The following is a 72,089-nucleotide window of genomic DNA, read 5'->3' as shown; positions in this document are numbered from 1 at the left end:
TTCGATTCTGACTAACTAAAACACTGACATGTGTTAAGATAACAGTGATTCAAATCTGAGGGAGTGAAGTTGAGTTACTGGCACTAAAATGACAGAAAGGCAGTATTAAACCTGCTCTGTGGTGTTTGAATCTCTAGGTTGATGGTCTAACTTGACTTTAGCTTAGTGAGCAGACTACAGACCCAAACAATGGCCGCGTTCCAATTGTGTACTACACACTAATACTATACGGTATATACTGCGTACTAATCTTAATGGTATGAGCTCGACAGGTTAGTATACAAAATATTAACATACCACACCATTCTTACTAACAGGAAGTGACGAACCATCGCTATGACAACGCACATTGTAGCAAGCTAGACTCTGAAGGCTAGCTAACAAATTAACGTGCGTTCACACAAAATTTCTTACAGAAAGCAGACAAATGAAAACATTAGTAAGTGTAACACATTTGTTTTTACAGAATATTTTACAAATTTGGGATGAACTCACATTTATACACTATTTCTGGTCCCGCTACCACCGCAGCTGCTCTCGCGTCGCCGTCCGCCAGTTTTTCAGAATTTTCCAGACGCGAGAAGCTCCTCTCTTTCCATTTCCCGTTGGATTGTGGGACAATAGTGTCCATCATTACTATACTCAAAAATCGACTGGTTCCAAGTATGCATTGAGGATTTTTGAGTATACTCAATTTTGTCACTTGTGACTATACTACATACTACATACTCAAACACTAGTTAGTATTAGCATTAAGTGCGCAATTGGGACACAGCGAATGCCTCACACCACAGTACAGGCCTGATTTTGACCAACAGCTGCTCTGCTGAAACAAGTGTAGATGTCCAAAACTAATGTTTTTGAAAGAGCAAATATGGAGTGACTGATGTTGTAGTGACAGAAAGCCAAACTGAAACCTGTTTTGTGATGTTTGGGACTGTAGTGTTGTGGCTAAGCTAAGGATAGCTTAGTTAGCAGGCTAAATGTGCCACACACCAGCACAGGCTTGGTTCCAGCCAACAGATGCTAAAAAGACACATGTTTAGAGGATATCTGAGCGCACAAAGTCGAGTGACTGGTGTGACTGTGGTGTTTGTAGCTTTTAGGCGTCACTAAGCTGCCATCATGCTTAGTTTTTCTGAGGTTTTTCCTGGCTCTGATTTTCCACTCTATCAGTGCTACCTACGCTGAGGTCCCCCACCACCAATTCATGAGCCCCTCTTAAATAAAAATGAACGGAATGTGTTAATTTAGGCACTTAGACATGATAAAAAGTATGAAATTAAATGAAATATAAATTTGGCACTTTATCATTTTGAAATACTGTCACCATGTTTAAATACCACTGTGCCTTATTACCTTTATACCACTCAACCCTAGTTGCCAGCGCTGTGTTCCATTTCTAAAGCTGACTGAAACCTGGTTAGAGTGAAGTTTTTTCTCATGGAATTAGTTCCTTTCTTTGTAAATTGAAACATAAGTGGTTGATTCCACTGTCACATCCTAATTATCTCACATGAGGTCTTCAGTTTAGCTTCTAAAGAGCCTAACCTATGAGATTCCAACCAAAACAATGGAATAGATAGTATTAGTACAATACAATACAGTGGTTAAAATGCATCAGGCATGATACTACTAAATAAGAAATGAGTGTTTTTTTTCACAGAAATCCTTAGGCCTTCCCTGAAGGCCTAGAAGGCCCTGAGGGCTCCTCACTTCTATTTAGCTACTATTACTGTATGCTGTACAGACTCCACTATAAAATTACAGTGGGCTTTTCAAGCACAGGACCTTTTTTAAATTGAAGCTGGACTCCTAGACATTGGTTCACTGTGTATATGTATGTCTGTATCTGTGTGTGAGTGCACTTAACTGCTGTCAGGTTGTCTCCATGAGTCAGCCGATCACAGGAAGTGAGCTGGAGCTTTGGGTTTGTGGCAGGAAGTGGAATTGGCCCGAGAGAGCATGAAAGAGAGTGAGAGCGAGACAGAGAGAGGGAGACTGAGAGTGACTGTTTAAACTGGCATTTGCAAGGCTAACGGCCAGGGCCGCTTAAAGAAAGAAAGCCAAACTGTGCTAGCTCCGGAAGCTAACAGCTAGCTCTGAGGCAGGGAGGAGCGTTCCTGGACTCCGTTTCTGTACAAGGTCTCTAGAGTTCTGGAGTTTGGACTGTAGGCTGTACAAGACATGTTGATTTTGCATCAGAATGTGAAACTGAGCCGAGAAGGAGCGAACGTGAATGTCAAACTGATCCAAGATGGCAGCCAAAGAGGCAAAGTTAAACTGATACAAAATGGACACTCAAGATATTTAACATGACCTCCGGCACAGCCTTACAAAAAAGAACCTTAAAAAGCAATATACAGACAGTGCATGTGTATATCATACATATCATACACAGCCAATGACTGTATATATTGTATATATCGTATATATCATATATACAGTGAGTGTATGTAGCAATGAAAGTACTGACACTCGTAAACTCAGGTAACCACTATTTATAATTACCATTTGTGTATCAGTCATTTGAATGTAGCTTCCTTATGGTAAACTCAGAAACTCTCCACTTTGCAAACACTACTCAAATGTACCATTACCTCCATATGATATGTTCCCTGTTGGTTGGCCACCAGGATTGCAACATTACAGTGTTTTTTAAGCTGTCCTGTGAAATCCAATACTACAGCTTGCCTGTAGGCCTCGTTTGGAATCGAGGAACGGAGGGATTGAGCCGTCCAGTTGTTGTCAGCCCCCTGGCTTAAGCGTGGAGATGTGCAGTCTCGCCTGACCTCTTGATCTTTGACCCCTGCAGGTGAGAAGAAAAGGTCTCTTGGGCGGGATTATCACCCACTGTGCCTGAAGTGCCACAGGTGTAAGAGACAGCTCACTCCTGGCCAACATGCAGAGGTACACCTACATACCTAAACTAAAGTACCCACTTTAGTTATTCCACATGGTCACCATTAAGCTTCCATTTCATTTCAATGTGGTTTACATATGAAAATCTGTAATATATAACTGAATCAATGAGGCAAAGACTTTTTCTTTGTGTGCTTTCGTTCCAGCACGATGAGAAGCCCTACTGCACAAACTGCTACATGAGAGACTTTGGACCTAGAGGTGAGAACTTGGCACAGTCTGACCGTAGAATACGGCACCTAATGCCACAAGTAATCTTTCTACCTTTCCCCCTGCAGGTGGTAGAGGACCACTGAATCGTACCTGTAACACTGCTGCCTCTTAAGACATATGTATCTGTAGCACCTGTAACATCTCCATCCACCTCCACAACATCCCCAAACTGCTAGAACTTGGTCTACACCTGTTAGATCTCCATCATCAACTGCTACAACCTGGTCATTATCTCCATCCTCAACTGTTAGATCTCCATTCGGAATTTGTAAACTTTGTCTACATCTGTTAGATCGCCATTTCAAAATGCTAGAACCACATCCACACCTGCAAGGCTTCCATGTCCAACTGTTTGACCTCCATCCTTAACTGCTAGACCTTGGTCTACTTCTGTTGAAGCTCCATCCTCAACGGATCTCCAACTGTAAGGTCTCCCCCCTCAACAGCTAGAACCTGGTCTACATCTGTTAGATCTCCATCCCCAACTGCTAGAATCCCATCTATACCTCCAAGGCTTCCATCTCCAACTGGTAGATCTCCATTCTGAACTCTTAGAACCTGGTCTACATCCATTAGATCTCCATTCTCAACTCTTAGAACCTGGCCTACATCTGCTAGATCTCTAAATCTCCAACGGTTAAAAGTAGTTTACACCTGTTAAATCTTCACTTCCAACAATTAGATCGCCGTTCTTGACTGTTAAAACCTGGTTAACATCTGCTGGATGCCCTTCCCAATTTTTAGAATCTGGTCTACATCTGCTGGACATCACCCCCAACTAGTAGATCACCATTCTCAACTTCTAGAACATGGTCCACTTCTACTGGATCCATATAGATCTACACCTGCTAGATCTCCATGTGTTTAAATCTCTACCCCTAACTGCTAGAACCTGCTAGAGCTCCATTTCCAACTGTTAGATCTCCAATCACAGCTGTCAGAACTTGGTCTATATCTATTAGGTCTCCAACTGCAAGGAAGTAGTCTCAATCTGCATCTCCAACTATTAGGTCTCCAACCTCAGTTGAATTGAATAGAACTACTGGAATAATCTAAATATATAGTTCCTCATCCTCAACTCCATCAGCAAAACAACTAACCTGCTCCAGCCTTGTTCATCCTGATCTACATTCCCAACATGAAACTCGTTTGTAAACCCTCATCACACGTGACGTTGGCCCTTTGGAAGATGTTCAGTCGCGGCTGAGAGAGTGTACATGCAATATTTGACAATAAAGTCAAAGCCGTTTCAACGCTGTCAGTGCAGCAGTTCTGCTTTTGGCTCTGAAATTTCCTTCAGATGGTTTCAGTTTGGCCTACAAAGCAAATCTGCGTACAATTCAGTAATCGATTAAATCAAAATATGACGTAACCTTTTCATCCTCTGTCGCTCTCTCTGGGTTTGGAGGATCGTAGCGTCGGAAGCAAAGGGCCGCTTTGTTGAGGAAGCAAAATTATCTACGGACTGAAAAAAGGGAGCAGGCATTAAAGGAATACTCCGGTTTAGCAGCATTTAACAAACTTGTAATAGAAGCCAATGGGCAGTTGCTTCAGCACCTTATGGAGGGTGGGTTGTTTTATTGAAACTCCAACTGGAGATAATTTGATATTTGTATTTCTTTGGAATGTATATATGCTGTATGTCTGATAATGCGGAATTCCACCAATTTTTAGAATTTTTCTGCATATTTTAGTTGGTGAGATGTAAACAAAGTCATTTGGAGTGGTTTAATATGAAATGGTTAATTGTAGAGAAACTTACCAGCTCTTTTCTTTCAGTGCTGTGGATGGGAACCAGGCATCACAATGTCTATATACACTCAAATGTTACCATTTTATAAACTAAAATATAGACATACATATATATATATAATGTAGGTAAAATATTTTTGTGTTGTAGTTTAGGGCATCTGGTTCTCCATGACTCCATTTTAAATCAAACCTATCTGTTTACATCTGAAAAATGGGTGGAATTCCCCTTTAAAGAGTATTAAATGTAATTGTTTTAACAGCTGGTGAATTTGAACATAAATTCAGTTTTGCAACATTTGAAGATTTGTCCTACATGGATTTATTAAACATATTCTGTGGGCTGATTTGATGGGTGCGTGATGTTGCTGGAAGCAAATGTGTGACATACTTAAGGAGCTCATGGTGAAATAAAAGATACTGTACACACACACACACACACACACACACACACACACACACACACACACACACACACAGATGTCAAATACAATTTGGCAGATCAGAACTCACAACCTCTTCTCATTTGGAAGGAGATACAGAGAAAGTGAAAGATATATATATATTATATATATATATATATATATATATATATATATATATATATATATATATATAATATATATATATATCCAGAAAACAGCTAATACAATAACATTAATACAGTAAGTAAAGATTTTTGGTATGTCTATGTGTTTAACCAGCTCCAAACCTCTCCTGGAGGAAAGCTAGTATTAATTATAGTTATCATTCAATACCTGGTCTGTCTTCATTTAATTAAATGAATTGTGATGGTGGTGCAGTTTAATAAATGTATGCGACGGCTGGAGGCGTCAAGGACGAATCTGGAACAAATTTTGTTCAAGCTGGTTCACAAGATATCAACTACTTTTTGAAGAACAAATTTATTTGTTTATTTGTTCATTCTAATGATATATGATGATTTTACCAGCACAAACACAGTTACTGCCAAGAAGCATGATCTCAAAGAGAGGGACAGAGAGGTAGAAAGATAGAGAGAGAAAGAGAAAGAGAGGTATAAAAATACAAAGGGAGAGAAAGATACAGCGAGAAAGGGAAACAGAAAAAAGAGACAGAGAGAAAGGGAGAGAGAGCGTGAGACTGATAGAGAAAGACAGACAGACAAAGGGAAAGAGATATAGCAAGATACAAAGAGAGGGGTAGAAAGATAGAGAGAGAGGGAGAGAGAGAGAGAGAGAGAGAAAGAGACAGAGAGAGAACACGCTGGCAGGACCGAATCTTCTCAGTGCCAGGGCGGTCTCCTGGAATGTGTGTGTGTGTGTGTGTGTGTGTGTGTGTGTGTGTGTGTGTGTGTGTGTGTGTGAGTTGTCAGCTCCGCTGGCAGAAACTTCCTGCTGAATACCTGCTGCTGGTCTGGCGCACACACACATATACACACAGACAGACACACACACAGACACACACATCCATGTGTTTTCTGCGTGTACACATACAAACACACACATACACACCTCTGTGTTTTACTCAGGAAAGACACAAACACTCTGACCTTCAGTTCTCTTTAATTAAACAGAGAGAGAATGAGGAGAGAAAGAAAGAGGTAGAGAAAGAGTGAAGGAAAAAGGGAGAGAGAAAGGAGGAGGTGAGAGTAGAGAGAGAAGGAGGGATGAGATGGAAGGAGAGAAAGAGTGGAGTGAGAGGAGGTAGAAAAAGAGAAAAAGGGAGGGAAAGAGAAGATGAAGAAAGAGTGAGAGAGAGAGAGAGCATGGAAGGAAGGGAGAGAAAATAGAGAGACAGAAGGAGGTAGATAATTGAGAGAAGGAGAGAAAGAACCAGAGAGAGAAAGAGGTACAGAAAAAGGAGGAGAGAGAGAAAGGGATGGACAGAAGGGGGGAGGACAGAAAGAGCTGAGGAATACAGGAGGTAGAGAAAGAGAGAGAGAAAGAGGATGAGGGAGGGAGAGAGGGGAGGAGAGAAAAAGTAAAGAGAAAAAGAGAGACAGAAGGAGGTAGAGAAAGAGAGAGGGAGGGAGAGAGGGGGAGGGGAGAGAAAGAGTGGATAAAGAAGGATGTAGAGAGAGAGGAAACCAAGCATAAAAAGAATGGAGTGATGATTGGAGGGAGGGAGAGAGTATAGAAAGAGTAGAGGAAAACAGTAGGTAGAGAAAGAGAGAAGGAAGGAGGGAGAGAGTGAAGATAAAAGAATAGAGAAAAAAGGAGGTAGAGAAAGAAAAAAGGATGGAGAGGAAAAAGTGGGGGAGGATAAAAAGAGTAGAGGGAGAAGGAGGGAGGGAGAGAGAGTAGGAGGAGAGAAAAAGTAGGGAGGGGGAGAGAGGGAAAGGAGACAGAGTAAAGAGAGAGGAGGGAGAGAAAGAGAGAAGGAGGGAGGAAGAGAGAAGGAGAGAAAAAGTACAGAGAGAAGGAGGAAGAAGAGAGAAAAAGTAGGAAGAGAGAGGGAAAGAGAGAGAATTTGGGAGGGAGAGGAGAGAAAGAGTGGATAAAGAAGGACATAGAGAAAGAAGGAGGTAGAGAAGAGAGAAGGAAGGATGGAGAAGAAAAAGTGGGGGAAGAGAGGGAGGGGAGGAGAGAAAGAATAGAGAGAGAAGGAGGGAGAGAAAGAGAAGTAGGGAGGGAGAAAGAGAGGGGAGGAGAGAAAGAGTAGCGAGAGAGAAGGAGGGAGAGAAGGAGAGAGAGAGAGAGAGAGGAAAAAAGACATAAAAGGATGGAGGGATGATTGGAGGGAGGGAGAGGTGCGGTACGTGTGTGTGGAAGTTCCTCACTGCAGTGCGTCTCTGAACCCCCACCTTGACAGGTCACATGGTGTGAGTGTGATGCCAGCTGTCTAATTTGCATACGTTTTAACTACACTACACATCTATCATTACAAAGAGAGAGAGAAAGGAAAAAAGAGAGAGAGCGAAAATAGAGAGGAAGAGACAGAGAGAAAAGAAAAGAGAGAGAGAGAGAGGAAGAGAAGGAGGAAAAGAATGAGGTGGAAAGAGAGAAGAGGGAGAGAGACATAGAGAAAAGGAGGGAGAGAGAGAGAAAAACAGCCTCACAGTCACAGCAGGTTGGTGTGTCTGTGAGAGAACAGAGGGGCCTCCTGTAACCCCCCCAGCATATTAAATCATCTTATAATAAAGTGCTGCTGTGTCACACTGTCGCATGCATATATACATACATTTGTGTTTCAATCAGGACAGGGGCGGGTCTATTTATGCAAATTAACCTTGGCCTGGATTAATAATTCAGTGTCTATATGGGGGTGGTGTGTGTGAGTGCTGTGTGATGAAGGGGGGGGGGTCATATTCATATTTCTCACTCTTTCTGAAGGTGTCATACAGCAGCACACTTTAGACATCTTGCTAATTTAAACTGTGTATATACATATATATATTATATATATACATATATATATATATATATATATATATATATATACATATATATATATATATATATACTGATCATGCATAACATACAATTATTGTATTTTATTTTATCAGCTCCACTTACCATATAGGTGCCCACATATATGGGTGGTGGATCATTCTCAGCACTGCAGTAACACTGATGTGGTGGTGGTGTGTTAGTGTGTGTTGCGCTGCTCTGAGTGGATCAGACACAGCAGTGCTGCTGGAGTTTTTAAACCCCTCAGTGTCACTGCTGGACTGAGAATAGTCCACCAACCAAAAATATCCAGCCAACAGCGTCCTGTGGGCAGCGTCCTGTGACCACTGATGAAGGACTAGAGGATGACCAACGCAAATTATGCAGCAGCAGATGAGCTACTGTCTCTGACTTTACATCTACAAGGTGGACTGACAAGGTAGGAGTGTCTAATAGAGTGGATAGTTAGTGGACACAGTGTTTAAAAACTCCAGCAGCACTGCTGTGTCTGATCCACTTGTACCAGCACAACACACACTAACACACCACCACCACGTCAGTGTTACTGCAGTGCTGAGAATGATCCACCACCCAAATAATTTCAGAATTTCTGCATACTTCAGTGCTTGAGATGTAAACAAAGTCATTGAGATTGGTTTGGTGTAAAATGGTTCATTTATAGAGAAACTAACTGACTCTGATTTCTTTACAGTGGTGCTGATAGGAACCAGGGGTCACAGTGTCTACAACACACATACAGCCATTTTATTTACTCTACAAACCACCAGTGAACCTACACTCATCTTTATAGAGTTTTTATATGTAGTGTTAATGATGGTCAATCTGAAAAAAGGCTTTCTTTGGGGACTATTTTGCCTTACAACCTCCTTCATGTATCCTTCCACCAAGTATGGATTAAAACAACTGATTAACATATATTCAACATATATTCAATAAAACAGCATCTCAGACATCAGGCAGCGTATTCATAGCCATTTAATGTAATAATTTATGTGATGGAGCTTTTAGAGGCATTAAACTCCTCAGATGTCTGGTTCCTATCACAACCACTGTGAACAATTCTGAGTCTGTAAATTTCTTTTGAATGAAGCATCTCACACCAAAATACTCTGAATGATTTTGTTGACATGTGAACCATTTAATTATGCAAACATTTTAAAAACATTTGGGCAATAAATGTCAAAAAAAAAAAATGTGGCAAAAAAGTGGAAAAAAAAATCCCTATTTGGACAGGATTGGTTTTCCATGAGGAGATGAGGCAGTGCAAGTTTCCCACAGGGTGTCTGTAATGTTTATGATCGATTCACATGGAATAAGAAATCTCGGTATAAATGGCAGAGATGGGAGGGGCTACTAGATTTATGCACTGCCTTTACCTCAGAAAAGAGTAGAAAGCATGTAAAAACACTAGAAAACCCTTATTCCATTTACCCTAATCATTTCTGTTGCAGTCTGAATTGAATATGGCGTGTCATTAGTATTGTGATCAGCATGGGAAATTACAGGCAACATTACTAAAAATCTAAAAATACTAAAAATGCTTTTTCTGTATTTTTTTACATTTTAATGTTCTGAGTTGTTCACTTGAGGTAGGGATAAGATAGCGTTTTTATTGATGTTGATTCACACAGGACTAATATAATCTGTGGTTATTTCTACAGCTTGTTTTATAGAAGGAAAAAGGTGCTCCTATGGGATTCTAGTAGTATGTTAGCACTAGGCTAACAGCAATTCAGAACCACATATTTTGTCTGTTAAATACTTACATTTGAATCTCCCTCCGCAGATGTATTAACGTAGGTTGTATCAGTTTTGCAGTGACTCGTCTAGTAATTAGGCTGACGCTCATAGACAGTGTTGTATCTAGAACTTCCAGAAAGCCTGAAGTGATGCTTTCTCTCAAAAATCGATCCCATGCATTGTGAATCAAAACGTGGTTAATTCCTGATTGGGTGGTTAATCTGCTGTTAGGCCTTCAGTTCAGCTCCTGAAGGCCTAACCAATGGCAGAGCTTCTGATTGGCTGAGAGGCATGTCAATCACTATTAAGTTTTTTAGCTGAACTGTCACTGTAAACTGAGCTGAGACCTACTTGGCTTAGGAATTAGTGACTAGGCCTCAGTCTGCTTCAAAGAGAAAAGTCCACCTAAAACAGTTTTAATTATCTCTGATCTCTTCTCGTTTGTGCGGGGCTGATTAATTATGAGAGCTTGAAGCGCATTAGCCGACTTCTAAACGTCCCACCAGTCACTGGCTGTTGTTTCTGTATGAATCTCGGGCCTATTGAAGCCTGTGAATCTGTGGGCGCTCAAAGCTGATGGCTAATGCTATCAAAGCTGATCCAGGGATGAATCAGTTCATTGATCTTTCCCAAAGAACAGCACCTGCTCAGATTAAGTACGAGTTAAAAATAACACGTAAATTATCAAAGGGCAGAGAGAGCCCAGGTGAAATGAAGTGAAGGCCAGTGAAGCCCTCAGTCCGGCAGAGAGGAGAAAACATGAACCTGTGGATGGAATTTCTGGGCACTGCAGGATGTTTTAATGATTTGATACAGTACAGTTACCATATGAAATGTATTTTGAATTTAGGCCTCAAGGTTTCACTTACAAATGCCTTTACCTTAAGTGACCTTTAGGAAATTATTTAAGTAGAAAGTAAGAAAATCCTTTATGAGCTTTTATTCTATATTTTTCTTTCCCACTCTTGATATTTATGCTGGTTTATGTAGCAAAAATGGTCATAATTCATTTTCCAACCTCTTTTTATCTCGTAGAATCAAACAGGCTGTTTTAGTTACTGTGCCTTCCAGACTGGTATATGTAAATGCTCTCTGTTCTGATTGGCTGTCCTGTATTGTGTCTCATTCAAAAAGCAGTCTGGGCTGAAACACTCCTTATGACTTCAGTGTGAGTGGGTGGGGCTAAACTGCTGTAGGCTGAATAGATGGTTATATATGTAAATGTGCTGTTTTGGTGACATCACAAAAACAATGAATTCAGAAATGGCAGTTTTTGCAGCTTAGTTTGTCATACATGGATTGTATGAACTGGGAGTGAGTAGCATGTTTTGAAACTTGTTTTAACAAGAATTTTAAAAATTCAGTTTTCCATGATATGGACTCTTTAAAATGTCTGACAATTCACAGTTGACTACTGACAATCATAACAGATGGTAAAGCAGTGTTTAGCTAAAATCACGTCAATAAAACGTGTAAAATTAAAATCTAAATTAAAATAAAAATATTTTGGATAGAGCTGTTGGTAAATGCACTGGTTTTTGTGACATCACAGACACACTGAGTTCAAAACGGGCTGTTTTTTTACACCCTAATTTCCATACAGATTGTAAGAACTTGTGAACTTGTTTTGAAATGTTAACAGTGTTTACATACTCCACCAAAATCTCATTTCAAAATAGGCAAGAAAGATTTGTTTTTCAAAAGTTTGGGTGGTTTAAGAGATCAGTGCACAAAGCTACCTTGACATTATGAGTTTAGGTCTTTTGCTATGGTAACCCGGATGGGCACATCCTTGCAAATGTATTTTTTGGGGCTGTACACTTAAGCATAGCTCTTAACTAAGAAGAGCAGGTAAGAAATGCACTCAAAGGGGAATTCCACAAATTTTTCAAAATTTCTGAATAATTGAGTCACTAAGATGTAAACAGAGACATTCAGAGTGGTTTGATGTGAAATGGTGTATTATAGAGAAAATAATATTTACAATACAAATATAGCCATTTTTTACATGCACCAGTGAACCTACATGTGTCTTCTGAGGTTTTACATGTAATGTTGATGATGGTAAAATGGTTATAAATCTAAAAAAATAAGTTTTCTGTGGGGACTATTTTGCTTTACAACACTCTGCATGCACCCCTCTGCAGTGAATAGATTAAAATAGACTTTAAACCAAAACATTATCACAAAACTATCATAAAACAGTGTGTCAGACACCAGGCAGCACATATCTACTGATTTCATGTAATAACTTTCTGTGAGGGAGCTTTTAGAGGTCAACATCTGCTGTGGACAATTCCAACTCAGCAAGTTTCTCTAGAACCCAGCATCTCACACCAAACCACTCTGAACGGTGGTTTACATCTCCATCATTTAATTATGTAGAATTTTTTTGAAAAATTAGTGGACTTCCCCTTTAAGTACACCCCTTAGGCTAAGTAAACATATCCCTTAAGTATTAACACATGCAGGCCTTTTAGTTCTAGTATGAATTTAGTTTCCAAAAATAAAAGATTATATGTGTCAGATTCAGCCCATACTGATTTAAACATACTCTTATTTGACCACACGAGCAGGAAAAGCTCAAAGCTCTCTGACCGTCTAATTATGCTACAACGTCGCCCTCTGCTGGCAAAAACACCACGGCGCAGCTTTGCGTCTCTGTAGTGAAGGAGATGATAAAAGCCAAATTAGTTAGAGAAAACGATAATCTGGCAAACGTTCAACGAGAACGATTCAGACTTTTACAATAGTTTAACTATAAATTAGACTTCTCTTCTCTACGTCTATGACCGTCCAGCTCCGTGCAGTTCTTCATTTCTACCACAAGAGGTCAGTGCTGCAAATCCTTCCTAAATGAGTACTCAAAACATGAGGCCTGTAAACAGCAGCTTTAGCATTTAGCTCAGTGAGATTTCAACAGATTTTCTTTTGTTTAAACGCCACTGAATATAACACAACAAAGAAATACACTTTCACAGTTCATCAGTTGTGAGAGTTTCTCATTTTGAGACTCCAAATGTAAAACAGGACTGTCCTTCCCAAACAATAATCAAAGGAAGTCCAAGTGGTAGCAACTTTACTCTTTCATTTATTCTACATTTTATTGGCTGTGGTTCTTGATTTCCTCACCATACTTTTCATGTGTGGAATAATCTCTCACTGACAGGGGACCAAAGGTTTTATTGGGTTTTTAGAAGTGGTATTCAGGCTGCCTTCCGGCCTTAGTAAGTTTGTGTCTTACAAAGTCTTTGATAATTTCAATGCAACAGGCCAAAAGGAGCTAAAAAGAGTAGAAATATTAAAGTGAATTATTAGTTTTATAATTTGTCCAATTTTAATGATGTGGTTTCTCCATTTGTTTGAGATTTTTACAATGTTATGTGGTCCATACAGAGATCCCAGTGTGACCACACCTGGTCCCATCTACTCTTCATAGCATCTGTTTAAGCATTTAAAGGGGAATTCCACCAATCCAATTCTTCAAAATTTCTGAATGATTCAGTCCTTGAGATGTAAACAGTAACGCAGAGTGGTTTGGTGTGAAATGGTTCATTGTAGAGAATCAGGTTTCTATACAGTGGTGGAACCAGGGGTCACAGTGTCAACACAATTACAGCCATTTTATTTACTACTACTATCACTATTTACAAAACCACCAGTGAACCTACACATCTTCTGTGTTATGTTGATGATGGTGAAGTAGTGGTAAATCTGAAAAAATAAGTTTTCTTTGGGGACTTTTTTTTTGCCTCAGAACAACCTTCATGTATCCCTCCAGCATGAATTCATCACAATAAATTGATTAAAATACATTTTAGTCCAATATTCTTATCACAAAACTATCATAAAACAATTTTTCAGACGTCAGGCTGAGTAGAGGTGGACGTCTGGTTCCCTTCACAATCACTGAACAACTCTGACTGGTAAGCTTCTCTAGAGCAGGGGTGGCTGCAGGTTTTCACAAAGCAGGAGGTCACCTGGTGAAATGTTTGAAGACTAAGACCAACTGATTAAACAAGTGGAGTCAGGTGTGCTTCAGCTTGTTTGGAGTGAAAACCTGCAAACACACCGGCCCTTTGCAGATAAGATTAGACACCCCTGACCTAAAACTAAGCATTTCACACCAAACCACTCTCAATGACTGTTTACATCTTGACCATTTAATTATGCAGAAATTTGGAAAAAATGGTGGGGTTCCCCTTTAAGCATTTAACTGGTGAAAATGAAGCCAGATCAACAAGCCACAGCTGATTCACTGATTCAGTGGAGTTACTAGGCCTGGCTCTCTCATTCACCCAAGCTCTTCTGATTGGACGAAGCAGAATCTGCTGTTTCAGATAAAAAAGGTCACAGATGAGTTTTATGTGTTGCTTTGGAGTTCAATGCTGGTTTCTAACACATTGAGCTGTGAGAGAGTTTGGTTTAGTTTGTGTTCTGTTCCAGCATGTGAGTGTTTTGTGGGATTTTGAGTTTCCTATGAGGGTTTTGTAGCGGACGCTGAATAATCAGTGCTCTTATCTCTCTGTAGAAAGCCTGTCCTCCTGCAGAATGGCAGACAAGCCTGACATCAGTGAGATCTCTCACTTTGATAAGAGCAAGCTGAAGAAGACCGAGACGCAGGAGAAGAATACTCTACCTACCAAAGAGAGTGAGCATCTGGGAGATGGCTTTTAACATGGCTATGAAGGCTTTCAAGTATTGGCAGCTGTATTGCTTTGCTATACTCTTGTTTACTAATGTTTGCAGATTCTGGAGTTTGCCTTGCTGTTAAGAGCTGAAGGGGAACTTCACTGGTCCTCCAAAAACTCCATAATTATAATGGCTGAGATGTAGAGTCATTCAGAGCAGCTTAGTGTGAAATGCTCTACAGAAACTTGCTCAGTCAGAATTATCAGTGTTGGTGATGGGAGCCAGACTTGGATAGTAAATGTCTACAATGCAGAGCCATTTTGTGACCCCTGGTTCCTTTCACCACCACTGAGTCTAAGTTTTGCAGTGATGCACCTTCACATCAAACCACTTTGAATGACTGACCTCAACAATTGAATGAAATATGGAATTCCCTGTTTAATGTGATGCTTCTTTCCCTTTCAGCCATTGAACAGGAGAAGCAGTGTGACTCGTAGGCAGCCAGCTCCTGTTTATCACATCACCAAGGACAATGAAGGGCTTCTTGAAGATCTCACAGGCAACATGGCTTCTAACCAGCAGTGCCATCTGTGGCAAAGGTTGGAGTCGAACCTTGATGGAAGCTGAAGGATGCCCTGTGAGCAAGAACTAGGCTGTTTGGCCTGATGGAGGGACTAGTGTGGTGATGGGTGGTACATGCCTTCTTATTGAACTTGGTGAAATAAAGATTGTAACAGCAAACTGTCGCGCTTCTGTTAAATCGAACAGCCTACTCCAGCGGTTGATTTCAGGTCTCCCACTTTTGATGCATTGGTTCAAAGCTTGGCAACACCTTGTCTTGCCGTTCTTTAAGCCAGGGTGTTGCCCTGCGGTGACGAGTGTTCTCTGAATTCAACTTACAAGCTTTGCTAATTAGCTGAGCAGTGAGAATGAACACTGGAGTGGTGTGGCCTGGTCACCCACTCTGGTCATGCCCCTGCACTCCACAGTCTAGTGTATCCTTTTCCAATGCTGCATTCCTGAGGTAGGAATGCAGCTTTCTAACAACAAACTTGAGGGGGGTGGGGGAATGGACACTGTCAGTAAGCTAATATTTGTTTGGTTGCTGTTATTCTATTAAAAAGATATGGGCTATGTACACTCTTAAAGATGGTTCTTTAAAGGGAATGGTTCTCATTACAACCAGGAGTTCCATGTAAAACAAATCTAAAGAGATGCATTTAACCTCTTGGTGTATTAACCCAACTCAGCCTGGACAGCAGGTGTATATCTGACTGCTGGCTTGATTAGGTTTGCACCCTGCTGACTGTTTGCCACTGCTGGTTCATTCTTGGGCCACCCAGCTTATTGTCCTGCATACAATTTGTAACTAGTTTATCTCCTTGGACAGATTTAAATGCCCACAGCCTTTTGTTTTGGAAAAATAAGACATATCATAAACAATTGAAAGTAAAAATGACTGGGCCTGATATACAATGATAAATGTTGTTGCTGGCACTGTGCTTAAATGGTTACAGCTGTACAACCTGCTGTTAGAGTTGTTTACTAAACTGGTTTGCAAAGGATAAAAGAAGCGACAATTAAACTGGACTGTGAGCGGAAAAAGAGCAATGAAAAATAACATTTTGTCTAAAATCCTTAACTACCAGTGGGCCGGCCCGAAAACAATATTATGCTTAAATGACAGCATTTGATTTTTTTTTTTTTTGCACAGAATTAGCAAAGACACAAAATGTTAACTAGCGTCCACACTAAGGACATGAGGACATTAAGCACATTTTATTAATTTCCTCTTTTTTAATTATTTTTAATGAATGAAAATTCAAAAGTCAATATCAAAATATTATCGTAAAAAAGGAAAAAGAAGGGGAATACAGATAATGAACTTCCTGTTGAACATAAGACTTGTGAAATATTCCAAATATTTTATGGAGTGAATGTCATATGAAACTAAATATGTACATTTTTCATAATCTACAATAATTGACTCATGGAAAAGAAATGATACTGATTGATACTCAAGTATTGATACTTCTGGTGCAGCTGCAGGAGACAGAGTGAACGCTCCATAATGGCAGGTCACAAGGACTTATTTCACTCCACTGGACTTTTTTTTTTACCTAGTTAGTTTCGTGTACTGGGTCATTAAGCAAGATACATTACCGTAACTTTATAAAAGACAACAATTCCTGTTTTCCTTGTAATATTTCCAGCAAATATAATGACTTCTGTCTGCTTTGAAAACGTCTACTGATTTTTGGTTACGTCGCTATGCACCATAAATATTATTAACCTATAATGTGATGTTTCATCCCCTTTCACCACCCTTTCTCGTTGTTATCATAATAACAATTATTATTATTATCATTATTATTATTATTACATACTGCTCAAAAGTAAGCCACTGGGATGCCTTAATAGAGCTACAATGAGTAAGTTAACAAAACAATGATCTGCATCTCATATCTATGCTGTGTCTTGCATTCTGTTAAAGGGGAACTACACCAATCTTTCACATTTTCTGCATAATTAATTGAATAACATGTAAAAAAAAAAACAGGAACCAGACGTGTGAAGAGTTTCATGCCTCTAACAGCTTCTTACAGAAAGTTATTACACGAAATGCAATAACTAAATAAATAATCCATTCACGGTGGAGGGGTACATGTAGGCAAAAGCAAAATAGTCCCAAAAGAAAACATATTTTTTCAGATTTATGACTATTTTACCATCACCAACATTACGTTTAAACTCAGAGAACACGTGTAGGGTCACTGGTGGTTTTGGATAGTTAAAAAATGGCTGTATTTGTGTTGTAGACCCCTGGTTCCTGTCACCACCACGGTAAAGAAATCAGTAAGTTTCTCTACAGTGAAGCATTTCACTTCAAACCACTCTGAATGACTGTGTTTACATCTCAACCACTGAGTTATGCAGGTATTTTGAAAAAAATCGGTGGTATTCCCATTTAAAACACCATCTGCTATTCAAACTGCCTTAAAAAAACTTTAATTCTATTAATATTATTTTTGTTGAGTTTAATGATCACCTCCTCCAAATGACTTTTAGAGACCCTGCCTGCTGTTTGTTGTTATTAGAAGGACTTTTATTTTATAACAAAGGAAGAGGACGTCACGTGACGCATCAAGTGGGAAATTCAAAATCTGTCTGGTTTTATTGTGGTTTGACTGCTGATGGTGGTGTTGTCGAAGTGAAAACACCGTTACAGTTTTTCCACTTTAAAGACGGAGGATAAGCAGTTTTAAACTCGACGCTGAGCCGGTTTTAGTCACGGAGACGGGCGGTGAGTAGAAACGCGGTGGGGTCGCTTTAGAAAGACGGTTCGGGTAACGGCTCGTTTGATCGACCCTGAAGGTGTCGTCACTGCCTCAACTGTTAGTTATTAACCCAAACTTAGGTGACTGCTGAGTATTAAAACCTTAAAGACATTTTTTATTATATTCATGTCGAAGTCGGCTTCTTATTCTCCAGTTTCTTGCTGGAATTCTCCCGGTCCACCTTAAATGGAGAAGCAGTTACAGTCGGGCGCCTCACTGCTTTATACAAACGGTCTGAACTGTTTCGCTTAACTTACCACTTTAAATCATGTAAATTGTGGCTCGACTGATGAATGTTTCGAGGCTGATATAGTTAATTTTGTGTTTGTTTTATATTTTGAATTTATGCTCTATTTTATTTGAACGGTGCTTTACTGTCTGACATGATTCAGTTGTCAGTCAACTGAATTGTCAGATAAGATGGTCACATTTCTTAAAGGGCTTTTATTATAGAAAACTGATTTTGCTTCTTTTTTCTTTAAATAAAAGTGTTTGATGTAGTATGTAAGCACTATTAAAGTTTCCAAGCGTACCATTCACTACCCAGTCCATACAGCCCATATATGGAAACTAGTCTGATAAAGCAGCCTGTGTTGAATTAGTTTATGTGATGTCACAAAAACCCAGTGCCTTTACTGATGCTGCGTTAAAGTGGGTCTGGAAACTAAGAAATACCAGTTTTCCTATTTGTAAATTGTGCTTGAACAGTCGACAAAGTTGTATTTGCAAGTGGAAAACTGGGGATTCTAGATGATGCATAAGTTTATGAGATGTGATCTATAATGTGACCTTTCACCTGGTGAAAAATGGTAAACTTGGTGGTGTTTTGGGAAAAAAAAACCCTGATGCACTTCCATGCGATCCATGTGCTTTTTAATATAACAAAGAAAAAGCACTATGTTTTCTCCTGGCCTCCTTGCTTTCTGGCTTGGAGTATCTTATAACCAGCACCCAAACAGAGTAGAGTTGTATGTACTAGTTAATACTGCTGGTACATACAACTTTCCAATGAGCCCCTAATGCAGCAATAGATCCCACTCATCAGCCTCCAGCAGTTTAGCCCTGCCCTTTAAAGCTATGAGGGGTGTTTCTGTCTGGACTGCTTTTTGAACAGGGCACAATGCAGGGCAGCCAGTCAGAACACAGATCATCTAAATACGAGTCAAAGATGCAGTAACACAAACAGCTTGTTTTATTCTAGGGGGTAAAGAGAGGTTGGAAAATGTCTATGGGAAATGAATTATGGCTACTTTTGGAACATGTACCCTCACAAATGTTAAGATTAAGTGACCCTTATTAGTCCCACAACGGGGAAATTTCACCTCCACATTTGACCCATCCGTGCAGTGAAACACCACATACACGCTAGTGAATGCACACACACTAGGGGGCAGTGAGCACACTTGCCCAGGGCGGTGGGCAGCCCTATCCGCAGCGCCCAGCAGTCAGGGGTTGGGTGCCTTGCTCATGGGCCCGTTAGTCATGTTCTGTCGGCTCAGGGGATCGAACCAGCAACCTTCTGGTCACAGCACTGGTTCCCTAACCTCTAGCCCAAGACTGACCCATAATACTTCATACTGTTAATACTTAAGACTTCAGAGGGAAAAATAAAATACAAGAACTCAAAGAGTAGAAAAGCAAAAATATAATACCTGTATTGTAGCACTTGGATCAGGGCTACGCAGAATTCTTTGGTTTTCCTTCAGTTTGTATCATAGATTTTTTAAAAAAAAACATATTGGTGTTATTTTAACTACGATGATGTTTTGTGTTCAAATTGTTACTGAGGTTTTGCCCAATCAGGAGGCTGTGAGTTTGAATCCCACAACCAAAGAAAGGAAAAAATGCTAAAGTATTGGCACTTTACTGCTGATAAAGCTGCAGGTTTTAGGTGTTGGCCGATATCATAGTTTATGAGTCGGGCTTTAGTGTAAATAATGCATGCCTGAGCATCTACTCAGAAGTCTTGTGTGTTGCAGGTGTGAGCTGTTTGTGAACATGCCTGTGGACAACACCTCCGAGCTCCTCAAGTACTATGAGGTTTATGAGACCATTGGGTCAGGTAAGTCCCCCCCGCCCCGTCATGTTTTGTGTATGTGAGAGAAAGAGAATGAATGAGTGTTTTGACATGAACCTGCTTGTCCACGTTAACCCCACAGGTGGTTTTGCTAAAGTCAAACTAGGCAGACACATTCTGACAGGAGAGAAAGTGGCCATCAAGATAATGGAGAAGAAAGACCTTGGGGTGAGTTGGAGCTTCTGTACTATTCCTCTTTACTATCGTTAAGGAACTAACCTCACTGTAAAATACCGGGGGGCAATATGGCAAAAACGTAACATCTCAATACCTGAAGACATTTTTATGATGCACAATACACGTCACGATTAGGGCCCAACCAATATGAAGGTTTTGGGGTAGGTACAGATATTAAGGCCAGATACCTGATAATATTGGTCAGTATGGTTTTGTAGATGTTAATGTTGTAATCCAGTTGTTGTAAACAGTGCTTTACTGTCAAAGGTTGTCAGTTCTCAGTTGTCACACTGGTTAAACTCAAATAATCAGAAACTCACAGTCTTCATATAAATATATCTAGAATTATTTGCGGTTTTGTTAAACAGCAGTGACTCATATTGGGTTCCCCAATGGCACAAGTGGGAGATTGCAATCGTTTCTGTGACCAAAAAAGTTTCTAATATTGGCAAATTATCGCCAATATTTTTGCCAGTTCCTATAAAACTGGAAGTCGTCACAATCAATTGATGTTATTGGACAACTGACATGTCATTCTGGCTCTAATCACAAGTTTCAAAATGTAATTTTCTTGAGTTTTATAAAGTTGGAAAAGTTGGAACATTTTTTAAAACACTAAGTGCAGTGTTTTTTTTGTTTTTTTTAATAAGTGTTTAAACAGAAATAAGGCACTGAAGAAGGAACAGAAAAAACACAATTATTAAAAAAAAATAGATGTTGTTTAATAGTTCTGTCTCTCAGTGGTTGTTGCTTTACACCACTCCAGCAGACGCTTGGCATTGCGCATAGTGATCTTGAGCTTATATGCAGCTGCTTTGTCATGGAAACCCATTTTCATAAGCTCACAATGCACAGCTCTTGTGCTAATATTGCTTCAAGGGCCGTTTAAAGCTCTGTAGTGATTGATACAACAGAGGATTGGTGATTTTTATGCTCTGTGCTTTGTGAGTTTGCATGGTCTGCTGCTTTGTGGCTGAGCTGTTGTTGTTCCTAAATGCTTCTATTTCACAATAATGGCAATAAATACACCTGGCTGAAACACTCGAACTCTATATTTAGGAGTGTCCACATACCTTTGGCCATATAGTGTTTGTGTTGTATTTTCCAGTCCTACTGTAAAATAATTTATAAAACTGCATTGATACCTTTTTCACACTATATTAAGCCTCATTCAAAGCTAAGAAGGATATTGGTTTTAGTAGCAGTTCACAAACCCTTTTTTCTCTTAGTGGGAGACAGTAATGGTACTTTTGAATGTTTTAAGATCAGTCAGTGTTGTAAAGTGATCACTGTTACGACTCTGTAGGATGACCTGCCTCGTGTGAAGACGGAGATTGAAGCCATGAAGAACCTCAGCCATCAGCATGTGTGTCGCCTTTACCATGTCATTGAGACGACCAGCAAGATATACATGGTGCTTGAGGTACGTGCCTGTATTGACTTGGTCAGTTAGTTGTCATGTGGTTAAGTGTTATTACTTGTATAGTGCAGTACAGGCTGCTCAGCCACAGCCCTGTCCATCCTGTCTATAATGCTTGTGTACACCTTTAGATCTGTCCTGAACCTTTCCCAGTGACCTGTATTGGAGCTAATCAAGGCTTTTTTATTAGATGATATTGGTTGTATTATGTCTGATACAGTTCTGATTCTTTAGCCCTCTGTACTTGATTTACATCACTGTCATACATGTGATTTCAAAGGACGTTATCCTGCAACAAGCATAAATGTCTGCATTGTGTAACTATTCTAAAGTGATAAATGTGGCATTGGTATTTAACTGTCCACTTTTTGAAAGGGAAAATGGGGTCATACAAAAATCCAAACATTTGTATTTGTAAGGCCACCAGACTTGATTAAGGCTGGGCTGGTTATTTCCTGTGCTGACAGTTACAGTACTGTGCCAGTGTCTTGTTTAAAGCTACTTCTTGGCAGTAAATGTGTTTTATTCCAGTAAAAACAGTCTGTAACATTTGAATAAATACAAATACACATACAGTAAAAAGTAATAAGAATTTATATTCTTCTGAAAAGTAATTAGTATGTTGGTTAGAAGAGCACAAGTTTGGTTCCTACTTCTTGCCGCATTCTAGCCATTGTATGGATTAGTTTAATTCCATTAGTTGCACAACTGATTACGTTTATATTTAAAGAAAGATTGATAAACCTAGGTATTGAATAGTAATTATAAATACTGGACTTCCTCAAAGAGAGATTTGGAAATGGTTGAACTAACGTACTTGCATGGCATTTGCCGTTCCCCCCGGACAGTCACTTCCTGGGTAAGTTTCCAGTTATTTCCAAGTGCAGACTTCTCACTTTTTGAATAAGTAGTTTGTATCGTCAGATAATGTTTTGGCTAATGCGCGTATCTCCACAACGAGGAGGGCTTTTTACACTTGCGGCTCAACCAGCAAACCAATTTGCTCTGTTGTTAAAGTTTTGAAATGAACCATTCACTCCCCAGTGCGTACAGTCCGTATAGGAAAACTAAGATGCAAAGTCAGCCTGTTTAAAAATCATTGTTTTTATGTCACAAAAACCTATTAATTTGCATATACCTGCCTATTCAGCCTACAGCAGTCAAGCCCTGACCATTTACACTGGAGTTACAAGGAGCTTTTCAGCCCAAGCTGCTTTTAACGAGACACAATACAGGGCTGCCAATCAAAACAGAGCTCATTTACATATACCAGTCTTAAAGGCGCAATAACTAAAAAGATTGCTTTATTCAGTGTGATAAAGAGAGGTGGGAAAATGGTGATGTGAAAATGAATTATCACTCTTTTTGGTTCATAAAACACCATAAGTAGAATATGGGTTCTTTAAAATGTGGGACTTTCTCTGCACACAGACGTTGTGTTGAGTGTTTCAAGCTCTCATTTTTCTACCAGTCCACTGTCTCCTCCTCCTTCATAATGTCTCTGCATGAAATAACAATGTATTGTTTATTTCTTTATTTGTATGTTAACATTATTTTCTTATATGAACAAATGCTGAATGTCTAGCTAATTCATTTTACATACCCTTTTTTCAGTTTTGCACTTTTGGACACTACTGTACATTTCTCTTTCTCTTTCTCTCTCTCTTTCAGTATTGTCCTGGAGGAGAGCTGTTTGATTATATTGTAGCCAAAGATCGGCTATCTGAGGAGGAGACTCGAGTGTTCTTCCGTCAGATCGTTTCAGCTTTGGCCTACGTCCACAGCCAGGGATACGCCCACCGTGACCTCAAGCCGGTATGTCAGCCAGATCTCCATATTGGAGCTTACTGCATTTTGAGCCTTTTCTTTCGAAGAATGTTCTTTTTCTTAGATGTAATGTTTGTGTGTATTTATATTATTCTTAGGAAAACTTGCTGATTGATGAAGATCACAACCTGAAGTTGATTGATTTTGGCCTCTGTGCCAAACCAAAGGTTTGTTTTCATCTTTAGGCTTTGGTGCGCATGTGGCGATGTGTGTCAGAATTGTTTGAAAAGTGCTGTTCACTCTCCAGTCCGTACAGGCCTCACAAAAACCAACGTGTTTACAATGCATTGTTCGGTAAACAGTTAAGGTTAGCTGCTTAACTAGGTGTCTTGTTTTTTTGTTTTTTTTTGTGGGGGTAACTTTGAGTGACGTTTTAAGTGACAATTTGTTGACTCTGTTTAGCATTTTCAGAAATTCTCATTCTCTTGTTTTCTTTTGACTGGCGTTCCTGAGATTTGCAAATTCATGGGGATAAAGTTCACATAGGTGAATTCAAAATTTAACACTAGTGGAAACAAATAAATTTTTCTTTCCCATTCAATTAAATATTGGCTTTTACCAGGCGGATTTTACTCGCATTCAGTGTGACTGTGGCTCAAGACATAGTACAGGGCATCCAATCAGAACAGAGCTCATAGACATATCATTTTTAAACTCACAACCTGTTTAATTCTAAGGGATAAACAGATATTGGAAAATGATTATAAAATGAATGTTATTTAGTACATTAAACCACAGAAATGTTATAAGTTGACCTCAGGGAAAAGAATATAAAGTAAGAGTGCACTATGTAGGACTTCCTTAATAACTGTATATTTAGGCTGTGGCTCTTTCACATTCGTTTTCTAACTTCCTTTACAGCAAGTGAAGTCTATTTTTTATTGGATTTAAATCAGGAAACTTTCTTCTTGAGATTAACCTTTCCTCTAAAAAAGTGCAATGAGCACAAAAATGCAGTTGTTACGTAATGAAAGCACACATGCCCACAATGAGGTGCTCTGTTCAGACTTCATGCCGCATTTGTATCTTTAATCAGAGATGCTCAAATGTACCACAGGCATAGATCATCTGTCTTTATGACTGCAGTGGCCTGGCAGAAATACATACTAGTACTGGTTAATGAAAACATTCTGTTGGATTATTGAGAGATTTGGCTTGTGAACATGCTATGTTGTGCTGTAGGGCGGTTTGGGTTATGAGCTGATGACCTGCTGTGGAAGCCCAGCCTACGCAGCTCCAGAACTCATCCAGGGCAAGTCATATATTGGTTCTGAGGTAAGAATACATGTGTTTCTCTAGGCCTGGGCGATGGGGTGATGTAATTGGATATTGTTGATAATTGACGAGTAACTCAGTAGTGATGCCCAGATGGCGATAATCGCTGTTTTGGGACAAAGTTACTGTTGAACAGTTAGTACATATTTTGGGAAGTTTCTTTAAGAAGTGTGTAGTCAGTTATCTTTTGTTTACGAGAGAGAGAGCAAGAGAGGGATTGATTTGTTAAGGAATTACCAGTTAGTTTTCTCTGCTACGCACTGTGATGCTGGTTCTTCACTCTGTACTTATTTTACATTACATTATGCTTATCTTATAGATAATTATGTGTCAGGCTTCAGTCCTCACAGGCCAAAACACTGCAGACTGCAGCACACTGCCTCATTAATTGATTCAGCTCAGCAAATAGCAAGGCCTTCGTTAGCTGAATTCAGAGCGGTAGATTAGGGTAAACGCTAATCTCTGCAGCACTTCGGCCTGGAAGGTCCCCAGTTTGACATTCCTGCCCTAAGGTTACATGGTGATTATTTTTTAATATTGAAGCCCCGTGGCAACGAGAAACTTAACTTGTGACCTCATTATATAAGTTTGTGGCCTGAATATATTAGTTTGTGGCCTCACCTTATTAAACAGTAAACACTTTAGATGTCTCTTTAGATGCTCTGTATTATATAGAAAAAGAGTAAATTATGTGCTTTGGAACCTGCTGCAGTAAATCAACCAAGCTAAAGTGACGGGCAGCAGCTAGCTTTAGCATAGCTAACAATATAACTGATAATTGCTACATTTTCACTAGAAAAAGTTTTTACCAGATCCTCTGTGCCATTATGGATCGAGCACTCCAACCTGGAACCTCTTCAGATTGTGAATATTTGTAAAAGGGGCCAAAAACATTGTGTAGTTTACACCCAGCTTAACCTGACCTTTATTTCTCTTGTTTACTCTGTGTCTGTGTGTTTCAGGCAGATGTTTGGAGTATGGGTGTGCTGCTGTTTGCTCTTCTGTGTGGCTACCTCCCATTTGATGATGATAACTGTATGGTCCTCTACAGAAAAATCACAGTAGGTTTTAGTCTCCACCTGAGCTGATTTGTACTTTGTAATTTGAATTAGTTTTAAAAAGGGAACCGATTTTTCAAAATATCTGCATAATTCAGTGGTTGAGATGTCAACAAAGTCATTTAGAGTGGTTTGACATGAAATGCTCCATTCTAGAGAAAAGTACTGAGTCTGATATCTGCTGCAAAAATATAGCCATTTAATTTACTGTCCAAAAACACAAGTGAACCTACATGTGCTTTCTGAGTCTTTAGATGTGATATTGATGGTGGTAAAATCTGGAAAAGTAAGATTTGATTAGGGTCTATTTTGCCTCACAATGGGCTGCATGTACCTCTCGACCATGAATGGATTACAAAAAATATACTTTTTAGGCCAAAACATTCTCAAGCCTTACTTAAATCAATGTCTCAGGCATCAGTCAGCTTTTTTGAAAGCCGTTTCTTGTGCTAACATTCTGTTAAGGAGCTTTTAGAGCAGATGTCTGGTTCCTGTCACCATCACTCTGAACAGTTCTGGCTCAGCAAGTTTCTCAAGAACAAAGCATTTTTCATCTGACCACTCTGAACGACTTTGTGTACATTTCAGTGATTGAATTATATAAACATTTAGAAACAAACAGTACAATCCCCCTTTAAGTTCAATGCGATTGCTTTGCTTTGTGTTTCTTCAGAAAGGCCATTATGACAGCCCCCGCTGGCTGTCTCCTGGTAGCATACTGCTCCTAAACCAAATGATGCAGGTATGTAGTATGAGAATGTAAGAGTGAGCTTAATCATTTACACTGATCTCTGTGCTGTACTGCTTTTTCTCTTCTGAGGAAAGTCCAACTGTAGTTCCCATGTTTGTCCTGTAGGTGGAACCAAAGAGGCGTTTGACGGTGAGGCAGCTGCTGGCCCATCCGTGGGTGATGAAGGGCTACAGCAGCCCTGTGGAGTGGCACAGCACGCGCCCGGTAACACAGCTACATTCTGTATACTAGTGTTATAACAGGATGTACGTTAATTAATTTTAATATTCATGCGTCCTTGATAGTTAATGAACTACAGGGAAGAAAAAAAATAAAGACTTGGGTCCATATCAACATATCAGAACTGATCTTCTCACTGCAGTTAAACCTCACTCCAGTCAGTAATGCACGTTTTGTGTTTGACATAAGTAATGTAGGGAAATAAAGGATTGACATATTGAATGTGCAGCGTAAGCACATAACAGACTTAATACAGACTTTTTATACAGATTTATACAGATTTTTATGCAAATACGGACCTTTTTCTCAGTGTTATAATTGCTTTAATCTCCTTAATGCTCTTACTGGAAGGCATTCAGTGCAATATTTAACATGTAGTATTATTATTATTATTATTATTATTATTTTTAAATCAGTAAACATTTATTCAGTAGAAATTGCTGATGGAGAAACAGTTTTATTTTTTATTATATTGAATAATTATTCATTTTTCATCATCAGGAAAAAAGCCTCAGTAACCTAATATAATATTAATTTTTTCAGCATTTAGTGTGTGCACACTTTATCTTTATTACAGCTTCCATTCTTGTCAGGAAACCCTTTTAGGAAATCTTCAGGAATATTTTTCCACACCTCCAAAGTTCAGTCTTCAGAGGCCGGTTTTGTTTTCTGCTTCTCACAATCCAAGTAATCCCAAACACATTCGGTGATGTTGTGATGTGGACTGAGGTGTGGAGTGGACAGCTCACTGTTTTGTTCATTGTTTGATTTTGCAGGTTTACATTTTTTTTTTTTCTTTTCTGTAAAGCTGCTTTGAGACAACCCCAGTTGTAAAAAGCGCTATAAAAATAAATGTTGATGTTGTTTGCTTGGTTAAACAGAAACACCTGTGGATGTTTTCAGATCTGAAATAAGACTGGAGCTTGATTTTCTCCTCTCTCTCAGAGATGAAAGCTTTAAGTGCTGTTTATCTGACTGGGGCAGTTTTGGTGGTCTACCAGGTCTTGTATGTTTTTTTTAGGGGGCCCATTTTTGTCCTGTAGTTTTTTAGGATGTTTTGGAAACTCTTGTTATCTAATTTCTAATCTTCTCAGAAAAATCTACTGAGAAATGAATAATGGCTGTTTTGGCTGGAATAAATGAAGGGTGGTCTCTGACTTCTGCACTGTGCTGTACATACCATTTTGGTTTTTACACAGATTATCAGTTTGAAAATCCTGAGCCTGTTTTTATGACATTGACATAATTTATGTAATTATGACATTTTGATCTAATTTACTGGCAGGAGTAAAAGGACCATACCTGAAATTCCTTGTATCGTTTTATTACAGCCAAAATTACAAACACTATAAACACTTGGAACATTAAAAAAGAGCAGAATCGCTCAGGGTTACTGTTTGAAAGACTTTGCGAAGCAGCAAACCAAACCCAGAAGTAAATATACACACAGAGTAGTGTCTGTGGTTATTGGGAGTAGGTGTCAGTACTCAGGAGAGGACGGGGTCATGACAGTAATTACTCATTAATGTTGAATTCATTCACAGTTGTGTCCTCCTCCATTGTTCCCAGAGTTCTTCAGGCTTTCATAAAGCTTCAGTTTTTCATGTGCGGTATTGATTTAGTAAAAGAGCCCAATAGTGATCTCTGCGTCACTCTGCTGAATCAGTGGGAGCGTCATCGCAGGAGCCCTTTATTGATTGTTGCTGACCTTTCATACATTTTTCATTGATTGTGTCTGTAACCCATTCGCTCAAATGTGGCGTATGCTATTAAACATGAATGAGGTTTAGTACATGGGGGCCGTTTGCAACCTCCACACATTTGCAGTCCAAAAATTACTGGTAGACTGGAGTTATCAGACTAGATTTTGAGGAAAGGTTTGAGTTTGGGCAGTGGAATCCATCCACGTGAGGGCATTGCTGCGATTGAAAGAAGTATATGTAGCGTAGACATATTTAGGAGTCAGTAGTAGGACTCTGTCGATTAATCACTTCAGCATTTATTATTATTATTATTATTACAAAAATCATTGATTTAAAATGTGCCTTCACAGTGAATCAGCAGTGATTAGCTGGCAGTTTTTGTGATGCCAGTGTATATTTACATTTTTGCTCGGTAAGCAGAAACAGAGCCCATATACAGATAAACCCATTTACAGTACTGTGCAAAGGTCAGAGACCACCCTTTAATTCCAGTCAAAACAGCCATCAAGTACGAGTGATTAATTTTTCAGGAGATATTTCTGGAGATTAGATATAAGATAATCCACTTGCATAATGGAGTAAATAAATAAAAAAACAGGTATATCATAAACTGGAGTTTAAAAAATGGTTAAAAGCTACAGAGAAGATGAGACTCCTAACATCCTCCTGCAAGACCTGGTAGATCCTCAAAACTGTCCCCATCAGATAAACAGCACTTAAAGCTTTCATCTTTGAGACAGAGAAGAAAATCAAGCTCCACTCTGAATTCAGATCTGAAAACATCCACAGGTGTTTCTGTCCATCCCTCCACTGTGAGAAGACGACTCAGCACTGTGAGTCTGAAAGGATGTGTAGCTAAAATAAATGAAGAAGTAGTAATTGGGCAAATCAAACAAAGAAGCTACTGGTGTTCTCAGAACAGTGGACTGACCACCCCAGAGTCCAGACCTCAACATCACTGAACGTGTTTGGGATTACTCGGAACATGAGAAGCAGAAAATGCAACCAACTTCTAAGACTGAACTTTGGAGATGTGGAAAAACATTCCTGCAGATTGTGATAAAGGCAAAGTGTAGACATACTAAATACTGAAAAATGTGATATTATATTTAGTTAATAAGTCATCTGTGTAATGTTCTTTTAAATATTGCTTGGTCTCACTTCTGCAAAGTACTGCATATACAGTTTTTTCACCACATAGTGTCTTTAAATATACTTTTAATCGAGCCTTTTTATAACCTTCATAGTTTATCTTTTTCCTGTATATTGGAATCTTTGAATGACCGTATATAGTTCTTCATTGTTCAGTTGTGTCCATTTTTATTGTTTGACCTTTTTAAAAAACAGGTTTCTTGATAAAGCGTCAGAATAATCAGTAGATTGCTACATGCGTGTAATATGTATGTAAAGTCGTTGTAGATAAATGACCTTAATGCTGCTTTAGACCTGTGGATCTGTACTTATGTGTCTGTCTGTGTCAGTTGGGTCACATAGATGAAGACTGTATCACTGAGATGGCTGTGGCGTTCAAACAGTCCAAACAGAGAACCATCCAGCTGGTGTCAGAGGTAAGATCAGACACAGGTCGCAAACATACAGTGCCTCCAGAAGGTCCCTTTGAGTTTTTTATGTCTTCCAACAGGTACACATCCAGTGTAATAAAGGCATATAATGTAGACATAAGGGCTGAAAGATTAACCGTTTTATATCAGAGTCGCATGTTTTTTTTTTTTGGTTGTAGCTTATTCTACACTATCAACAGTGTTGTCTGAACAAATTTTGAGTGGGGACATCTAACCCAATAACATAGAGCTTATAATCTACCTTTAGGCCAATAAGAAGTAACCAAAAGTGACATCACAACCGCAACTGGTAGTCTGGTGCACTACATTCAGTGTTCAAGCTTCAAGCCAGATGAACTGGATTTGCTGGTGTTCTTGGCCAAAAAAAATAGACCTTATTTTGTAGAAAATTACAGCAATTTAAATTGCATTCACAATATTGGTAAGAAAAATCTTGATGTTTTCTTCTAATCGTTCAGCCCTGCTACGAACTGAATACTGAAAATTGTGGTTTTATATTTAGTTGTTAAAGAGTCTTCAGAGTTATTTTCTTTTTAAATATGTTTGGTCTCACTTTTGCGAAGTCCTGTATATACAAACTCCAGGCTTGCCTTTGTTAGCTGTTCTCAGAAGTGGCTACCTTCTGGTCACTCTCCCATAGAGGCCAGATCTGTGAAGAGCAGATGATATTGCGGATGCTGGCACAGGTTCTTCTGTTTTAGCTAGTGAGCTGTTCACTTCAGTTGTTGTGGCTGGACACACAGTTTCCCTACCATTCCAAATAAGTTTGGACACTGTATTAAATGTGTGGTGATAAAAATTTTAATTTGCTTTTAGGAAATTCTTCCCAACCACAGTTGAAATTTAACGATGGAAATTGTTTAACCACAACCATCCTTTTACTTACTGTAGTTTTCTTGTAAATGTTAATTGATGGGAAGTTGTTAATGTGTTTGAGCCGGTCAGCTGTTGTGTGGTAAGGCCTTATTTATTTCTAACTAGACTAAATCCATATGTGTTTGATTTCTTCACTATTAGTCAGAGAACAGAAAATAGGAACAGCTTCTATGTAACTGTGCACCTCATTTTTCCCTGCCTTCAAAACTGGTCTCCCAGATATTTATGGACCACTAGATGGCAGTAAAGCATTACTAACCAGATCATGCTTAAGAACTCTCTTTATCCCACCATTCTCCTTTTTTCTGCCATGGACAGTTCCGTTTAATAGTAACTGGTTCAATCAAGAGTTCAGCGATTGGGCATTAGGGTTAAAATGGTCATTTTTCTGTATATTTTTAATACATTTTTTATGTAGTTCATTAAAAGGTCTTTTTTCACAGAGATGTAATTTATGTCTTACCTGGTTCAAGAGATTAATTCTAGTCTTTGTGTGCGTTTAGTGGAAGTATGACCACACCACAGCTACGTATCTGTTATTGCTGGCTAAGAAGCAACGTGGCAGGCCAGTCCGGCTCAGAGTGGAGATGCCAGCACAAGACCTTGCCTGCTCCCCTCTGCAAGAAATGCAGGTAAGATTACCTTAATTTACACGATATACCGGATTAAATGTTTACATAGCATGTAAAGAACAGCTTTAGACAAATGATTATCATCTACAGAGTCATTGCACTAAATATATATATATAGCGCGGTGTATATAATAATATAATCTTGATCAAAATTCACTTAGGACGTACTATATCTGAGTGTTACAGAGCTTTACCCTATAGTAGGGTTGGGCGATATGACACGACAAGAGCATTATGACTGATTTGGGTACATAAACTCACATAAGTGGAAAAATAAAACACAGGGAAAATGAAGGATACAGGCTGTTTATTTTGTTAAGATGTTACAAAATGACAAAGACTGGATTTGTATTTAAAAGCTAGATGTCTCTACATTTTGATTGGTTATGTTGTACTGCATTGCTGTTTCTATTCATTGAAATACCAGCACAGCTGTCACAGCTGCCTGAAAAGTGATTCTCTGTATTGAATATTTTGCTGTTCAGTGATTTGAGGTGTGTGTGTGTGTGTGTGTGTTTTCTCACAGTTGAAGAAGAGTCTGCATTTTAATGAGGATGATGACGATGACTATGATAATGATGATGGTGCGCACCGGGGCTCCATGGTTTTCCCTGCTGATTGCTATGACGACGACAACGCATGGATCCCCCTAACGCCCAAAAACACGCAGACTGCACACACTCCACGCACAGTAAGTACGATCTCAACACACACATGCCCAAAAACTCCTCTCTCTCGTGCTGTGTTAGTTAACTGTCTTTCACCAGTGTGTTTTATCTGTCGTTATTCACGATGTGACTAAAAAATGTACAATACATTATTCACTGATAAACAGTTACTTCATCACTGTCTGTGAGACTTTGTAGTCATGGCTGAAGAACAATAACTAGTGCTCCACTTTTGGTGTGTGTGTGTGTGTGTGTGTGTGTGTGTGTGTGTGTAGTTCCAGTTTGATGCTGCAGGGTGGACATTTCACTCTTTCAGTAGAGAACAATAAAACTGCACTTGTACCGAAAGTTCAGTGTGTACAGTAACAGTTGTCCCTGTCCTCTTATAGTAAGTGATTCCTTGCAACACTAAGCGAAGAAAGCTGCCAGACTTTCTGCCAATAGTCAGAATTCTGGCTTCCAAAACCCAAAATGTGAGGCAGATAGAGATAGAGAAAGATTTTTGTTATTTTTTTTATTGTATTGATAACCAACTATCATTAGTTGACAGTGTGCATATTTTCTTAAAACAGTTGCCATAAGGTGATTGATTGTCAAAGAGAGATTTGGTAAAATGTATCATATTCTGGAGATTTCAGTGGAGAAGACGAGCTCTGAATGGATTCTCTACGTCTCGTGGCTAACTTTCAATAGTCTAAGCCAGGGGTGTCCAGTCTTATCTGCGGGTGTGGCTGCAGCTTTTCACTCAAAGCAGATCACCTGATGATATATTTGAAGACTAAGACCAACGGATTAAACAAGTAGAATCAGGCGTGCTCCAGTTTGTTTGAAGTGAAAACCTGCAGCTACACTGGCACTTTGTGGATAATGCTGGATACTCCTGGTCTAAGCAAAACTAAGCTAGATAGGCTCATTAAAATCACACATTTACACTGGTTTTGAGTTTGTTCGGCACTTAACTCACTTGAGCTAATGAAATTTTATGTTTCACTTCATCAGTGTCATCGCTTTGGTTCCAGAAGCCAATGAGAAATACTTCTTTGTCAATCCTCATTTTCAAACCGCCTAATCCTGCAGACCGCAGAGGGAAGAACGAAGCTTCTGGTGCCACCTAAGGGCCTGTATAAAGAGAACCTTTGAAGACCATGCCAAAACATCTACACTGTTTCTTGAAAAAATCGTGTGTGGTCTCTAGGTTTTTTCAGAGCTGTTTTGTTTCAAGAGATTTCACATTTTGATGTGCTCAAATTTAAAGAAATATATTTAACAATATTTTTCATTTTCTTGTGTTTCATTTATTTAATTAAACATGTGTAATACTGCATCCCAGAGATGTATAAATGATCCCTACATATCTGGTTTAGGTTCTATAGAATTGCGGAACTTACATAGTGCAGTCAGAAATGGATACACTGTGAGCTTAAATACGGTAAAATGGCTTGGCGCTCTAAGGGTTAAGTTATTATACAGAGAGTTCCAGTCCTTAAATCTGTTTGGCTGAGCTGTGTTCTGAGCAGTTGTAAAATACTTCATATATGCACACCAAAGTGCTCATGCAGGAACTGAATTCTGTATTAATGCACCAAGATATTAAAAAGTATTGCTTATACGAACCATGGAACGTAGGACTGGCAGGTGAGGCCAGGCATCAGCGTATATGTGAAGCAGTCAGCCCAAAAACATATTAAACATTAAACTCAGGGGCTAAACCTATACGGTCATTATTACACGGCCCAAAACTAGAAAGTTGACAAAATGACTGGAACATATAATGATGAGCTACTGAATCTTCTGTGCTCTGAAGTTGTTTACCACTCATCACTTGACCAAGTTAAAGCATACAGCGTAGATGCCATGACCGGCACTAGCTCAGGAAGTGGTCCTGACCACCACTGTTTAAGCTGCACGTTTCATTTTATTAGATCTCTCAAGTAGAATTACCTGTGGTGCCCTCATGCATTCATTCCTCAGTTTGAGTGATAAACCTGTCTATTCAAAAAGGAACTGGTGTTTATTGGAAATAAAATAAACTTATATTCTTTAACTGGTATCACTGGTTGAGCAGGTGTTTGTTTGTTGATTAACAGTATATCAGTTAATCAGTTACATCCCTAGTTTTAACCTGTCTTACACTCACTTCATCTTGCAAGTGAATACTGCTTCATATTGCATGGACTTGCAAAACAAATAGCCTAAAATGATTGGTTATTGGTATTGTTGTTAATTATCAGTTGCTATCATCGACCTAGAAAATTCCATATTGGTGCATCCCTAATTTTATTCCTCTGTTTTTTTTTTTCAGAAACCCCCCTGTCAGTCATCTGAAAAGAGGCAGGGCGAGGTAGGCCAGTCCCCTGTCATTGACCAAAGGAAGCCACGCCCACGGAACACAGAGAAACGTGAGCGCACCAGAGAGAATAAAGAGAATTTAGCGGCGCCCAGTCGAGACGGGAGCGGGTTTGCTCTGCCAGCTCCTGTAACTCCAGTGTCCAGCAGGAAAGGACGGCCAAACAAAACAGCTCAGTCTACACCCGTTAACAACAACGTCATACATACAGCTGAAACACAGAAAGGTGAGATCACTCAGAACGAGAACTGTGAGCTCAACTCTCCAAACTGTCTGCACACCAACAGCAAAGAAATTATGCCTCTCTCTCTCTCTCTCTCTCTCTCTCTCTCTCTTCGCTCACTCACTCACTCACTCACTCACTCACTCAACAAGAACAGATTTCAATTAAGAGACAAGTCAGTTTAAATCATCAAATATCAGGAACAGCAATTTAGGAGTAGAGGAGAATGAAATGAAACCTTTTTCCTCCCTTTTTCTCACCAAATGAAGCAAACACTCTTTAATCCTTCTCTCTTTTCTTTCTCTTTCTCTTCATTTCCCTTTTTCTCTTTATTTACCTTCTTCTCTTTCACTCTCTCACTTTATTCTCTTTTTTTTCTTTTCTTCTAAATCATTTTAACTGTCTCGCACTTCTCTAACTGATTTTCCGAGCGCCTCATTGACACTCTGTACTGGTCACAACACCGTTGACTCTGTTTTCGTTCACTCACGCGGTCTTCAGCCTCCCTCCACTGTAATCTCATTTAGCCGAAGAGTGGTCTTTTCTAAATTTACCTCATTGTGTTGCATGTCATAATTATCGTTATGATCTCGAGGTGCTCTGGAGTTTTCCAATTATGAGAGGAGGAAGAAAAGCTGCAAAATGAAAAATCACACAACAAAAGCAATTAGGTTGTTTTATCAGCAGGAGTGGTAATACGAAATGACTGGTTATTAATACAGTGGGAGATATCGGCTCTCTTGAGATGCTACGTTTTTATTCATTTTCTCTCTCTCTCTCACTCACTAATGTGCCTATAACTTGAACATATTTAACTGCCTCCTTTTAAATGTACGCACCTGCTATCTAATTTGATTACGTTCATGGGTAATAGCCGGCAATTCACATTGTCAGTCACTGGTCATTCTTCCACACTAGAAGAGACACACTAGATGAGTGATTAGTTGGCAGCCTGCATGATGATAGTGCGTATTTTAAATTGTCCCTCTTCTACACACCCATTCAAATGCATTTTTGCCAAATAATATTTTTCGATATTTTTATAGAGACGCCCTGAAATTTGCAGCTGAAAGTGAAAATACGCCAGAAAACAATTAAATAGGACAACAAAGTGCGAAAATAGGAATACTTTTCAAATGATTTGAGTGAAAATAATGAAAATAAAACAAATAGAGATTATTAACCCAATTCATTTCTTTGCTCTTCTGCATTAGTCAGTATAGGTATGTTCAAACAGTTGAAGTGGGTGGCTATGTGGAACTATTTCACTGTTTCTACAAGGAACATTAGACAGGTGATTTTATAATGTGTGTGTGTGTGTGTGTATGTATATGTATATATATATATATATATATACACACACACACACACCGATCAGGCACATCATAATGACCACCTCCTTGTTTCTATGCTCATCCATTTTATCAGCTCCACTTACTATATAGGTGCACTTTGTAGTTCTACAGTTACAGACTGTAGTCCATCTGTTTCTCTGCATACTTTGTTAGCCCCCTTTTACCCTGTTTTTCAGTGGTCAGGGCCCCCATGGGGTCTGCTCCACAGGGCAGACTTCATATATATATATGAAGATTTTCTAAGGCCATCTTTTTCCATTAAGTATTTTTCATTATGTAGAAGGATATAGTTTTATCGTTTGTCCCTTTTTAAAAATCTCTAACTTGACAATAAATTGCAAAATCAACCGTGGATTTTCGATACATGATTTCTAACAACTAAAGGTGACTTCAGGATATTGGTGTCAATGTAATCAGCAAGATCGGCTGTCGGAGGAAAAAAAGAATGAATCTGATTCAGTCATGTAACAAATCTACTCCGAAATATCACTCGCAGTGCATGAGGAGATGTCAGTGAAAATACTTTCACTTGAAAGTGAAATACTTCAGTTAAAAATTGCTTAATTTATAGTGTAGAAAAAAACGATCGCTGTTGACTGATACTAATGGTTTGATATTGGTCTCTGGAATGTCACTATATGTATGGTAATCAAATTTTTTTTTAATATGGGGGTTGCTGTAAATTCAATACAGTTTCATGTAATAAAATGCATAATAGTGGGAGTGGTTTCTATAGTTCTACTTAACACAATCCATGATCTTCCCCTAAAACTGATAATCACAAAAATAAATAAATAAATAATTCTGCCCACTGCACAGGTCTTGAAACTGGGGGGAACATGGTTTGGATAGCCTACCTTGGATGATTAATTACCTACCCTGTTTGAAATGGTGAGGTTTCTCAGTCGAGTACAGTAATGATAGGTTAAAAGTAGTAGACCAAACGGTGATAACATTGCTTAACATGAGGGTCAAGCAATGTTACCTGTGTTAATACTACAAATATGCTCATTTGTGAAGACATCACCCAAATATGTCCGTTACTGGAGTGAGGAGAAAATATGAAGCTGAAATTAGTTTGTTATTCAAATTTTCATTCCACATTAAATGGTGTAGCATGTGACATCACATGTTACTGCTGCTCCATGTAAGGTGGAATGGAAACTTTTGATACAAAGCTCATGAATAGGTAGTGAACTTCAGCCTCGTGAAGAAAACACAGGTCTCAGCCGCTAAGTGCTGACTCTGAACAGGAGAAACAGATAACTCACTCTGTAGGGGTGTTAATACCGACCTCTGTTTGGTCGTAGTGTCCCCCTCTATTGAGTCGCCTTTTTCGGTCCTAGAGTCCCCCTCTATTCTGTCATCTCTTCAGTCGTGGAGTCCCTCTCTATTCAGTCGCCTTTTCCTGGAGACTAGAGTCCCCCTCTATTCGGTCGGCTCTTCAGTCGTAGAGCCCCCCTCTATTGAGTCACCTTTGCAGTCCTAGAGTCCCCCTCTATTCGGTCGGCTCTTCAGTCGTAGAGTCCCCCTCTATTGAGTCACCTTTGCAGTCGTAGAGTCGCCCTCTATTGAGTCACCTTTGCAGTCGTAGAGTCCCCCTCTATTGAGTCACCTTTGCAGTCCTAGAGTCCCCCTCTATTCGGTCGGCTCTTCAGTCGTAGAGTCCCCCTCTATTGAGTCACCTTTGCAGTCCTAGAGTCCTTCTCTATTCGGTCGGCTCTTCTGTCGTGGAGTCCCCCTCTACTGAGTCGCCTTTCTAGTCCTAGAGTCCCCCTCTATTCTGCTGGCTCTTCAGTCGTAGAGCCCCCCTCTATTGAGTTGCCTTTTCAGTCCGAGAGTCCCCCTCTATTCTGTCGTCTCTTCAGTCCTAAAGCCCCCATCTGTTCAGCTGTACAGTCCCCCTCTGGTCGTCTCTTTGGTCATAGATTGCCCTCTCTGTTTGTTCATAGAGTCCCCCTCTATTCGGTCATAGGTTACGCAGTTTTCTGGGAATAGATTGAGCCTCAGAAAATCTCCTCTCTCCTTCATTTCAGGCAGAAGGTAGAAAACGGACCCTCAGAAAAACAAGATCAGATTGTAAATGAACTGGTAATGCTCAGTTCACTTACTTAAGGGTTCTTAAGTAAAGAAAATTATTCTCTATAGAACCAGGAACACTCAAAGAACCCTTTGCTTGAATAAGGGTTCTTTGCATCATTAAATGGTTCTTCAGACTGATGGAGAATGTGTTGTAGATGGTTTTATATAAAAGCCTTTTGGAAAAGGGTTCCACTATTGTTACAAGCCTAAGAACACTTTTGATACTATAATGAACCTTTTTTGCTAAGAGTGTAGATATTACACTTTTGTTTATATTATTTTTATTTATGTCTTTTAAATGAATTTGTGCTAATTATTCTCTTAAACAATGTTGTCGTTTAAATACAGCAGTGGAAATTACAAGAAAAAAAAGTCTTGAAATTGACAGTTTTTTTTTTTAGCATTTCTGTTCTAATTCTGTATCAAAAGTATCGTATTGTGGCGCAGCAACAACAATACGTATCGTGTCATAAAATCTGCACATTGTTACACATCTTTTATTCTCTGAAATAATGATGGACAGACATTCAGATTTGTTTTGAGTTATGCAAACTTTTTTTTTATTTAATTTCACAGAAGAGACAGAGATTCAATTTGGAAAGTTGAGTGTAAAGTGACGCTCATGAGGTCCGATGGCGAGTGGAACTGAGTGTGAGTGAGCGTCTGGGGATTTCTCTCCGCTCTATTTCCCAACATTCGCTGTGTCCACCTCGTTACTGTCACACACTCCCTCCTCTCACACTGAAACAGACAGGAACCCACCAGGGAGCGTGTGTGTGTGTGTCTGTGTGAGGGAGTGTGTGAGAGAGAGACAAATCCCGAGGTGCGCACTGACAGGTGTATATGTCACTTTTCCCACTGCTGGCTGTTGCGTGTAGCATGTAGTGACACATGTTTGTCCTCTGTGTGTGTGTGTGTGTGTGTGTGTGTGTGTGTGCGCGCGTGTGTGTGTGCAGAATCGTCCCACAGGAGGGCAGCGGAGCAGCAGCAGAGTGGTCAGCAGGGAGGAGTGGAGATCCTGGTCTTGAGTCCAGAGAGAAGGTACACTCAGAGAAAGAGTGATGGATAAAGATGAAACCATGAAAGAAAACTGTTGAGTAATTGGCAGCGAATGTAAAACAGGCTGGTGAAAGTGAAAAAAGTGAAGTCGAAGTGTATTTCAGTACTGTGCAGAAGTCGGAGACCACCTTTTATTTAAATCGTAGTCAAAGCAGAAAACATTTATAACGGAAAATGACACAAAGGTATGAAAGGCCAAAAGGGCAATGGAGAGATTTATGCTGTTATCATGACCACAGATGTTATCGTGGTAGAACTATTTTCATGTCCTGATAATGATATAATAATTTGAGACTTGGCCCCAATCCCATTTCTTCTGTTTACCCCTACCCCTTTGTTTTCGAGTTTCAAGGGGTAGTGGTTGAAATCTTGCCATAAATAAATAAAAACAAAAACACTGCTTCATTAACAGGCTACTAGCAGTGCTCTGTAGGCGACCCAGCCCATCTGCAGTGATAGCAGAGGAGGGTAAAGTTGAGCGACCTCACTGCTGGGCTTTGGTTACATTTAGGGCATCATATGAGGAGGGGGGGCAATTATTTATTATTGCCCACCACTGATTCTTCGGTGATACGAAGCTGAAGTCAGCTATTCACCAGCTTCGTATCACTGAAATAGTCCAGCAGAATGTAACTGCTGCACCATTTAAGGTGGAACGGGAAAGTTAGCTAGATAGCTACCGATACATTAGCATGCTATTCGCAATTTTTTTTATGCTTTTTACAAAGAAAACGACCATAATACATTGAAACGACATTAAACTAAGATAATACGATGGTTATCGTCATTTTTTAACAGACAAAATTCTCACATTTGTGGGTTTCTGTGGTCTCTTGTTCATCTTGCCGTCTCATAAAACTCTGTTTGGAGTCTCTGGAAAAATCTCCGTTTGGAGGGCCATGTAGCCCTAACACTTCGCCCTACCCCTCCATCTCAACAAAAATTGGGACACCCTACCCCTAGACGTGAACGCGCAAAACAGAGGGCTAAGCGCTAAGTGGTAGGGGCGAGGGGTGAAATGGGATTGGGCCTTAGAGTAAACGGCATTCATTTTGCTGTGATAACGACACAAATAACACGAGATCTTGAGAAAACAAATGAAAACCAATTAAAATAACATGCTAATCCACTTTTTTTACGTTTTTTCTCAGTGTCACCCTTTGCCTTTATTAGAGTTTTTTTCAGTTTTTCAAAGAAATCTGCAGAGATATTTTTCTGCATATCCAAAGTTCAGTCTTAGAAATTGGTTGCGTTTTCTGCTTCTAACAATTCAATTAAAAAAGTGGATTATCTTTATGTCTAACCTGCTCAGAAATCTCTTCTGAAAGTGAATAATGTGTACTTCACTGACTGGGAATTACAAGAATAAATAGTCTCTGACTTTTGCACTGTGCTGTGCTTAAGCAAGAGACTGACCTGTTCATGCTGGAGAAACTGCAGTGCAGCTTGTTTAGAGTCACTACACTGAGTTGCGGAGTTTTCAGTGTAAAGTGCTCCACTGCTGAGCTGGACTGTGTTGTCATTAATCAAATCTGTGCCACCTGGAAAAAGCAACAGATTCAAATTTTTCTATACTAACATGACACATTAAAACTACAGTTGATCTGTCTAAACAGTATCACACTTCACACAGGCAGAGGTTTAGGTGCCCCTGGCCAAATGATATGTTTTGTTGATTTAAGTGAAAATAAGTGAGCACACCCTCTACACAGAACACACTTCTGTGTGTTTTAATGCACAATTACTGTGTATATTCAGAAACAAAATAAAACATTAAATGTGACCTGTGCACATTATGGCACATTTAATGTTTTTTTTATTTTATTTTTTTTATCACTCAATATGTTAAACAGATGAATAGAAATTGTGCAGTAACTTTTGCAGAAAAATGCCATGTTTAAGTTTGTTCTCTGTAAAGGATGTGTTCATTTATTTTCACTCAAAAAAAAAAAATCAACAAAACATAATTCGAGTATTTTGGGGTGTTCAAGCTTTTGCATATGACTGTACATTCAAAGTAATATTTTTTTTTAATTAATAGCACAGAATAAATTTAGAAATTTTGACAAAGTTGTGTGCTGCAGCTGCCAATTAGGATGAATGGTCATGATTCCCAGACATCCTGAAAAACCTGGAAATTTGGAGACTAATTTTCCAGTCACAGAAAACTCCAAGAAAATAAACATTGATTAAATGTCCTGGGAATATTAATGAGATCCTGGAAAAGTGTGAAGTTTGACCATTAAACCACAGAGGAAGCACATTTCCAGCTGCTGGTGCCCATTTTGGGAATTGGAGTTTGGAATTCTACAGTGTTGCCTGTGGATACAGGAATAGTTTGTGTGAATGTGTCGGTATGTCTCTGAGTCAGTACTGACTTAGAGGGTGTATTGTTGACTTAATTTTTGTGCACCATTTTAACTTGAGCTGTTGGTGACAGCAGCTGTTGCGTATGTAAGTCGTGGAATTAATCCTGGAAAATGTTTTCCTAAAAACAATGGGAACACTGATGGTACTAAACCTGGTGATTAATGATGAATCAGGTGTTTCTGAGCAGGGACGGTATCAGACTGTGTCCTGTAGGACTAAGAGAATTAGTGTTTAGTGTGCAGCACGGGTATTTGTCACAATGCAGCACAAGTCTTCGCGATTACATTTCCCATGTTCCTCAGGTCACGCTCTCTGGACATGGCGGGTTGCCAGCTTGACAGCGGGCAGAAGCGTAAAGCAGGGAAAGTGTTTGGCAGTCTGGAGAGAGGCCTGGACAAAGTCATCACCATGCTGACCCCGAGCAAGAAGAGAGGCCTGCGGGACGGCCCGCGCAGGATAAAGGTTTGATTTCAGCACTTTCCTAGATTACGTCTGCTTTTCCTGTGCGCACATTTTAGCTTTGTCGCTAATCCCTCACAGCGTCTTTGCCTGCGATGCATGCTTGCCATGTTTGGCCTAAAATTAAATGTACACAGTTTCTCTTTACCACAGAGAGTTAGTCCACTGTTTTAGCTGTGCAGTGTACTTTTGTCCATTTATATAGATAACAGTATTACAGTGTCTGAAACCACATAAGAACATCTATTTGAGATTACATAACAACTTGACATGGTTTGAGGTGTGTCTGATGATTAGCAAGATGCTAATTGGTGGGTACTTATTAGTCACATTAGCCTCTTTGCTCCAGTCCATGCAACAGACATGTTTTAGCTGCTTCACTACATCAGTGCGAAGAAGACGGTCGTGTATATTTGATTTTTTGCCAGTCTTTTATTGTAAGTCTTGCTTGTTGCTTTATTTTGTTCATAACTTTTTCTTTTTCTTCTTATTTTTCTTCTTCTTCTCAGTGTTGTTGTTGTTATTGTTATTGTTATTATTATTATTATTATTATTATTATTATTATTGATCCTTCTCATTTATTAATTTATTTTATTACTCACTGACTTACTAGTTTCTCGTTTTCTTTCTCAGTCCTGCCATTTTTCTGTCTGACGTTTTATGAAACTCTGTATTTGTCTGTATGTGAATGTCTTTTGAAACACTTGCGGTAAACCTGCAGCTCTTAATAGCATATTAAGGAAGTGCACAGTTGGTTTTGAGGACTGCCTAAATCGTGACCTAATAACACATGCATAAGCTTTGAATAACGCCTTTATAAAGCAATACTTGAAAATGTATGAACTTGTGCTGTAATCGTGATACGGCAGAAAATGTGTTGAGGTAAATGACATTGTGACAAAGTTAACACATCATCAACAAGTAACAAACTTAAATGTAGAGTGTTTCTTCAACCTTTAGTGCACAATTTCTATTTATTCACATTTAACATGTTGGGAAAAATATAAGTTAAATATATAATGTGCCATAACTTTTGCACAGGCCATATTTTATTAATTGTTTTTCCTGTATGTTAAATTGAGCAAATAAACAGTAATTGTGCATTAAGGTGTGCAGAAGTGAGCTCTCTGTAGAGGATATGGTAACTTATTTTTACTTAAATCAGCAAAGCATGTAGTTTGACCAGGTGTACAGCCTTTGTATCTGATTGTATATTCTCGTATTAAATGTCTGTGTAAAATATTAGTATTGTATTTCTTCTTGAGTACAAAGTATAAAATTACTTGCTTTTAAACGTACTTAATTATAAAAAATAAAGGAAGCCATAAAAGTGCTTTCAGTTGTTAAAGTAATTATAAATAATAAATTGTTATTATATTATTTTGCTGAACAGTTTCTATTGAGGAGACTTGTGTGATTGCAGACATGAATGTGCTATTTAAATGTTAAAGTGTTGCTTTATAAATACATTTTTCAGTGCTTATGCATGTGTTACAAATTCCCAATGTAGGCAGGTTTAAAATAAAGTGTTACCAACAGGACTTTTAATGTCTTGAAAGTTTTTATGAAGGTCTTTATTGTACTTAAAATGTTTGGGTCCTTTTGGACATTGTGCCATATGGACGATGTTTTAATTAGTAAATTATTTGCCATAATAATAAGGCATTCACTTCAACAATTACAGAAAAATTCAAACTCAAACTGAGTCTGTTGGCAGTAGGTGATTCTTAATGTGATGCCTTTTTACTCATTTGAGTGAAATCCTGATTCAAAACATTCAGCATGGATCTTCATCTGGACTGTTTTTGGAAAGCCTGAAATCTTAATTCTGTATTAAAGTGACTGTATGAAATAATTCAGGCACAGTACAACGTGACGTTGACCAGCCAGACTAACGCAGACCAGGTGCTGAACCAGATCCTCAGCGTCTTACCAGAGAAGAATGTGGACTTTGTTCAGAAAGGGTGAGTACAGTTTTGTCTGTTTGCGTACACTTACACCATTTCTCACACCTGTCTTGGGCCGAAGTTACACTACACAGCGTTTACCCTGATTCTTAGTTGCACTGAGTCTTCGCTGGTTGGCTCTAGTCTGCAGATTTAGGGGCAGTCTGGGTCGACAGAATTAAGTAGCGTGCAAGAGGCCCAGATTGATTTGATTAATCCATACATCCCTCCATCCATCCCTCCATACATACATCCATCCATTCTTCCAGCTTGAGTTTTGGGCCAACAAACAAATAAAACAAATAAAAAAAACAAACATCCAGAATAACATAGGAACCAACTGTCAACACCTTTGCAACCACCTGGAATACCATGGTAACTGCCCAGCGTTCCCCCATCAACCATTCTGGAGCACCATAGGAAACAGCTAGCAGCATCAAAGAATCGTTAGTACCATAACTGCCTAGCAATCCCCTTACAGCCTCCTGCAACAGCATAGCAACTGTCTAGCAACATGAAAGAATTGCTATATCAGAGAATTGCGTGATAAATCTGTTTTATAAAGAAAATGCACATTTTTAGTTAAAATCTAATCATTTAGCTTTGATAATCCAATAAGTTCATTCACAGTTGTTCTCCTGGTTTCATGCTGCGCTTGTACTCTGTAATGTACGCACTGCTAATCTGGGACAGTTGAATTATCCTTCAGGGCTCAATACGGTTTATCCTCTGGTTTCTTTTGAGAACAGACATGGATGAGGCTTTTTACTGCAGTTCAGGAACGTTTTCTCTGTTTTCTTTCTGATTCTCTCTTAGCTACACGCTGAAGTGTCGTACGCAGTCAGACTTTGGGAAGGTGACGATGCAGTTTGAGCTGGAGGTGTGTATGCTGCAGAAGCCCGAGGTGGTGGGCATCCGACGACAGAGACTGAAAGGAGACGCCTGGGTGTATAAACACCTCGTGGAAGACATCCTGTCTACAAGCAGCATCTGACCTCACCTGATCTGACCGTCTACGTAGTCAGCTCCTGTGTTTGACTCATTGTCCAGCGTCCAGCGAGCTCCAGGCTTGAATGTCATTTTTCACTGGCATTCAGTTTTGGATGCAGACTTTGGTCGTCCACTGATTCACATTGGAGTGTCTTCTTTCTCACAGTCTTTCTGTTTCAGATGTTATCTCTTCATTAGTGTGTATTGTTTTACATCAGTTAGACGAGTAATGGAAGTGTATTATCTGTTCTGTCCATAGATATGAATTGCACACTTTTTCTTTATATGGATTCCAGTTCATGTAAATATGAAAAGCATCACAATGCAACGCCTTTTAAACATCAACATACTTTTTATGCCGTTTACTTCCTGCAGGTTTTTATCAGTGTCTTCTGTTGTTTGTTCATTTTACTGTTTTTCATCATGTCTGTTTTTCTCCTCTCTTCTTATGTGTATTACTTTACCTTTCAGCGTGTTTGTGTACAGTCGTTTTATGTTAATATTAACAGTAAGATTTGTAGCAAAATAAAGCAGTTTTATGAAAAAATAGTGTCATTTTAACCCAGTTGTGTAATCTGTATATAATTTGTCTTCACTGATCTAAGATACATAAAAAAATCAAACATGTCTGTAGTACAGCCCTGATGTTTTTCAAAGGGTTTAGGCCTGCGTACATAGAAACAGCCAGGAGAAATTCATTTTATATACTTTTAAAAGTCTGCAAAAACTAAGCATTCAATTCTGAATGTGCTTTTGAATGATAGTTGCATCCTAATATAGCACAAAGTATTAATGCCTTGAATTCAGTTCTGATTTCTCAACAATACTTTCTTTTTAATTACAAACCGAAAATGGTTGTTGCACAAATGAGAAACGGTGGTGAGCTGCTGGAAATGGGTTTGTTTATTCTACTGAATTTCAACACCAGCCTTAAATATCGGTTACCAAATCATCACGTTTCTCGGGAGTTTACAGTATTGTTAAAACATCTTGCAAATGTTTTAAAAGCATTAATAAACACATTTTGCCACGTGTTGTATTTATAGACTATTGGCTCCTATTTCTTCATAACATCCTAAAAACCTGCTACAATCTAAATAAATATGAAGTTACAGTACCCTGTTATTTAATTTCACTGCAGATTTCTTTGAAAAACTGAAAGTGAGTCTTCTAAGAAGAATGGAAGCTGTAACAAAAGAAAAGAGTGGACACGTGTAGTTGTTAAAGCTTCCGTCTAATTTTCTGTTAAATATGTTTCCAGTTTTTTCCTAAAGCTGAAAAGTGTAAACTTGTAGTGTCAAATTGTACTGTAAAAGTGTCTGTTTTAAGAGGAAATTGAATGGTGTTTAATAAATGGTGGTGATTTTTGCACAATATTGAGGCACTTCATCATTAATAGAGTTCATGGAAATAAATATGAAATCACAGTTTTTAGGCCTTGAAACTCTTTAAAAATTTACTTTTTTCTTTAGTGGTTTTTGACAAAATATTCATCAAAGTGCTTAAGAAAAATAAAGAGACTGTATGAGCTATTTTTTTCTGAAATGTACAGCATTTAGTGGAACCTTGTTAAAAATCTTTAGGGAGACATGTAAGTGGCATTTAGAGGGCTGTGTACATTGAATTTGTTATTTTGTAACAAGAAAGAAATATATATTTATAAAGTGCTTATAACAGGGCAGTAGAGATGGGAATTTAGCCTAAAATAAGCAGCATTCAGGAATGGTTCGCTTGACAGGGTACATGTTACCTGCTAACTACTAATAACTATCCAGTTTATATAAATTAAGGGGAAAATATATATATATATATATACACTTGCTTGCTTGCCTGATGATCATTCTGCAGAAAACAACAAGATGGTGCAAATTACTTTATATATCACAATAAACAGAATATTTTACAGGGGAGCAGGTTTGGCTAAAAGTTTGCGCATAAAATGTGGGACACTGTTAAACTAAATAAATTCAGAGACAATTATTTTAACATTACATTTCTTGTAAATAAACCAACTACCCTTGTAATTATGGTATTACTGGTGTTATTTCACAGAGAGGTCAGTGAGGTGGGACAGCCCAAAATCACCATGTTAAAGGTGGATATGTTTCATGGTTTTTTATAATTTAATTGGCAATTTAAATCATTTTAAGTGAAAGTACAGATCACCTTTCACAGAAATACAAAAATGACAGTCCCTTTAAAAAGATAATAGGACATAAAATGAACTCATGGAAAGTGCCTTGTATCACCAGCATATTTCAGATTTCTGTTCAGACTGTAACTGTGAACGTCCTGGATTGTGTTTTGCACTAATGTTGTCTGTAGGCTGTTTACTTCCACTGTGACGTTTTAAAAAGATGGTAATCATACATGGTTATCGAAATCTTAAAGATCTGAAACAGCATTGTTGGGTTTTGTACCACTGTATATCACCACAACTGCTAATTGCAGCAAAATCTGAAAAAATAAGGCACAACTTCAGCTTGAACAACTGACCAGTGGTGCTTACTATAAAGATATATTCAGCACTGACACATAATTGACTTGTTTCAAGGCCCAAATCGATATCGCCTGCTGCCCGTAACCAGGAGCTAACCAAATCCAGCCTCATCAGATGGAATACAGTCTTGCTCTTAATTGCACAGCCAGAGAAATCGCTGCGTGTACGCGGCCTGGTGGGTGTGTAGCGGAGCTCCTGCAGGGTTCAGTCTGGGTTGGTTAAGTCTGTGTGGGGGATCGTGGCCCAGATCTGCCTGTTATGTGGGTGATTGAAGCGAGATCCACCTCAGTGTCACTCCTACTGTGCATATCAGCATAACAACGGCTATTAGAATGACAGATAGCAGGGCTAACACGGTTAGCGCAGGATGAGCTAGCGGCGTGTTTATGTGTGTGTGTTGTGTAGGGGGGAGTGGACGGTTAATGGGGGGCTGAAGTGGTAATATAGGGGGTGAACTCGCCCCCCTACTGGTAATGGCTCCTGCTGAGTTTTTTAGAAGGAGGGGGGCAAGGGCCAGCTGTGGGAACAGACGCTAGCTGTCATTAGCCCTCATCTCTCCTTTACCTTCTTCTTCTTTCTCTCTGGCGCTCTCGTTCCCCTCTGCTTAAACAGTCTGCCCGTTTTATCCTCATTTGCACTCGGGCCTTGCTACGTGTCTTTGCTAGCGGTAATGCAGCTTCGTGTATCAGCCCAAACTGCCCTTAGCCTAGTGAACTGACCACTTCCTCTGTGGTTTCTCTGTATGTTCCTTACATTTCCGATACTTTTCCAAACTTTTGTGTTGTTTCTCTGTTTAGACCTTCAAATTAATAGTTTGGTTTTGTGTATATTTCACTATTTGACCCTTCAAATCTAAGTGAACATCCAAGACATGTTTGAGGTCTGAAATTTCAAGCTCTGGAGCTACGAGGCTAATGTAACTAGCAAGTAATGAAAGCTTATATCTCACCAATTAGCACTGCGCTAACTGTGTGCCTAAATCCTCACACTCCTCAAACTGTGCTAAGTTGTAAGGTAATGTCAAATAGACTTGCTTATGTGGTTTCTGACATTATATGACTCACTATTACCTATAAAGTTGGCATGCATACCTGCTGGCTTTGAAAAATAATACTATTAATAAGGCCTTTAATTGATGATTAATTGATAATTAATGCTTTTTTCAAACCAAAATACCAAAATACACAATCAGCAATAAATAAAGCAACCCTGAACACACAAAGAGATCTCCAGCTTATGGGGGAAACAATCCACTGAACACAGAATAGTCACTTAGCTGGCTCTCAAAGAGTCCTTAGCCTTAAAGAGTCCTTAGCCACAGGGAGAAGGTCTCTCGGGGTCCAGGGGGCCTTGCAACTACAGTGTAGCCTCACACAGGTGGTCACAGCAAACCATGTAGCCTGGAAAAAGGTCCTTGTCTCTAGGGTGGTAGTGTTGCTGAAGGAGCCGACCCAAGCAGCTTCATAGCTTCTGTGTGGACTTGCTCATGCACCCGAATGCCACTGATCCAGGCAGCCTCATAGCGGCAGTGTAGCGTCACTCCAGCAGTTGGCTCAGGAAACCACGTAGCTCAATGTAGCATCGCTTAAGCGGTCAGTCAAGGCAGCCTTGTAGCTGGGATGTAGTGTTGCTCAACAGTCGGTCCAGGTAGACTCATACCTGCGATGTAGAATCGCTTGAGCAGTCGGCCAAGGCTGCCTCACATCTGCAATGTGGCGTAGCTTAAGTGGTTGGTCCAGGCAGCCTTGTAGGAGCAATGTAGTGTAGTCAGTCCACTGGCAAATTCCTCGGCCAGTGGGGAAACATCAAAACATTCACACAAACAATACCAAACAAACATAATGAAACTGATGTAAGCAGCAGCCATATTGCGCCAGCGTACTTACACTTAAACACACACGCTAACAGTATTTATTTACAGTCAGCAAAAGATAATCATTTACATTTTCAGATTACAACGGTGTCAGACTTTTGTGGTGTTGAAAACGTTAACACGCCAAATTATTAACATCACTCATTTTTTACTCTGTTAACTCATTTCCCTAATTTAACCCTTTGAACCATTGGAAGTTCCAGGCTGAAGCCCAGCTGCTCAATGTTGCTATGACTCTGTGACTGTAGTCCACTTGTTCTAATACAGCTTTAAATGCCTCCATTGGTCAAGTTCCATTGATGGCTCTCTTGTTAAAAGTGCTTTCCAGTTACTACAATGCCATGCATTTGTTTTTCACTGAACTTTGTCAAGCCTAATTTATTATTTAAATGCAAAACACAGTGCTGATGTTGGCGATTTCAATAATAACAGTAAGCTTACCACTGGAGGAGAGACAACACTTAATAGAGCTCGCAAAAGAGCTATGAATAAATCAATGAGCAGCAAACTAACAAAAGCAACAGCAAAAAGGAAAACTCATCATATTGTGGGATGAGAGCGAGAGCTACAGTTGTGGAGGAGCTGAAACGTAGCCGTTGCTCTCACCAGACATCGGTGATGACATGTGGGAACTGTGTTTTATTTCTGTGATTTGAAGTTCAGGTTCAAGTTGAATTATTGAAAGTAATAAATACATTCTGATGATTATTTTGTCCACTTGTTTAAATGCACTGCATTTTAAATGGAAAGTCTTATTTAGACCAAATAAGACAAATGCAGTTAATCCTGATTTATTACATAGACTAATGCGATTAATCAATATTATTTTAATCGTTTGGCTGTCCTAGTTTTCCTGCAATGAATGAAATGATATTTCTCTTAAAACAGAAGCACAATAGGCTCCTTTCTAAAGCCCGTGTTGAGCTTTAGGTCTGTGAAGGTCAAAGACAAAAGGACATTTGCATCCTGTAATCTCAACACACATGCTACGCTAACGCTAAACTAAATTTGACAAGATAAACTGCCGAAAGGATGTCAGTTCTGGCTTGTTTTCTTAGATCAAAAGAGGACCCAGAGTTTTTCCCCCCACTCATGCCTTCGATTTTAGCTTCGGCCGTGAGATTTCACTCCCCAATTACCAGCCACGCTTTAACACGCTTTCTCTCTGCTGACACGAGCCGTTCATTCATTAAGAGATAGAGCCGTAGTGCTAGAGCGGGTAACCACACTCACACGCGCACAGCTAATGGGGATGTAGGCCTGCAGAAGATGAGAGAGGATGCTGTCTCGCCGCTTCGTTTCGTTAGCACACAGTCATGTTATGTGTTCGTTTGGTTCCGGTGGTTGAGGAACAAATGAAGAGCTTGATTCTGACAACCCTTTTTTTTGCCTGGACAAAAAAAGAGAACCACCATCAGCTGTGGCAGATAACTGATGTTAAAAGAAAGCTTGGGCCTTTTAAATTTCATTAACATGTCAGAATTCGGCCCTTTGTTACCGAAGTATTGAACTAAAGATTCAGTCGTTTTTAGAGCTGCTTTCAAGTGCAAAAAGGGTGGTAGTTTCAGCCGAACAGGAGCTCGCTCACCTGACTGGGCGCTTTCATGTGATTCATAAGATGTAAAGAGAAAACACGGAGGCTGTCGTAGTTTATTAGCTAGTGATCAGCTGGCATCCATCAGTTTTGGCCTACTGAACACCACCCTTAATTTAATTTCTAGTCGAAACAGCCAGAAAAGTTGTTCTTATTAATTGTTTAAACAATCAGTAAACTCAAATGTCTTCAGCGCATCATAAAAACAAAAGAACTGGCCGTGCCGTTCTAATACTTTCAGAGGAGACTGTGTTCAAACTCAGCAGTAACTATGCACTGTTTAAGTTAATGCTGTGAATCACTACCCAGCATGTGAAAGCAGAGACAGTAGGTTGTGCATCAGCAGGTGTTGTTTTGGTCGTGTGTGCATATATATTGACATCTCTCACTACGATCTAGTAGGTTATGTTGCGTGTAAATTATTATTTCAAAATAAAAACAGTTCAGCCCCCCAATTTAAAGCACTTTCTGCTTTTCTCGCACCAATTAGGAGTTTTTAGTGTATTTTCTGTCAAGCACTTAATAACAAAGCAAAGCACTATAAAATTGTGTCTCAGATAATCCATCTGTTCAGGTCTGTAGTTGGGCTTGGTCTGTTTCAGGTTTCAAATTTAGCAGTACTAGTCAGGCCTGGTCAGGTTTGGGTTTAAAAGGGTAGTGTGCCATTGAGGTCAGGTCCAGTTTGAGTTTAAAATTTAGCAGTACCACTCAGGCCAGGTCCAGTTTGGATTTCAAATTTAGCAGTATGAGTTGGGCCAGGTCCAGTTTGGATTTCAAATTTAGCAGTATGAGTTGGGCCAGGTCTGGTTTGGATTTCAAATTTAGCTGTACTAGTCAGGTCTGGTCCAGTTCAGGGTTCAAATTTAGTAGTATTAGTCAGGCCTAGTCCAGTTCAGGGTTCAAATTTGGCGGTAGCAAGTGGGCCCAGTCCAGTTCAGGTTTCAAATTTAGCTGTTCTGATTGGGCCTGGTTGGGTTTGGGTTTCAAATTTAGAAGTATCAGTCGGATCTGGTCCGGTTCAGGTTTCAAATTTAGCAGTAGCAGTCGGGCCTGGTCAGGTTTGGGTTTTTAATTTAGCGGTACTAGTCAAGCCTAATTGGGTTCAGGTTTCAAATTTAGCAGTAGTACTCAGGCCTAGTCGGGTTGGGCCTCAAAGCCGTGGTATGGGTCGGGCTCAGGCTTCAATTTCATGCCTGTGCAGACCCCTATTACTGCTAAGCTAATGATAATCTCTACTTCATTGTGAAGCTTATAAACTAGTGACGATTTCTTAATTGAAATGACTCAGACTAGTTTCCTCCACTTCCCAAAGCACCTCAGGAGTCGCTGTTTATTTGCAATATAAAAAGGAATGAAGTCTGTGTGCTCCTCCCCTCATTAGAAATGTAGATGTGGTCGAACAGAGAGTGCGGGGGTCCGTCTGTCTGTCTTAATGTGTGTGTGTGCGTCAGTGTATCATAAAGATTTATTGCATTGAGTCTGCTCATTATCATGAAGACTGGACTGACTCACTCATGCAGAGAATTAAAATCCCTAATTGTGCTGTCACCCTCTCCACTTCTCTCTCCGTCTCTCTTTCCCAATCTCTCTCTTTCTTTCCCTTCCCTCGCTCTCTGTCTCTTTCTCCACGACTCACTGTCGTTTTCATTCCATTCCTTTACGCCACATTTTTCTTCACTTCTTTCTGTTTTTAATCTCACTTTTTTCAGGGTGCCTCGATCTCCCAACCCCTCTTTCTTCCTCTCTATTCCTTTCCTCCTTTCACATCCTCACTCCAACACCACTTTTTAATCCCTTGTGTTTTTCCCTTCTCTCCATTTCACTTTTCTCTCTCTGTTTTAGGGAACATTTTGGATACAGCAACAGTCTTGAGACTGTGTGGATAGTTCTTAATTAGCTTTGCACATTTACACATCAGCTTTTGCAGTTTTTCCCCGTTCCTCTTTGTGAAACTGCCCAAGCTCTGTCAGGTTACGTGGGGGTCTTAAGTGGACAGTGAGAAGTCCAGCCACAAATTCTCTATTGGGTTAAGATCTCGACTCTGTCTTGGCCACCCCAGGACATTAGCACTGTTGTTTTCAAGCCATCCCTTTGTTGCTTCGCCTGCATGTAGGCGTTCCCTATAACTGTCTTCCTGTTTCTGACATCTACTGGGAGAAATTTTTGGCCCTTCCTTCAAGAATTCTTTCAACTGTGCAATATTTGAGGGGCGTCTTGCATGCAGAGCCCATTTCAAATCCCCCTCAAGGTATTTCAATGGTATTCAGATCTGGGCTTTGACTAGGCCATTCCATATCGCTCCATTTCTTCCTTTTGAAGCCATTCCTTGGTGGATTTACTTGTATGTTTGGGATCATATCCTGTTGGACAGTCCACTTCTTCAGCTTCAACATTTTGACAGATGGCCTCACAGTTCTTCTCAAGCACTCGCTGGTATGAAAGAGGATTCATAGTCAATTTTGTCATTGCAAGTTGGCCCATTTAGTAGATGCAGCTTTGGCAGCAATCAGAGTCTCTGTGGATAGCTGCAGAGAAGCATCCCTACAGCATGATGCTGCCACCACCATGCTTCACGATGGGGATGGTTTGTTTATGGCATTCGCTGTAGCATTTAATCTGATGCCAGAAAGCTCAGTTTTGGTCTTTTTAAACCACAGAACCTTTTCCAGCTGACTTCAGGATCTTCCACATGCCTTTTGGGAAACTGTAGCCAAAAGTTTTATTTATTTAATGGTGGCTTTTCTTGCTGCTCTCCCATAAAGCTGCAACTGGTGAAGCAGCAGTTTTATGCACAGACTCTCCGATCTCAGCCACTTTTAACTGAGGCTTGTAACTCTTTCAGAGTTGTCATAGGTCTTTTGGAATCCCTCACTAGCCTCCTTTTTGCATGGTCATTCGGTTTTTGTGGATGGCCTGTTCTTGACAGATTTACATACTCTTTTCATTTCTTAAAGATTTTTTTAACCGTACTCTGATTGATATTTACTGACTTGGGAATGTTCTTTTATCTATCCACTGACTTCAATCACCTTGTCCTGGAGTGTCCTGGAGTGTTCTTTTCTCTTCATTGTGTAGGTTATGACACAATACTCCCTCACCAGAAGTTGGACCTTCCAGATATGGGTATATTTATACTACAATCACCTGGAATCCCTTGACTGCACACAGATGATCTCTGATCTTCGCTTACAGGAGCAATAAGCAATTGATGGAAGTGATTCACGAAAAAGTGAGTCTGTTTCTGTTAATCAGTGTAAAGAAAAAAACATATAAAGTCCACTGTTGTTCAGTGAAACATGAAAACTTCCAACTGAATACTTTTCATGGACACTGAATTTTTTTATTTCATCCTTCTCTACCTCTGTCATTTCCTGTTTTCACTTCTCTCTCCTCTTGTTTTTCTCTCAATCGCTTTCACTTCCCTCAGTTCTCTATTCCCCTTTACTCTCTTTGTCCTTCTATCTCTCTTTCCTTCCTCCTCTTTGTATATCTTTCTTTTCTCTGTTCTCTCTCCATCACTCTCTTCTTTCCTTGCTCTCTCTTTCTGACTTTCTCTCTCTCTCTCTCTCTCTCTCTCTCTCAGGCTTGTCAGGAACATTACAGTATAAACTGACAGGGTTAAGGACCTCAGCCCTCTGAGCTCTGAGTGAGTCTGTGTGTGTGTGTGTGTGTGTGTGTGTGTGTGTGTACACACACAGAGGCTCCACTTGTAAACAGGGAACAAACACAGCAATATGACAAAAGCCCAGCGGAAATTGAGAGGCATTCTGGGAAAACAGCTTCAATTCACCGCTGAACAAAATACTCTCTCAGTCTATCTCTGAGACAGCTCCAATCTCTCTGTCTGTCTCTCTCCCTCCCTAGCTCTGTCTCTCTCCCTCTCTCTCTCTGTGTCTCTGTCTCTCTCTCTCTCTCGGTCTGTGTCTCTCTCACTCTCTATATATATCACTCTCTCTGTTCAGTTGAATAGAAGGCTGATAGGAGTTTGTGAAGATGGGAAATGACTGAAGTCGACTGCTGCACTCAATATTAAACACGATTCACAGTATTATAGTATAATACAGCATTATAGTATAATAGATTACTACAGTGCATCACAGTACTATAGTATAATACAGTACTACAGTGCATCACAGTACTATAGTGTAATACAGTATTATAGTATAATACAGTACTGCATTGCATCACAGTACTATAGTATAATACAGTACTATAGTATAATACAGTACTACAGTGCATCACAGTACTATAGTGTAATACAGTATTATAGTATAATACAGTACTATAGTGCATCACAGTAGTATAGTATAATACAGTACTATAGTATAATACAGTACTACAGTGCATCACAGTACTATAGTATAATACAGTATTATAGTATAATACAGTACTACAGTGCATCACAGTACTATAGTATAATACAGTACTATAGTATAATACAGTACTACAGTGCATCACAGTACTATAGTATAATACAGTATTATAGTATAATACAGTACTACAGTGCATCACAGTACTATAGTATAATACAGTATTATAGTATAATACAGTACTATAGTGCATCACAGTACTATAGTATAATACAGTACTACAGTGCATCACAGTACTATAGTATAATACAGTATTATAGTATAATACAGTACTACAGTGCATCACAGTACTATAGTATAATACAGTATTATAGTATAATACAGTACTGTAGTGCATCACAGTACTATAGTATAATACAGTACTACAGTGCATCACAGTACTATAGTATAATACAATATTATAGTATAATACAGTACTATAGTGCATCACAGTACTATAGTATAATACAGTATTAAGTATACGTACTATAGTGCATCACAGTACTAGTTAATACAGTATAGTATAATACAGTACTATAGTGCATCACAGTACTATAGTATAATACAGTATTATAGATATACGTACTATAGTGCATCACAGTACTATAGTATAATACAGTATTTAGTGCATCACAGTACTATAGTATAATACAGTATATCATATAGTATTCAGATACGTATTATAGTATATACAGTACTATAGTGCATCACAGTACTATAGTATAATACAGTATTATAGTGCATCACAATACTACAGTCTAATACAGGACTATAGTGCATCACAGTACTATAGTATAATACAGTATTATAGTATAATACAGTACTACAGTGCATCACAGTACTATAGTGTAATACAGTATTATAGTATAATACAGTACTATAGTGCATCACAGTACTATAGTATAATACAGTATTATAGTGCATCACAGTACTATAGTATAATACAGTACTATAGTGCATCACAGTACTATGGTATAATACAGCATTATAGTATATTACAGTACTATAGTACAATACAGTATTATAATATAATACAGTACTATAGTGCATCACAGTACTATAGTGTAATACAGTACTATAATATAATGCAGGACTATAGTATAGTACAGTACTATAGTGCCTTACAGTTCTCTAGTATAATGCAGTACTATAGTATAATGCATTACTACAGTATAGTACAGTACTATAGTGTATACAGTTCTCTAGTATAATGCAGTACTGTAGTGTATTACAGTTCTCTAGTATAATGCAGTACTGTAGTGTATTACAGTTCTCTAGTATAATGCAGGACTGTAGTATAATGCAGTACTACAGTATAGTACAGTACCATAGTGCCTTACAGTTCTCTAGTAAAATGCAGTACTGTAGTGCCTTACAGTTCTCTAGTATAATGCAGTACTGTAGTGCCTTACAGTTCTCTAGTGTAATGCAGTACTGTAGTGTATTACAGTTCTCTACTATAATGCAGTACTGTAGTGCCTTACAGTTCACTAGTATAATGCAGTACTGTAGTGCCTTACAGTTCTCTAGTATAATGCAGTACTGTAGTGTGTTACAGTTCTCTACTATAATGCAGTACTGTAGTGTGTTACAGTTCACTAGTATAATGCAGTACTGTAGTGTGTTACAGTTCACTAGTATAATGCAGGACTGTAGTGTGTTACAGTTCTCTAGTATAATGCAGTACTGTAGTGTGTTACAGTTCTCTACTATAATGCAGTACTGTAGTGCCTTACAGTTCTCTAGTATAATGCAGTACTGTAGTGTGTTACAGTTCTCTACTATAATGCAGTACTGTAGTGCCTTACAGTTCTCTTACTATAATGCAGTACTGTAGTGTGTTACAGTTCTCTAGTATAATGCAGTACTGTAGTGTGTTACAGTTCTCTACTATAATGCAGTACTGTAGTGCCTTACAGTTTCTCTAGTATAATGCAGTACTGTAGTGTGTTACAGTTCTCTACTATAATGCAGTACTGTAGTGCCTTACAGTTCTCTAGTATAATGCAGGACTGTAGTGTGTTACAGTTCTCTAGTATAATGCAGTACTGTAGTGTGTTACAGTTCTCTAGTATAATGCAGTACTGTAGTGTGTTACAGTTCTCTACTATAATGCAGTACTGTAGTGCCTTACAGTTCTCTAGTATAATGCAGGACTGTAGTGTGTTACAGTTCACTAGTATAATGCAGTACTGTAGTGTGTTACAGTTCTCTAGTATAATGCAGTACTGTAGTGTGTTACAGTTCTCTACTATAATGCAGTACTGTAGTGCCTTACAGTTCTCTAGTATAATGCAGTACTGTAGTGTGTTACAGTTCTCTACTATAATGCAGTACTGTAGTGCCTTACAGTTCTCTAGTATAATGCAGTACTGTAGTGCCTTACAGTTCTCTAGTATAATGCAGTACTGTAGTGTGTTACAGTTCTCTAGTATAATGCAGTACTGTAGTGCCTACAGTTCTCTAGTATAATGCAGTACTGTAGTGTGTTACAGTTCTCTAGTATAATGCAGTACTGTAGTGCCTTACAGTTCTCTACTATAATGCAGTACTGTAGTGTGTTACAGTTCTCTAGTATAATGCAGTACTGTAGTGTGTTACAGTTCTCTAGTATAATGCAGTACTGTAGTGCCTTACAGTTCACTAGTATAATGCAGTACTGTAGTGTATTACAGTTCACTAGTATAATGCAGTACTGTAGTGTATTACAGTTCTCTAGTATAATGCAGGACTGTAGTATAATGCAGTACTGTAGTGCCTTACAGTTCTCTAGTATAATGCAGTACTGTAGTGTGTTACAGTTCTCTACTATAATGCAGTACCATAGTGCCTTACAGTTCTCTAGTATAATGCAGTACTGTAGTGCCTTACAGTTCTCTAGTATAATGCAGTACTGTAGTGTATTACAGTTCTCTACTATAATGCAGTACTGTAGTGCCTTACAGTTCACTAGTATAATGCAGTACTGTAGTGTATTACAGTTCACTAGTATAATGCAGTACTGTAGTGCCTTACAGTTCTCTAGTATAATGCAGTACTGTAGTGTATTACAGTTCACTAGTATAATGCAGTACTGTAGTGTATTACAGTTCACTAGTATAATGCAGTACTGTAGTGCCTTACAGTTCTCTACTATAATGCAGTACTGTAGTGTATTACAGTTCTCTACTATAATGCAGTACTGTAGTGCCTTACAGTTCACTAGTATAATGCAGTACTGTAGTGTATTACAGTTCTCTACTATAATGCAGTACTGTAGTGCCTTACAGTTCACTAGTATAATGCAGTACTGTAGTGTATTACAGTTCACTAGTATAATGCAGTACTGTAGTGCCTTACAGTTCTCTAGTATAATGCAGTACTGTAGTGTATTACAGTTCTCTACTATAATGCAGTACTGTAGTGTATTACAGTTCTCTACTATAATGCAGTACTGTAGTGCCTTACAGTTCACTAGTATAATGCAGTACTGTAGTGCCTTACAGTTCACTAGTATAATGCAGGACTGTAGTGTATTACATATACTTACAACACATCAATGTAACTCTATAAATCCATAAGAATATACAGACAACCTAAACCCCACCACCTCTCTCTCTGTCTCGCTTTCTTTCCCTCTTTCTCCTGTCTCTCTTTTTGCTTTTCTCTCTATCTTTCTATCTCTCACTCTCTTGCTTCTCTCTCCCTCATTCTTTCTTTCCTCTACCGTCTTTCTCTGCCTTTTTCTTTCTTTCCTGTTTTTTTTCCTTTCTCCAACTCCTGAGTCTCCCTCTCTCCTCTCCTCTCTCTGTCCTCCTTTTTTTCTCTGCTTTTTTCTTTTTCCCTCCCTCTTCTTTCTTTCTTTCTTTCTCCCTCCTCTCTCCCTCTTCCTCTTTCTTTTTCCTTTTTCCCTTTTCTCTCCCTCTTTTCTCAGTTTCCCTCTTCTCTGTCCCTTCTCCCTCCCTCTCTTGCTCTCTCTCTCGTACACTGTCTTTTCTCGTCTCTTTCCTTTCCTTTTTGCTTTCCTTTTTTCTTTCTTTCTTTCTTCTTTCTCCCTTTCGATGTCACTTTCCCCCCTTTTTTTCTTTCCCTCTCACTCTCCCACTTTTATTTCTCCTTCTTTTCTCTTTCCTTTTCTCACTCTCTTGCTGTCACCTTTTTCTTCTCTTTCAGCTCTCTCTCCCTCCTCACCCCCCCCCCTCTCTATTCCTCAAACTCTTTGTTTTTTTCTTTCTCTTAGATTTAAATGGATTTAAATGAAATGAAATTTTAAGAGTTCATATATAGGTACACTCAAGTCTCTCTCTCTCTCTCTCTCTCTCTCTCTCTCTCTCTCTCTTTTAGCCAGTATATGAGGTGTGTATACGTTGCTTGCTAGAAGAGAGCAAGTAGTTAGATTCTTCTCTTCCTCCAAAGTCTCTCTCTCTCTCTCTCTCTCTCCCTCTCTCTTTCTCTCTAATTGGGTCTAGGATGAGTTTCTTTCGACAGGTCCATTCATCATGAACTAGACCAGAAGGACAAATCCACCGGGAGACACAGAGAGAGAGAAAGAGAGAGCGAGGGAGAGTGAGAGAGGAGGGGGGTCAGACAGCTGGATGTGAGGGTCTTTTGCCTGTCAGCTCACTCCCCCCCCCTTCACTCTCTTTTTTCCTGCTCCTCATGAATGTCAGTTATATGGCGAAAGAAAGGATAAAGGAGGGAGAAGGAGGAGAAAAATGTAGAAGACATTTAACACGTCTGACCATCAGGGAGGCTTTCGGTTCAACAAGCGTGATTTATCCCCTGACCCGCACACGCCGAGAGAGCTACCGCCGCGTGTGTGAAACAGAGGAAGACGCCTGACAGCGTGCGCAACTGAGCCGCTGATGAGTGTAATGTTCTATAAAACCACACGAAACAAGCTTCATATCCTCCAGCGTCCCATCAGCCCCCTCTTTACCCCCCAGCCCAACTCTGTGGTCCTACTGTTGTGTTTATTTTACACTTCATTTCTGAGACAGTTGACGTGTCCTTAATAGACCCCCAATCACTCTACCCTACATTAGCAGTGGGCGGTAGGGGCACAAATTTAAGTCAGAGTATGAATAAGATTACAGGTAGTTTCAGTAGATATCACAGTATACTGTATTTATGGATATCGTTTTTCAAATAAAACTATTTTGGATGTTTAACTAAACAAAAATATTTGAGTTGGAAATAATCTGGACAAACAAAATTAAAGAAAAAAAGAGAAGTTGAGAGCTGAGACCGATCACAGTCTGCTCTGCTAGTGTGCTGTGTGAGACACAAGGGTTGCATTAAACTACATACATTTCATGGTTAGATGATTCTAAAAGGCTTCCTTGTTTATCTGTTTCCACCAAAGTAGTTTAGAATCTGAAAGGCTGTGCAGAGTCTCACTGTTTAAGTCTGATTACTTGATTAAGAGTCAAAATAACAGGTACATTACCTTTTATATATACAGAATCTTTTATATTTAACCAAGTTTTCCTCCAACTGGTTTATGAGTTATATTTATTTTTTACTGTGTAACATTATTTAAATTAAAGTAGCAAAGAAAGTAGTTTATTAAAAAAAGAACTCAACTATGAGGAAAAGTATTGTGATTTAATTCTACTCCAAAAAGTGCCATTACAGGGAAAAATGTACTCAAGTAAACAGTAAAGAGAGTATACGGAGTATGTGGTGTACTTTTTTAGGTAAAATCTAGTGAGCATCAGATACTATAAGGAGATACTATGTGGTAAGCACCCAATAGTATGTGGTGACTGTCTGATACTATTTGATGAACACCTAATACTGTGCGGTGAGCACTTGATACTATCTGGTAAGCACCAGACACTATGTGGTGAGCACCTGATACTATTTGGTGTGCACTCAACTTACTACTTACTACTTTTGGACACATTCGATGCACGAGCAGTATGTAGTAGACTATTTTGGACACAGCCCATATAAATGGCAAGTTAAATTTAGGTGCATTGTTCAAACATCTGGCCAAGTTCATTATTAATTTTCAAAGACACTTATTTTATATGTGGGCGAAAGGTCACAGTATTAGGATACATCAGGTATAGTTTTTTTGGAGTGTAGTCATGCTAATGGCAAGTTCCTCAAGGACAGTTTATTCATTTTCTAAGTGTAAGTAAGGGAACACATTCTCTACAGAGAACACACTTCTGTACATTTTAGTGCGCAGTTAATGTCTGTCCACTGAAGTGAACATATTGGGGTGAAAAAAAACAAAGTTATCTTTTTTTTCTTTTTTTTTATCTTTATTTTTCTGCTCCTCCAAAGTTCAGTGGTAGAAGTTGGTTGTATTTTCTCTTTCTCACAATCCAAGTAACCCCAAACACATTCAGTGATGTTGAGGTCTGGACTCTGGAGTGGTCAGTCCATTGTTCTGAGAACAGCAGCAGCTTCTTTGTTTGATAAGTACGTCCTCTCTGCAGTGTGCTTGGGGTCAGTATCTTAATGTAGAATGAATTTCTTCCCAATCAAACATTTTCCAGAGCGTATGTAATTAACAGCATTCATAAGGCCTGCAATCAGAAACAAATCACCAGCTCCAGATGTTGTTATACAACCCCATACTTGCCTTGGTCCTCGACCAAGCTTGATTGATGGTTGTAGACATCTGAAGAGAGTCTTTTTGTTGCTTTCGTCAGTTTCACATTTAGACTTACCAGTCCTTTACTTACTCCACATCTCAGATGTCCAGGTCGGCAAATGTTATTCTGTTTTGTCTGTTTTCTTTTCTCAGTAAGAGCTTCTTGACAGCTACACATCCTTTCAGATCCATAGTATTGAATTGTCTTCTCACAGTGGAAAGATGGACAGAAACACCGGTTTTGGTTGTCTACCAGGTCTTGTAAATAGATGTTAGAAGTCTCATTTTCTCCACATCTTTTAATCATTTTTTAAACTCCAGTTTTGGAAACTGCTGTTTCCTTCCCTTTATGCAGGATTGTTATATCTCATGTATTTATTATGACAACATAACAACTTTTGTTGGGAGGACACAGCTGTAACTAGTTGGTTTTAATTTTGAAAGGATGGGAAAGGTAAACGTGGTGGTAGAGTACACAAAAGTAAAGAGTGGACCAATTTGATACAGATAGATTTGATGTTATATTTAGTTGTTGAGGCTTGTGTGTAATTTTCATCAGGTTCAAGAAATGTTGACATTGTCAGTTCTAGGTTGTTTGTTCTTATTCTCGCTGGGTTATTCTAATAAGGACTCTTATTGTGGAGGTGGGGCTAGCCCACTGACTGTGTTTTTGTGTAGTTCAGGAAGAACTGAGATCTAGTGCTGACCCCTACAGAAGACTACGTAGCAGAGATGGCACAAACTGAGAGAATTCTGCTTTTGTATCGCGCCGCTGTGGCCAATAACAGCTGGTTAATAAAGCACAATGACTTGTGCAAAAGCTGTATCTCTTTTAATAGCTGTAGATGCTTCAATATGTTTCCTGGCTTTTTGTCAGACACTGGAAATTGAGTGACTTGTACTGTGTACGTTTTGGGGATTTGGAGACCTCTCTGGTGGAAATGTGTAACTGCATGAACACTTTGTAACGTGTGTTGTGCTTCAGTCCACTCAGCAGATGAATCTGATGACTGCGAGTGCGAGGAAAGAGAATTCAAAGAGAACTGAGTGAAATCTTGGTGAAGGACGTGTCTGAGGATGTGAGTGAATGATCTTCTACTGTCATCGTATCTGAATCAGTATGATGTTGATTTTGCATTTGAAGCCTAAACATGAGCCGGACCTTCTTTTTGAGTCTGTGTGTGACGTTAATGTGACTTATGACTTCTTATAAACCTCCGCCAAATCTGACTCAACCTTTCTGACTTTTAAATGACTGATTCAGGCTGTACAGCTGCTTCACAGCAGCACATGCACACCATATTACAGAGCGTTTTTACCCTCTATCTTACATAATGCAGCGTTAATGGCTGCTCTGAGTGGAAAAGGTGGTCTCTGACTTCTGCCTGGATAAAGTTCTGTAGACGCAGCCATCTTAAAGTTAAGTTTTTACTTGGAGCCTCTGTAAGCTAATTACTGTGAGGAGTTCTCCACTGCTGAATATTACTGCTCACCTTTCCCCTCCGCTGTGTGTGTGTGTGTGTGTGTGTGCGTGTCTAGGAGAGGCTTCTTTCAACAATCAGATGGTGTGTGTGTGTGTGTGTGTGTGTTGGAGGGAGAACATGTGGTTCCCAGTGTAGGAGTGTGTGTATAAGTGTTCACCTGCTTTCCTCCTGTCTTAATAAGACTCCTGCAATTACCTCCCTGCTTTCACCCGCCACCTTTTAGGTCCACATCCGCGCAGCAGCAGCGTGCAGCAGCAGTGCTGTGAGTGACGTTAATTTGCATGGCTTCCTGTCCCTCTAATGGCTATTCCTCCTGCTCTCTTAGCCCTCTCACCCAGCCAGTGCAAATAAAGCAGACACGAGAAATAGAAATGTCTTAATTATTTATCTAATCAGGCTTGAAGAGCCTGTTTAATAAGGAAAGGGGGCGATTTGTCTAACTTTGATGATTCATTTCAGGCCTCGGGAGTAACTCTGTGGGCTGCTTAGAACTTGCAATGCAATTAATGTGCTGTTCGGACTTGACGCGCACATACTGAACTGTCAGATCACTGGATGCTCTTAATCAGAGCTTTGTTTTCCACTCAGCTCTCTACGCAGATACTGCGTTACAGTGATGGTTTATGGATCATTCTACGAGATCTGGCCACATTTTGGACTTTCCATTCCATTTTGTCACTAAAATGGACACTCCCGAAACTGTAACCAGTGTTTCGGTAATGACTATTTTAGCTGATTTTGAGCAGAACTCAAAAATACTAGCCTGTATATGACTAGCAAACAGTTAAACACACATAAAATCATTCTAATTTTCATTAAAACACAAAAAAGGTTTGCTTAGCTGCAGAAGATGTGTTTCAGTGGCGACAATTTCAGCTGATTTTGAGCAGAACTAAAAAATGCTTGACAGTACATGACTAGCAAACACAGCTTTGAGCAGCTGTACACACATAAAATCATCATATTTTTCATTAAAACAAAAACGTTTACTGAACTGCAGAAATTTTGTTTCGGTAGTGACAATTTTAGAAATTTTGAGCATAACTCAGAAACGCTAGCAAATACATGACTAACAAACAAGCTTTAAATGGTTGTACACTAAAAATCAATACTTTCATTGAAACACAAAAAAGGTTTATTTAACTGCAGAAATTTTGTTTGTCTTGACAATTTTAGCTATTTTTAAAAAACTCTAGCCAGTACATGACCAGCAAACACCACTTTAAACAGTTGAACACACATAAAATCATAATATTTTTCATTAAGACACAAATAAGTTTGCTTAGCTGCAGATAATGCGTTTCAGTAATGACTATTTTAGCTAATTTTGAGCAGAACTCAAATATGCTATCCAGTACATGACTAGCAAACACAGCTTTAAACAACTGAACATACATAAAATAATAATATTTTTCATTAAAACACAAAAAGTGTACTTCATTGCAGAAATTTTGTTTCGGTATTGACAATTTTTGTTATTTTTGTCTGTAACTCAAAAACACTAGCCAGTACATGACTAGTAAACACAGCTTTGAACAGCTGTACACGCATAAAATCATAATATTTTCAATAAAAACGTTCACTTAACTGCAGAAAATAAGTGTTTCAGTAGTGAAAATGTTTAAAATTCAACACTGATTTTCCTACTTTGAGATACATTTACTTCCAAACAGTGGGATCTATCTGTCCACCATGTGGCCGTGAGGGACAGGGATGCAGTCTCACGTCCTGCTCTACAAAGCAAGGGTGTGGCTAAAATAAGACTCCGCCTGTGAACTAAAACTATCTGCTAACCTAGATTTGGATCAATGATGTGAAGAACCGCACAGTGATTTGTCATTTCTGTACAGTGGAAAACGTCAGTGTTTGATCTGAGACAAGATCCAGGCTCTAGATAGTAAAGCATGTAGTACACAGTATAAGAATTTAGACACGTTTGCACTGTCAGTGTGTGATGAGTTGGGAATGAAATGACAGTGACTGTGACAGTGAGTGTTCCTGTTGAGCTCCGTGTGTCAGATTGTGTTCACTGATCCACACTGGACGACTACTAGTGAGTCAGTAGTCTCGTTTAACTGCCTTTCGGCCCAAAGCCTTGACCAAAAGTGATTCAGCACAGATTCAAGTACAGCTCATTTGTTTGAAACTATGTCCAAATTCACACCGAGGTACCAGAACACACCCCCCTGAGGAGACCAATCCCCGTAGAGTACTTGCTCATCATGAGTTTTGGCTGAAACCCAAACTGCGAGGCAATCACAGTTTGCCACTGTGTCGCCAAACTGGGCAAGCGCCCAAGCACTGGAATATCGCCTGTTAGCGCCACTGTGGAGCACTACAGAATCGGGCACTGACCCAAAGCTGTGGGAATGCTGCGCGTGTATGTGTGTGTGAGCGAGTGTGACGGTAGACCGGGCACTCGCCCAAATCCCACACCATTGCCGAATGTGTATCCAGCTGGGCCGAAGCTGTTTTCCACGTGTGTGCGGCGTGTTGTTGGTGTTTCTGCTTGTGTCCCATTATCGCTCCCCCTGTTTGGGCCTCCTGTGGACTGGGCCACCAGCCAAAAGAGCTGTGTGGGCAGACCCCATTCACGTTTTGGGGGTGGGTGGGTATAACTATGGTCTGTAGGGGAGGCTAGATGACTTTTCCTCCCTCAGGCCTCAGGTCAGAGGCATCAGCACAGAGGTTAGGGGGCTAGACATTCATTTCCAAACACTCGGCTTTGTATTTTTAATTAGCGCTGGATAAATTGCACCTTGCATCTTAAGTGTTCTGTTAGCTGAGCCTGCATTGTAGCTTGTGCCAGTGGTATTCTTCTGTCATTAGTCCCTTAAACTCTGTGGGCTACACATCAGTTTCTCACACTCATAAATCACCTACATAACATTATATTGTCGCTGTCTGAAAAATAGTCTAATTTTATGATGATTGGACCAAAAGAAATGCTTCAAAATTGGTTGGAATAAAATCCCTTTAAATGAACATGCATTGAAAGTAAAGAACATTTTTGCCTTCTACTATAAAGTTTGGAGATTATTCTTTGGACAGTGAGGATATATGAATTCATAGTTGTTACTGAATAATAAGTCTTAAGATTAATAACTGAATAACAATCAGAGCTGACAAATTCAGACTGTTACTATAATCATGGTGGTCTTTGCAGTAGCCAAAATAGGCAGCAGCCTAAAGCCCCCATGAAAATACAGATTAGATCCACTGTAAACATTGATGTTAAATAACCTATTCAAAAATATATAAATATACATTTTAGAAATAGCTGTTGTTTGTCTGTCAGCCCTGCGATGGACTGGCGACCTGTCCAGGGTGTATCCTGCCTTCCGCCCAATGACAGCTGGGATAGGCTCCAGCACCCCACCATGACCCAGAAGGATAAGTGGTTTAGATGGTGTGTGTTATTTGCAGCTGTTATTGTTATTTTTTAATTAATTAATTTATTTATTTAAGTAGTATTTATTTAAGTTATATTAAATGAAATTCTTACTATGCTGGCAGATCATTTTGCATTTTTCTTAAAAAGAAGCTCAATTATTCACCAATATAGTGAGAAAATTTCACCTACTAAAATGACTTTAAATTAGCCCCGCCCCTTTGTGCTGAAGTTATAAGGCTTGTTTCAACCCCTACTGCTTTTAAATGAGACACAATTCAGGGCAGCCAATCAAAACAGATCCCATTTACATATATCAATCTTAAAGGCACAGGAAGAAAAATGCTGCATTAAGGGTTAAAGAGCGGTTGGACAAAACAGTGACTGTTTTTAGTACATAAAACCACATTAGTGTTGTAATGGATCAAATATAAAACTGGGCATCCAGGGGCCCCATTCTCTTTTGCCAAGTCCCCCAAATCACTAAATCTGCCTGAAGTATCAGAGCTGTTTGCAGAGCAACATAATGTTAAATGTAGTAAAGTCGGTTATGTGATAGACACATATTGGCAGTATTGCAGTTTTCTTGTTTTAATAGAACATTTGAGTTTATCGTGATACTTTTATACGGCTGAAAAGAGAATTCCACTGATTTTTCCACATTTCTGCACATTTATATCATGATGTAAACATGACAGAGGTTGAGAGTGGATATTAGATAGACTAGTTCACAGTGGTGGTGAATGGAACTGGACATCTGCCGTGTTTCATGCCTCTAAAAGCTCCCTCACAGAAAGTGAAACATAAAATGGTTACAAATACAGTCCTATGCAAAAGTTTAAACACCCCTGTTCAAATTAAACTTCGTTCAAAACTTAAATATGGTATTTTTCTGCACATTTTAGTGCACAATATCTATTTATTCGCTGAGTTTAACATATAAACGTAAAATGTGCAGACATGTGTTCCAAATTCACTTCTTCTCACCTAAAAAATAAACAAAACATGTAATTTGATCAGGGGTGCCCAAACTTTGCATAAGACCAGTGTATGAAATACCCCTTGGTATTTGGGGGGTCTCATGTTGGCTGGCTACTACAGCGTTGACTAGCTGCCAACTCACCCATCATAGCGGCGCTCATGCTAGCTTTAATGGCAGAAAAATGTTTGGTTTAATGATTCTTCTTTGGGAAATGCTCTTTTCTAGTTTGGTAATGAGCTCTTCCTCACTGAGATCTTATACATCTCCTCTAATATCTTTGGTTTGAGAAAGTTCCAGATTTACAAATATGCTGCACCATATTGTAGAGTTTTCAGAGGCATTGTGGGTATAGTTATAGGAAGGACCAACTGGGTGAACCATTTCTGCTACAGTGCCACCCTGAGGCAGACAATGAGCTTTCCCTGAATTTGTATTTGAGTATCTATTTTTCCTCAGTGCACAGCATAACATCCTAATAAGTTTATTTTCAGGGACCCCCAGGATTTCCATTTTGAGATATTCAGGGGGTCCACGAGGTAAATTAAGGGGTCCCTGACTCTCCAGGACCCCCTGTTTTTCACACCTTGCATAAGACTTCCTGAAGCCTGACACAGGACACATTCTGAAACACTCATCATACACTGAATGTCTACATTTATAACAAACAATATTCAAATATCTGAATGAGGAAATATCTAACATTATATTGAATCAGTAAAGAAAAAAAATATTGGACCAAACAAACAAGCCTAACACACAAACCACAGCTGCAGTCAAGGTGCTTCAAACTGTCATACACACTGATCAGGCATAACATTATGACCACCTTCTTGTTTCTACACTCATTGTCCATTTTATCAGCTCCACTTACTATATAGGTGCACTTTGTAGTTCTACAATTACAGACTGTAGTCCATCTGTTTCTCTGTATACTTTGTTAGACCTCTTTCACCCTGTTCTTCAGTGGTCAGGACCCCCATGGACCCTCACAGAGCAGGTACTATTTGGGTGGTGGATCATTCTCAGCACTGCTGTAACACTGATGTGGTGGTGGTGTGTTAGTGTGTGTTGTGCTGGTACGAGTGGATCAGACACAGCAGTGCTGCTGGAGTTTTTAAACACTGTGTCCACTCACTGTCCACCCTATTAGACGCTCCTACCTTGTCAGTCCACCTCGTAGATGTAAAGTCAGAGACGATAGCTCATCTGCTGCTGCACAGTTTGTGGTGGTCATCCTCTAGTCCTTCATCAGTGGTCACAGGACGCTGCCCACAGGACGCTGTTGGCTGGATATTTTTGGTTGGTGGACTATTCTCAGTCCAGCAGTGACACTGAGGTGTTTAAAAACTCCAGCAGCACTGCTGTGTCTGATCCAGGTTGTCCCCATCAGATAAACAGCACTTGAAGCTTTCCTCTTTGAGAGAAAATCAAGCTCCACTCTGGATTCAGATCTGAAAACATCCACAGGTGTTTCTGTCCATCCTTCCACTGTGAGAAGACGACTCAGCACTGTGAGTCTGAAAGGATGTGTAGCTGACAAGAAGCTCTTACTGAGAAAAGGAAATAGACAAAACAAACAAAGCAGCTGCTGGTGAACAATGGACTGACCACCCCAGAGTCCAGACCTCAACATTACTGAATGTGTTTACTTGGACTGTGAGACTGAACTTTGACTGAACTTTGGAGGTGGAAAAAATATCCTTGCAGATTTCTGTCAGTGAGTCTCCTGAAAAGACTGGAAGCTGTAATAAAGGTAAAGAGTGGAAACACTAAATACTGAGAATATGATATTATACTTAGTTGTTGAGGCTTCTGTGTAATTTTCTGTTAAAATATGTTTTCTGCTTCTTTTTTCTGATGCTGAAAAATGAGAAAAAACCAAATAAATAATGACAGTTTTGACTAAATGATGTTTGGTCTCTGACTTTTGCAGTACTACAGTGTGTGTGTGTGTGTGTATGTGTGTGTGTGTGTGTGTGTGTGTGTGTGTGTGTGTGTGTATGTGTGTGTGTGTGTGTGTGTGTGTGTATATGTGTGTGTGTGTGTGTGTGTATGTGTGTGTGTGTGTGTGTGCGTGTGTGTGTGTGTGTGTGTGTACGTGTGTGTGTGTGTGTGTGTGTGTGTGTGTGTGTGTGGTGTGTGTGTGTGTGTGTGTGTATGTGTGTGTGTGTGTGTGTACGTGTGTGTGTGTGTGTGTGTGTGTGTGTGTGTGTGTGTGTGTGTGTGTGTGTGTGTGTGTGTGTGTCACCAACTTGTTATTAACACAGTAAAACTGTAAAGTTGGTCACCAACACTGTAAAAAGTGGACCAGGGCAGAAGTTGATTGTGTTTTTGAGATTTTAAACTGATGTAAAAATGTTGCTTTGGTTTATTTAAACAGATTATTTTGCTTTGCATTGTTTTTAAGTATTTATTTGAGTTTATTTGCTTGTTACATGAAGTTGAACAGTGCATTTATACTCTGGGAAAACAGAAGATGCAGGACTTGTGAACTTAAAAAATTACTTTTATTCTGATGAACCAATAAAATTATGTCAAATATTTACAAATAATTAGTTCTTAGTTTCACATTACGGGTACGTAAATCAATAATCCACAAACACTCGTATGCACATACACTTAGTAGCCTATATACCCTGTACTGATTTCAGGGATCAGGAGGAATGCCAAACAATTCAAATTTTCACATAAAATAACCCTGATTTTTTTTAATAATTATAATTATCATAACATTAACCATAACAGATTTATAAAACAAATAAGCATAATATCAAAGTCACAATTATTTCCAGTTTATGGGTGGATTTTGAAACAAATAAACAAAGCAGTATAAAAAATAAATGATAAAACTGATAAAGACTGAAATCAAGTGGTATGATATCTTTGGCAAATTTTGTACCGCAGTAAATACATTCAAATATTAAGACGACACACGACACGCAGAGAAAAAAACACCAAGATTTGTTCATAACTACTAGAAAATTCAATAAAAAACATACACATTTCTTAAAGACGCAATTCTTCCATTTATTCATAGGTTCAAGCCATTACTTTCTCCGTGTTTTGATGGTATGTCAGCACTGTTGAGATTTTTTTTTTTCTTTTTTTTACGGGTATCTCTAGCTTTGGTGGATGCTACAGATATGTTTCTAGTGTGTTTTTTTCCTTTTTGAAGTGAACAGGTTGCCATGAATTCTGATTTTGCCTTGCATTAGTCACAGCGATTTCTTAAAATCTTTTTTTTCTTTTATTTCAAAAATTCAGTAAAAAAATTTTTCATCAGTCCCTCAGGAAAGAATCTATTAGTAAATAATTACAGAAGGAGCTTCAGATTGTACACAGAAGGCCACAATAAGGTAATTACCAAGTCCTCAGTTTGTTTTAGTCGGCTTATTTCAGCAGGAAACCTTAGAAGTTGACCTGGACTTTAGTGATCTGCTTTGAAATTGATTTACTGATTTAAATTTTACGTAGTGAAGATGAATAAAGGCAAATTTGTTTGTCTTGGAAAACAAAGCCCTCCTTTTTCGATTGGTTGCACTGACGCTGTGGGGCTCTAAGCTATAAATGAATGAATGAGAGTTAACAGTTTATGTTGGTCATTGTGCCTTTTGGGTTTTTTCACGCAAAATGAAAATTTATATTGGGAAACATTTTTGCAGGATTGCTTTAAAAAGGCATTTCTGAACCTTACAGATGGCGAAAACCACTCTAAGTTGGCCAACACAAATATAAGTTATAGGTGTTATTAGTTTAAGTGGAACAATACAGAACATAAGACGACAAAATCAATTTAAAATGAGATTTTGACAGCACTCAGTTGAAGGCATTGATGTTTCACACTGAACCACGTTTTGAACATTCTTAAAAATAAAGGTTCCTAAATGGTTCTCAGCTTGGACGTATAGTTCTAAGAAAAACTAACCGGTATAGATTCTTTACATTATGTGGAGGTTCTTTAAAGCTACACTATGTAAGTTTTCTCTGGTGGGAATATGTACTTTCAAGCAACGTGTGGAAGAACATTTTGTAATGTTGGTTGTACTTCGGTTCCCTTCCCCGAGCGGATGAATCTGATGATTGCAAGTGCATTGAAAGAGAATTCAAAGAGAACTTAGTCAAAACTTGGTGAAGTGTGCGAGGATACGATGGATTATCTGCTATTGTCATCATAGCCTTCATCAGTATGATGATGATTTTACATTTGAAATGCAAACATCAAGCCGGACCTTCTTTTTGAGGC

The 72,089-nt window shown here is 39.1% G+C and overlaps 3 protein-coding genes across 3 annotated transcripts in view; all 3 read left to right on the top strand.

Annotated features, from left to right (window-relative positions):
* Positions 1-3,470, top strand: part of zgc:195282 (uncharacterized protein LOC100192223 homolog) — a 4,885-nt gene extending 1,415 nt beyond the window's left edge. Inside the window, exons 2-4 of the mRNA XM_036583454.1 lie at positions 2,816-2,910; positions 3,069-3,123; positions 3,201-3,470. Coding sequence (XP_036439347.1) covers positions 2,816-2,910; positions 3,069-3,123; positions 3,201-3,247 — 197 coding nt within the window. The 3' untranslated portion in view covers positions 3,248-3,470. The remainder of the gene's footprint in view (positions 1-2,815; positions 2,911-3,068; positions 3,124-3,200) is intronic.
* Positions 3,471-14,367: 10,897 nt separating this feature from the next.
* On the top strand, positions 14,368-15,379 carry LOC118816879 (thymosin beta-b). The gene is made up of 3 exons (XM_036583484.1): positions 14,368-14,465; positions 14,548-14,667; positions 15,114-15,379. Exons 2-3 carry the CDS (start codon positions 14,568-14,570, stop codon positions 15,143-15,145), a joined length of 132 nt encoding a protein of 43 aa, XP_036439377.1. The 5' UTR covers positions 14,368-14,465; positions 14,548-14,567; the 3' UTR covers positions 15,146-15,379.
* Positions 15,380-17,785: 2,406 nt separating this feature from the next.
* Positions 17,786-45,441, top strand: melk (maternal embryonic leucine zipper kinase). The gene is made up of 18 exons (XM_036583459.1): positions 17,786-17,952; positions 19,966-20,048; positions 20,146-20,231; positions 21,547-21,663; positions 23,332-23,475; positions 23,586-23,654; positions 24,670-24,762; positions 25,725-25,823; positions 26,494-26,562; positions 26,677-26,775; positions 29,975-30,061; positions 31,456-31,584; positions 32,111-32,275; positions 34,555-34,825; positions 39,216-39,300; positions 41,991-42,150; positions 44,009-44,112; positions 44,911-45,441. The coding sequence occupies exons 2-18, from the start codon at positions 19,985-19,987 to the stop codon at positions 45,086-45,088; spliced, it is 2,019 nt and encodes a 672-aa protein (XP_036439352.1). The 5' UTR covers positions 17,786-17,952; positions 19,966-19,984; the 3' UTR covers positions 45,089-45,441.
* Positions 45,442-72,089: the final 26,648 nt, after the last annotated feature.

Source organism: Colossoma macropomum, unplaced genomic scaffold (genome assembly GCF_904425465.1).
Source record: "Colossoma macropomum unplaced genomic scaffold, Colossoma_macropomum, whole genome shotgun sequence".
NCBI lineage: Eukaryota > Metazoa > Chordata > Actinopteri > Characiformes > Serrasalmidae > Colossoma > Colossoma macropomum.
The sequence above is the reverse complement of the archived record's forward strand: the minus strand, read 5'-3'. Positions and strand labels throughout refer to the sequence as shown.

Excerpts from the sequence above, each read along its gene's own strand:
- LOC118816879 (XM_036583484.1), top strand. The coding sequence starts at position 14,568 with ATGGCAGACAAGCCTGACATCAGTGAGATCTCTCACTTTGATAAGAGC. Across the intron at positions 14,668-15,113 it reads TACTCTACCTACCAAAGAGA|CCATTGAACAGGAGAAGCAG; the intron begins GTGAGCATCTGG and ends TTTCCCTTTCAG.
- melk (XM_036583459.1), top strand. The coding sequence starts at position 19,985 with ATGCCTGTGGACAACACCTCCGAGCTCCTCAAGTACTATGAGGTTTAT. Across the intron at positions 23,476-23,585 it reads CCCACCGTGACCTCAAGCCG|GAAAACTTGCTGATTGATGA; the intron begins GTATGTCAGCCA and ends TATTATTCTTAG. Across the intron at positions 25,824-26,493 it reads TCCTCTACAGAAAAATCACA|AAAGGCCATTATGACAGCCC; the intron begins GTAGGTTTTAGT and ends GTGTTTCTTCAG.